Source organism: Trichosurus vulpecula, chromosome 1, assembly GCF_011100635.1.
Source record: "Trichosurus vulpecula isolate mTriVul1 chromosome 1, mTriVul1.pri, whole genome shotgun sequence".
In the NCBI taxonomy this organism is placed as follows: Eukaryota; Metazoa; Chordata; class Mammalia; order Diprotodontia; family Phalangeridae; genus Trichosurus; species Trichosurus vulpecula.
The window spans coordinates 36,430,586-36,481,568 of record NC_050573.1 but is presented as its reverse complement, the minus strand read 5'-3'; the positions used below and the strand labels follow the sequence as shown (position 1 = coordinate 36,481,568).

The window sequence follows — 50,983 nt, the reverse complement described above, 5'->3', positions numbered from 1 at the left end:
GCTCTGAGAGGTTTTGGCACAAAGGCTATTACTGATCCAGTAAGGCTTGGTGGCATTTGAATAAGTCTTTAGAGGATGGATGGTGCAGTGGATAGAGTGCTGGCCTTGGACTCAGGAAGACCCCTAGTCAAAAGTTCAAATCTGGCCTCAGACACTTAGCAGCTGTGGGACCCTGGGCCCTGTTTGCTTCACTTTCCTCATCTGTAAAAGGAGCTGGAGAAGGAAATAGTAAACCACTCTGCTGTCTTTGCCAAGAAAACCCCAAATGGGGTCACAAAGAGTTGGACGTGACTGAATAACAATAACAAGGAATTCAACAGGTAAAGAGGGCAAGAGAGAACATTGCAGACATTCATTTTTTACCCCTTAGGATCCCTGGTTTCCTTGGAAGCTCAATCATCACCTTCTACATGAGGTCTTTCCTGCTTACTAATGCCCTCCCCCTGCTCCCCTACCCCAACGGCCCTGAACCTATTTTTATATATACTTATTCAGGGTGCCCCAAAAGTCTTAGTGTGGTTTTAAGCTTTAATCTGTTAACATATCACGAAGACTTTTGGGACATCCAGCACATGCATGTGCTGGTTCCCTAGAATGTAAGCTCCCTGACCAGGGATCATTACTATTTTTTTCTTTGTATTCCCAGCACCCCGTCACTACAGTATATCCTTGTTGATTGACTGATAGTATACGAAAACCCCAGTAGATTAGAGGAAGAGGCAGCTATCCAGTTTGGCTGGAGCCTAGAGTTCCTAAAGTATCTTAATGTGAGATAGACTGAAGACTGAGAAAGATAGACATCAGGTTGGAGAGAGCCTTGAATTTCACACAAAAACTTCAATTTTTTTTTGTTTGGTAAGTTAACAGGGGTGAGCAGCTAGGTGGCACAGTGGATAGAGCTTCAGACCTGGAGTCAGGAAGATTCATCTCCATGAGTTCAAATCTGGCTTCAGCCACTAGCTGTGTGACCCTGGGCAAGTCACTTCACCCTGTTGGCCTCGGTTCCTCATCTGAAAAATGAGCTGGACAAGTAAATGGCAAACCACACATTTTACAGATAAGGAAACTGAGGCACACAGGGTTATGTGACTTGCCCAGGGTCATGCGGCAGTATGTGAGACCAGATTTGAACTCAAGAAGATGAGTCTTCCTGACTCCAGGTCCCATGGTCTGTGCACTATGGTGCCACCTAGCTGCCCCTCACACTAGATGCCTTCCCTGTTTACATTACTCATCTTGCAAGGTCATCATGCCAGTAACACGGAAGAAAACGTTTCCAACACGATTTCACAGCATAAATTTCCAACATATTCAAAAACCTGTTTGCATATAAACATCCCTCTGGGACTTACCTGACTGATGCTTTGTCCTTCTTGGGGCCAAAGGCTTGCTACCGACTTGAGACACCCCAAGATTTGCCTGACAAGGGATTTCTCATTCCTTACTAGATCCCAGCTCCTACCCACAGGTGATACCCCATCTCCTGACTCCGTGCATGGGCTATACACCATGCCTGGTCCTCTTTGCTTCCTCACTTCTCACTGCCAGCTTCCTTTGAGATTCAGCTGAACTCCTGCCTCCTTTAGGATGCCATTCCTAGACTCCACAATGCTAATGCCTTCCCCTTGGAGGTGACCTTCCCTCTATCTACCCTGCATAGGTCTTGTGCGGTATCATTTACATGCACTGGTCTCCCCTATTAGACAGGAAGCTCCTTGAGGGCAGGGACTATCTCTTGCCTTTCACTGTATCCCCAGGGCTTAGCACAATGCCTGGAACATAGTAGGCAATTAATAAATGCTGGTTGACTGAATCCTCCCCTCTCCTACCACCCCAGTACAAACACCAGCCTTCCCAACAACTTTCAAAAACCAAAGCTATTGACATTCCTTTGAAAAACTCTTTTGCACTGTCTCTATCAAAAAAAAAAAAACCTCAAGAAGTATTGGGCGTTTACTATTTGCTAGATGCTGTGGTAGAGAAATCTGTAAGACATGGGCCCTGCCCTCGTGGAGATTACAGTCTGATTGAAGGAGATGAGATATAGACACAACAGAAGGATGCTACACACAGCTGTTTTGTCGAAGCTTCTTTCCCTCAGCACCTGCTAACGTGTCCTGCACATAGTAGGCATTTAATACATACACATTTGCTGAATAAATAAATGCCCTAGAAAAGAAATTGTGGTGCTCAGTAGATAATTCACATTTCACTTGTGTTTTAAGGTTGACAGGACACTGTCTTCACAACCTTGTGCATAAATTTCCTCATTTTACAGATCAGGAAACTGAGGCTGGTGAAGAGATTCACCCGTATTTACATGGATGCTAAATGTCAGGGTGGGATTTGAACCCAGGGACTCCAGTAGGTCCAACTTCATAAGAAACATTTACCAGAAGGGCATCACTGGCTTCCTCCAAGGTTTGGCTCAAATTCTACCTTATACAGGAGGCCTTTCCCAGGCCACATCCCCACCTCCACTAATGGCCTTCTACTCAGTACAAATCCTGAAGGGATGTAGCTGTTTGCATTTTCTCTCTCCCTCCTTGAGGACAGGGCCTAGCTTGTCATTTTGGCTCCAGTTCCAGGCATATAGGAGGCCCTTAATAAAGGATGCCTGACTGACAGAAGGCTGGATTTGGAGTCAGGAAGACCTAGCTGAAATCTGACCTCTTGACACTTACCTAGCTGTCCGATCTCAGACACATTACTTTATTCCTCTGAGACCCGGGCTACTCTTCTAGGGCTAAATTGGAGGTGGGTTTCCACCTGAGTTCTTGGAGGTCACTCAAGAATTCCCATGCCAGTGTCCCTAACCTGTGATTCAACAGACAAGGCAACAAGCATGTGGCATTCATATTTTAATTTTTTTCTTTTATTTTTTTAAATGGGAGTCATTGTACATTGTACAAACCATATCTACTGATGGAATAAATAAGTGAAAAAAAATTATACCTCTATACAACACACCAGAAAAAAAAATCATGAGAAGGGGGAAAAAAATGAACCAAAAAAAACCAATTAGGTATTGAAAAAAAAATTCTTTACACCTTCTAACAGGTCCTTAGAGATAACAAACATTCCAAACCATTACACTTTTATGAAAGGAGGTCACCACCCAGAAAAGAGAGACCCTAACTGCCCTGAGGGTCATTGATGGTTGGTTTCATGAAGTGCCAGCACTATTTGGAATGTGTCGCTGCAGTGTCCTCGGCACAAAACAGGCCCTCACCCAAAGGAACAAGTTCAAGTTCATCCTGGGAGGGGAAGGGGCCAGTTTGGCCAAGTGTTCTGTCTCTGCGGAAGGCCTTTGGGTCTATCTCCCTGCCCCCAGCTCAAGCTGCAGGCTCCTTTATGACGGGTGATGGCGGTGGCTGTGGTGACGATGGGGTGGCGTGGTCAGTGAGGACCGTGAGCTCCGCCCAGGAAGCACATCTGGATTTTTGCACTATTTCTAAAATGTGGTCAGCAGAAGAACTTTCGGTCACCGTCAAGCCCAGGGCAGGCCAGCCTGTGTTTGCCCATGTCTTTCAGAGCGCCCTTCTGACTGCTGGGGTCTGACAAGACCCCCTTTTCCCCGAGTGTGGCAGCGGGTCCATTCCTACTTTCAGGCACTTCAGAGAAAGACTTAGCGACGGTCTCAGAGTTTCATCCTCGCTCCATCGGTCAAGTGCAAGAGGGGATGATGCTGAAGAGATGTGAACAACCCCAATGAACTTGGTGTCCTTTCTTTAAAAAAAAAAAACAAAACCAAACAAACAGTATTTCCTCTGGCTGTCTGTACCGGAACCTCTGGTCTCCCAAAAGAAAAGGAAAGCTCTAAATGCACCTTCATTTCATCTAAATGGAGATGAGCTGTAATCAAAGGTCTTACAGGGTTTGCAGAAAAAGCCTTTCACCTCACAAAGTGAAAGGGGGATCAAGGTAATTTCCTTTTTTTTTTTTTTAGACATTGCAATGCACAGTTCTCACAGCATGAATGACTTCTCAGGGGAGAAAAATTCATGGATACAAGGATCTGTTTGTTTTTTAAGTTTTAAAAAGACAGCTACTCTTTGAGCATCACTGACTCAAAATTCAAGATTGAGTTGTTTTCCCTTTATTTAAGGAGAAATTTTGCATGAGGTATTTGAAATGCAGGAATTTTTTTTTTCCTTTTTTGAACTTTTTTTCTCGAAGTGCAGGAATAGACTTATTTAAAAAAGAAAAGCCAGACCCCCTTGGAAAGTCATAGAAAACCAAGCCTGGAGACGCTCGAGGTTGATGGCGGTCAGCCGCCTGCGGAGGTGTCACCGGAGTAAAGGGGACGGAAGTCCAGAGAGAATCCACAACCAGAAAGGCTGTAAGAGAAAAGGCTGAGAACATTGCCTAAAGAGGAGGGGATTCCCAAGTCCATGACTGAACAGGCCTCTATTCTACTTGAGCCAGTAGGCGGGGAGATGGGGTTGAAGAGCCAGCTTTCCTAATCATACCCAGAAGGGGCACCTGCGTTTGAACAAGTCACCTGTACCGATGCAGGTGAGCAAGGGCCATTGCTACCGCTGTTCTCCAAACAGGGTGCAAAGGTCTCCACTTGCTCCATGCAGAGCCCATTTCTGGAGTGGAGGCATTACCTGTCCGAAGGATGCCCTTTCTGCCGGACCAGAAGGAATTAACAAAAAAAAGGGGAGATTTGGCTCTGGCAGAATGGAAGGGTGAAGGCTGGGGGGGCTGGGGGGAGGCAGAGGACAGAGCATGTGACTGGATTTGCAAACCCAAGCAACGTCCTATGAAAGGTGAGGTCAGCACCAGCTCATCCTGGCCTCTCCCCATCCCACCCATCCCCCTCCCCCAGCCTCAGACCTTGATACAGAGCCTGCAAAGAATATATCAATTAAAAAAAAATCATGCCATTTTCCACTTTGGAGATCTGAGAGATGCATTTCAGGGCCAGTGAGGATCGGAAGCGCTGGGACAAGTCTAAAGGAGGAGTTTGCACAATCATTAACCTGGTCCCAAGGCTATGGCTAGTGGAAGGGGGGTGGGGGGAGTGTCTCCCAGGATGGAGCTCAGCTTCCCAGAGAAAGAGAGAGAGAGAGAGAGAGAGAGAGAGAGAGAGAGAGAGAGAGAGAGAGAGAGAGAGAGAGAGAGAGAGATTTAAAAAGAGCAGCATACTGGGGAACTATTATAGCATCCCCAGCCAGAAACCCCTCCTATGGGGGCATGGAAGGAGGCCACTTTGGGAGAACCTGTGGTGAGCCTCCCCTCCCCCCACCCCACGACCCCAAGAGAAAATCCCCACCAGTCTCAGGTTAAGACCTCAAGGAGCCAGGGCCAAGAGCTCGGGGCTAGATGGGCCAAACCCCAAACATGTGCATACAGCCTCAGACTCCTTGGGCTTCTCCAAGGGGGAAAATGGCCAATGTTTCCTCCATCTCTGCTCCTCTCGAGGTAGGGGTAGGGCAGGGAGGGGGAAGGGATCTTGAATGAGCTGGCAGCAGCCTAGGAACAAGAGGGCACTTGGCAAAAGAAGAAAAGCAACTGGAGGTGGGGGATTGGGAGAGGGGGAAAAACCAGACCTCGAGAGCTGTTCTCAGGGACACAAGGCACAAAAAAACAAAGCAGATGGAATTGCTGGAACAAGCAAGAAAAAAAGCAAATAACTGAATTGTACCATCCTTAAATATCTTACACGGTTAAATAGAGAAACGAAAAGATACAGCAGCAACGCAAATGTAACCGGGACCTTTTTTTTTTTTAAAGAAACAGTGCATTAGACCCTCCTGAGTTGTTGACTCCAACCTTGCCAAAGACAGTAACTTAGAACTTCTGAACGTTTGCTTTCACAGGAAAAAAAATAAAATAAAATAAAACAGTGTTCCATGTTGTATTTTTTTTTCAGTGTCTGAGAGAAGTCACACCTTCCTAGGTCTCCTTGGAATTTTTTTCTTTTTTTTTTTTTTTTGCTCAGTAAACTTTATAAAGTTAGGAGTTCTGTTCTCATCCATGAGAAGCTGCGTAGGTCAGGGTGTTCTAGAATTAAGCCCCCACCGGTGTACCTTCGGTAAAAACGGGATGGGAAAAATCGACTTCCGTGTCTAAATCTCGTCAGAGTTTTGGTGGGAAGCCTCTAGTTTCATCTTTTTAGAAGGTGGTGCTCCTTCCGAATCCTGAAAGAAGGGGGAGGAGGAGGGCAGAAGGAAAGAAAGAAAAAGCGAATGAGGTTAAAACGCAATGTTCAGGTTAGACAGGGAAGGGTGGGTGAGAATGCTCCTCGGTTGTCCCCAGAAGCCTCTGTGCAAGGAGGGGACTGGGCTAGGCTTTCTCAAAAGGGCTGAATTTGGAAGTCTGATGGACAGAGATGGTGGGGATCGTGTCCCAGCTGAAACACATTGGTATGGTGGGTTCTTTTTGTATACTTCAAGGAGCCGGGAGTGCTGAATTGTAGATTGCAGTCCCTTTCTTTAACCCTCAGCATATCAGATGGTTTTTGTGAGTGGAAGTAGCTGAAAAAAAACCAAACAAACCCAAAAAGCTAGGCAGATATTTACTAGCTGTGTGACCTTGGGCAAGTCACTTAACCTCCGCTTGTTTGAGTTTCCTTGGCTGTAAAATGGGGATAATAACTACCTACTTCCCAGGGTTGTTGTGAGGGCTTGGTATAAGGGTTCTGAAGGAACTTAGGGTCTTTCAAATTTTTATTTATTTATATATTTTTTGGCAGGGCAATTGGGGTTAAGTGACTTGTCCAAGGTCACACAGCTAGTACATGTCTGAGGCCAGATTGGAACTCAGGTCCTCCTGACACCAGGGCCGGTGCTCTACTCACTGTGCCACCTAGCTGCCCCAGGAACCTAGGTTTGAATACAATCTATGATGCCTACTACCTGTAGGAACCATGGGCAAATTCCTTCACCATCCTGACCCTCAGTTTCCTCTTCTGTAAAACAAGATGATTGGACTTAGATGGTCTCCAACCAAGGACTCTTGTCTGTCTGTTAGCCCATGACTCTCCAAACCTACTGAGGCTGGACCTTGCAGAATCCCTGGCCTGTCCTTTGGGACACAAGACATTCAGATTTGCTTTGTACAGTAGGAAGCAAGTACAATGCTCATTTCAATGTAATTAAATGTTCTGATCTGTACAATCTACCTAAAACTTTTTTCACATCACTAAAAAACTTGAAACATGGAAAAAACCCAACATGAAACCAGCTCATCTAGGTTAAGATCCCTGTAGAAGAGATACACAGAAGGACTGTACCCCAATTCTTTATTACACAGTAGGGTATCCAGCCCCAAAGCCTGTGCCTTCTCTGGGGACATAGCTCTGAAGAAACTAGAGCTGCCTCCAGGCTACAAGGAATCACTGGAAGACAATCTTGGTAGTGTGTATTTTTCAGGGGCTTCAAAAATTACTTGCTTTTAGAAAAAACTGAAGTCTCCTTTCCCCACTATTTCCACCCCCACCCCAGTCCTGATTCCGTTCCTTGTTATCTGTTTAATCTTGGGTAAATCACCTGGGCCTCAGTATGTTCATCGGTATGATGGAGGGCCTCTGAGATCTCTGTCAGCTCTAGGTCTATGAGCCTATGAACCTGGATGACCCCATAAGAATTCATTATTCACCTTCAACTTTGCTCCTTATAAAAACATGGGTAAAAGTGGCTCACTTTCCATGGTTATTTCTCTTCTGTGAATTTTTTTCCATATGATTTTGATTTCTATAGTAAATAAAAATACAATAAATACCTCCAATCAAATTATCTCACTTGAGAGGTAACAACAGCATGTTCACCACAGCCCTGTGAAGGGAATTTTATCTCTATTTTACAGATGAGGCAAGTGAGGCCTCCAAAACACAAATTAGTGGAAGCTGGACTTGAACTCAGGCCTTCAGACTCTTTTAAATCCTGTTGTAATCTCTATTTTACCATGAAGTGTCTTAGAAATGGCCCAAAAGAAGAGACAGGAATTCATCTACCTCCCTCCTTTGCAGAGGTGGGTGGCTCTGCTTAAGTGTTGGGGCCAAGGTATATATTAGGAAATTAAGGTGATGGAAAAATAAAATCAATCTCTTTTTTTTTTTTTTATCTAAAGGTGAAGAACTCCTGCTCTAGCCACTATGCCCATGCTGTCTGGTCGGGACAGAGTCTAGAATTAAGATTCAACAACTACCCTCAAGGTCCAGGAAATTTCCTGGGCTTTAACATTTGAATGAATGTCCTGAGAGCTCTTGGTTTTGTCCAGTTCTAGAGGAGGAGGTTTGGGTTCACTGGACCCACAGGAATGATAGTACTAAGAACGCTGCTAACAATAGTCTAAGGTTTGCAAAGTGTTTTATGAATATTAATTCCACAACAACACTGGGAGGAAGGTGCTGTTTTATCTCCATTTCACAGATGAGGAAACTGAGGCTAACTGACTTGCCTGGCATCACATAGCTACTAAAGTGTCTGAGGCTGAATTTAAACTTGGGTCTTCCTGACTCCGGGCCCAGCACTCTACTCATTGGGCCCCCTGATAAGAGACAGCTTTTTCATAATTCAGACAAAGTATAAAGAGAAAAAAAAAGACAAATAAAGGACCCACTGAAGTGTTTGACTTAGCACTGGGGCCACTCTGACGTCAAATACTGATAAAAATCAATCAGAATAATGCCTCTTTAATGTGCCAGCCTCCCTCCTCTCCACCAAACAAAAGACGCACTGGGAAACTTGGCTGCCCTTCCTTGTCTAGAGGTGAGTACCTGAGAGTTATTTGATGCTTCTGTGGTTATATCGTTGTCCCCAGAGGGTTGCATTTCAACTTTCTCTGAACTGTTCACTGAATTTTCCATCGAGGACTGTGAATTCTGCTCATCAGAAGTATCTGAAGGAAACAAAGAAAAGACGGCAGCTATGGTCAAACACATTGGCAGAGGGTCCACAATCTAACAATATCCAAGGTCTCTTTGTTTAGGAAGCTGACATCTTCCACCCAACCATCTATTGGGGCGGGGGGTGTCTCCCTCCGGCTTTAGAGAATGGCTAAGAGAGACCTTGACTCCTCTGGTCTGGAGTAAGCAGTCAGGAAGATCAACAGGAAGAAGTCAACACTCATCTGTCTGCACTCGTAGGGGCCACCCTTATGGCTGAATGGTCCTCCTCCCCCCACTAGAAGAGTTAACCTTGACAGTAAAGAATAAAAAAAACAAAGCGAGGTCCACAAAGCTAACCAACACTCCATATATGCGTGTGTATCTCACACACGAGACATTTGTAAAGTGTCTGGCACACAGCAGACACTTTTAAAAAAATCACGCCCCTTCCCCCTTTTCCAGAATAGGGAGGGAGGTGCCCTTTCATGGCTTTTTATTCACAGTAACAGGAAGCATTTTTATAGAGTTTTAAGGTTTGCAAAGCTTGACATGTTATCTCTTCAGATCCTCACAATAACCCGGTGAAGGGGGTGCTATTATTTTCCCATTTTACAGATGGGGAAACTGAGGCATGCCAGTTAAGTGACTTGCCCAGGGTTACACAGCTAATAAGAGTCTGAGGCAGGATTTGAACCTGGGTCTCTCTGACTCGACGTCCCCAACTCTATCCACTGAACCACTTTAGTTGTCCACAGGGACTAACTTTGATATTATAATTACTTTGTTTAGTTTCGTATGTTTTAGTTCTTTTTAGTTGTTCAGTCATGTCCAGCTCTTCGTGACCCCACAGCCCATCATGTTTTCTTGGGAAAGATGCTAGAGCGGTGTGCTATTCTCATCCCCAGTGGATCACGGCAAACAGAAGTCACACAGCCTGTAAGCTCCTGAGGCTGGATGTGGACTCCCATCTTCCTGACTCTAGCCCCAGAGCTCTATCCAAGCCACCTCACTGCCTCTTTTTATCTGCATGGTTGTAATCATCATGGATGTTGTTTCCTGCTGCTGTTTACTTCCTTTTTCATTCATTCATAAGTCCCCATGAATCGTTCATATTTGTCACTTCTGGCACAATAACAACATGCCATGAGATGCATGGACCGCAATTTGTTTGGTCGCTTTTTTTTTCTCTTCCTTGATGCTGTTTATTTTTTTTACATTGCTCGTTTCCCAATTGGGACTCCCTCGGTCCCAAGGGAACCTTTCTTTATAACAAATAAGGACGATCAAGCAAAAACAAATCAATACACTGGCCCTCTCTGATGCTTCATTCTGCACTGACAGCCTACCACCCCCCAGTCGAGAAGCAGGAAGCATGCTCCGACCCGATGGTCCTCAGATGCCAGGATGGCTGAATCCACCACGGTCCTGAAGGCTTCCCCTTCCATTGCTAGGGCGGTGCTGTAAGTCTGGGAAGCCTTGTCATCCCAAACAGCTGCAAGCTCTACCAGCCACCAGGACACACAGCTGGGCCCCAGCGTGGCTGACCTCTCCAACTGGGTCTGCCGGCCAGCGCTGCTGAATGTTTGGTGTTTCTCCTAGGGCCTGGTGACCCAGGTCACAAAGTCAGGAACAAAGGCAGTCTAGCTTCACCCAGAGAGACACGTGCCTTCTCCCAAGCAGCTTTCTCTAATGGCTTGAGTCTAGCACCATCTAGTGGACACAGAGGCTGAAGCCCTAGCGGCAGCAGCTCCAGCCTCAATTTCTACTCAGGAGTCCTGTGGTTCTGTGAAAGAGACAAATGGGCAATGCCTTTTGACTCCACCAGACTGATTTAAAATGCCTCAGTTCCCCTTCAAAGCCAGCCAGGATAAATTATCCTATTTCTATTTTAAACAAAGAATGTCTGAATTAGAAATAGGATGTTAGAACAGAATGTCAGAGCTGAGAGGAGCCTCAGAACAGGGAATGTCAGGGCTGGCACCTTATAACAGAGAATGTCAGAGCTAGGACCTTAGAACAGAGAATGTCAGGACTGGGACCTCAGAACAGAGAATGTCAGAGCTAGGACCTTAGAACAGGGAATGTCAGAGTTGGGAGGAGCCTCAGAACAGGGAATGTCAGGGCTGGGACCTCAGAACAGAGAATGTCAGAGCCAGGACCTTAGAATAGGGAATGTCAGAGTTGGGAGGAGCTTTAGAACAGGGAATGAGTTGAGAGAGACTCCAAAGATGATTTAACCCAATCCCCTTACTACACAGATGAAGAAGCTGAAGCTCTGAAAGGAACCATCACTTAGGTAAGGTCTCACAAAGCAAAGGGCAAAGCTAGAGAAGGGAGGTCTCTGTCCCTGCAGGTTAAGAAGCTCTTACAAAAAAAAAAAAAAAGGGCACAGTCTGTTCCCCAGGAGCCGAGTATTAGATTCTTGACAGCGGTGACCGACATGGCCTTCCTGATCTTTGTATCCTGTGACATCTAGCACAGGACCCGGCACACAGTAGGGCACCAGCAAACATCCCCTGGACTGAGCTGGGCCCTTGACCATACCCCGCCAATTCCTGACCCTAGAGACAGCCCAGGGATGAGCCAACCCAGAGAAGCCGTGACTGAACACTCGACAGATCCTGGCCTCCCTGTCCTGGTCACCATCTGGCTGGAGGCATGGCTTGATTCCTGGGTGCATCAACTACCCAAGACCGGCCTCTAGAAAGGATCACGGCCACCCTGGCCCCGATCTTCCAGAATAAACAGAATGTGGGAACCAAGTACCCAGATCCTGATTCTATTAATGCAGCGCTCCAAAGTTGGCCGATAAGATTAATTATAGCCGGCACGCACACAGCACTTGGAGGTTTGCAAAACAATAGAAATGTACATGTATTATCTCATTTCATCCCCACAACAACCCTGGGAGGCAGGTACAGTGGTTACCCCCATTATACAGATGAGGAAACTGAGGCAGAGAAAAAATAAAATAACTTGTCCAAGGTCTCTAGCTATTAATCTGAGGCAGGATTTGGAGTTGGGTCTTCCTAACTCTAAGTCCAGGACTTTATCCACTGTGGTTATCAGGGTTTATGAACAATTTAAAAAAAATGCTTGGATAATTGTCCCTCTGTAATCCTAGGCATTTTATTTTATGCATTTAAAAAAATTACTGAGAAGGGCTCCATAGAGCTTCACATGAGTATAAAAAGTTAAGAACCTTTATACCAAGCCACTTAACTGCCTGAAAAAGTGAAGCTTACCAATCTTTTTATGTTATTTCACGTGACTCTCAGCACTATCACCCTCAGATGTGGGGACTACAAGCATAATTCTTCCCATTTTACAGATTTTCTTTTTTTACTGAGGCTTAGGAAAGGTCACATTGATACCAAATGTGTGGAGTGGGATTTGCACTCAGCTCTCCTAACTCCTGAGCTCTACCCTCCATGCCGCATGCATAGATGGCCTCCTGTGTTAGCAGCCATCCAGGCCCCTCCGGGCTAGTGCAGGGGTCAGGCTTCCTTGGCAGATGAAGCCAGTGCCAGAGAGGAAGGGAAGAGACTGTGAACCACTGGTTTATGTTAAGAGTTTGCAGGCTTCTCCCTACCAGCAGGTGTGTGATTAAGAGCTAGTTTTAAGGAATTACTCCGTCATTCACTCCACTGACCTTTCTTGCAATTAAGCCCAGCAAACGGCTGTTCCGGTAAACCACACTTAGGCCCCTGCTTGCTGAGCAGATGCTAAGTTTCTGGGTTCACACCCATGGCTACTTTGTCAGGGGCCTTCCCTATGGTCAGAGGACTGAATCAGTTGGCCCCTAGTATCTCCGGACCCTGGTTTTCACTTACCCCCTGGCCCCTTCTGCCTTTCCAGTCTCTACTCCTACCTATGTCCCTATGAGCCAGCAACACTGGATTCTTCCCTGTTCCTCTTATAGAACTTGCCCTTTCTGGGGTCTGGGCCTTGGTACTGGCTGTCACTCATGCCTAGGACCACTCCCCTCTCTTGGCTTCCATCAGAACCCACCTCCTATAGGAGACCCTCCTCTCTTGATTATTTTCCATGTACTTTCTATGGTGATGTAGTTACTTTCATAGTATCCCCAGTACTTGATAGTAAGCTCTTAAAAAAAATGCCTGTAGGCTTGACTTCCTGCCTTGTTAAAACTGAAGCCCCTCGTGGGCAGGGATTGGTTTTCCCTTTCTTTGGCACATAGGAAATGCAATTTTAATAAATGTTGACTGACTGAAAACATTTTTAGTGATGTTTTGTTTATATGCCATCTTCACCTCTGAATTTACATACGCCTTCCCTCATCCCAAGGACCAAACCTTGCTACCAAGAATAAAGAGGTGAGAAAACCCAACAACTCGACGAAACCAAAGGAACTTGCTAGCACATCTAGCACTCTGCAAAGAACAAAGAGGCATGCTCTCTTTAGTGACGCCAAGCTTGGTCTTTATAGACAGACAGCATTTGGTTTTTTCCCATTTTTATTGCTGTACTGGTATGTACAGTTTAATCTGATTCCCCTTACTGCACTGTAGTGAAATTCCTTCTTTCGTCAGTGAATTCCTGCCAACCCTTAAACACCGACTTGAAGGCTACCTCTGACAGGAAGCCTTCCAGGATCCCCCTCTAGTCAGCAACAATATCCCCTTTAGTCCTCCGATGGCACTTGCTTTTTAACTTTCTAAGGGAATTCCTTTGACGTGTCAGTGAGTTGGAGGATTCTCAGTTCTGGCAGATCACAACCCATCCATGCTGGCCCATCCTGGGCAGCCTGTCTACATCCAGCAGATCCACCCAAGCAGGTCTATTCAAGGTGCTTCCTGAAGGTCCTCTCTTGCCACGTAATATCATGGATTATAGTTTATATCTCCTCTCTCGACGAGGCAGGGGCAGGATCTGAAGCAGGAAGGGACTGCAGTCCTGAGTCTGAGCCTCTTGTTTTATGGGTAAGGAATCTGAGGCCCATGGAAGAAGCGCCTTGCCCAACGTTACCATCAGAGGCTAAATCTGAACCCAGGTCCTCTGACTCCAAAGTCGACATTCTTTTCCTTAACCCTCATTCTATCTTAACTTTGTATTTCCCTCCTCCCTGAGGTTCTGCATCGTTACTTTGTACACAGTAGACAATATTTGCTGAAAGAAACTGTAGCATAAGCTTTTGTTCTCTCTAGAACAATGGTTCTCTGGTTGGGATTTCAGGGGGCCCATGAACTTAGACGGGGAAAAAAATCACATATCTTCACATCATTGGTTTCCCCTGTAATTCTGTACTTGTTCATTTAAACAACATGATTCTGAGAAGGGGTCTATCGATTTCACCAGACTGCCTGGGGATCCGTAACGAAAGGAGGTTAGAATCCCTGTCTATGAAGCTCATCTACCCATTTCTGGGTAATGAAATGAGGCAATACTGGTACAGAATGCAGCATATGATGTCATGTAGACCTGGTATCAAGTGGTGTTCCTAGCATACTTTGTAGCATACTGAGAAATTACTGGACAAAAGGCATCAGTAAAATCTTTTTAACTCCATCTATACTGGGTGCGATATTCGATAGTTACCTTACTAACTGGGGGTGGCAAGCAGGGGTGTTCCTTCCTTCATCTGTCTTGGATTTCCTGAGAAGTCTGGCCCCTCCTTCCACCTAAATGCTTTGGGGAGTCCCATAGAATACAATGCCTTCCATTCAATAGTGCACTAGGCTCTCCAGGGCATCAAAACAAAGCACTGCTGCCCAACTTTGTGGGGTGGATGGGCTTGCTCACATCGGAGCAATTTCTTACCCAACAGGAAGTTATCCTTGGACAAGGGCTTAAAATATTTACTAGGCTGATAATCACTGGCTTCCCGGATCGGGGTCCACCAAGGAAGACAGGAAGCCTGTCTTTCCCCTCTTTATGTGGCTTCCCTGATCTGGCTGCTGACAGTAATCTCAGCTACTCCCCTGCCCAGCACGTGGTCAGGTACCATCTGCCACCTCTGAGGGACATTTCTGGGGAGAGAAAAGAGAGGCCGGATAGAAGCGCTCTGTGTATATGAGTATGTATTTATGTTAGAAAAAGGACCCAGGAAAAGACCCATACATTTCTGGCCATGGTTACCGTGTGGATTCATTTTCTTTGACGATGCCACCTATTTGTTGCAAGGAGCTTTTCTCGTTTTTAATGGGGGGGGGGGGAGAGGGAGGGAATTAGCAAGACTTTTGTCCAAAAGGTGGGCCATTGACATGCTTTTAAATACACATAAAGGACTGCAGAGGACAGTGGTAATGAAACACGCTACATACCTCCCAAGAGGTGACTGACTGTAGGTACAGAACGAGGCATGAAGTTTTAGACAAGGCAAATGTGGGAATCTGTTTTGCTCCACTACGTCTACTTGTTACAAAGATTTGTCTTTGTTTTTTAATGGGGGAGAGGAGAAAGAAAAAAATGGATTTTTATTCATTGAAGGAAAATTTAATTTTAAAAACTCCAACAAAAATGCATAGAAGGATTCTTAGTGAATCATCTCCCCTCAGAGAGAAGCATAGACAAGCAAGATAGGGTTGAAAGTAACATGTAGAATTACGACATACTTACCCATTGGTCTGGGCTCTCATCCCCTTATACCTGGATTACTGCAATAGCCTGTTGGTTGGTCTCCCTGCCATCTGTCTCCCTACACTCATCGATCCTCCATTCAATTGTCAAATTTACCTTACTAAAGCTAAGGTCTGACCAGGTCACTCCTCTCCTCTATAAACTCCAGTGGCTCCCCATCACCTCCAGGATCAAACAGAAAATCCTCTGCCTGGCATTCAAGGCTCTTCCTAACCTTTTCTCTCTTCTCATACCTTACTCTCCAACACTCACTCTTCGGTTACACTGGACTCCTGGCTGTTCCACAAACAAGACACTCAATTTCTAGATTCTGGGCATTTTCACTGGCTGTCCCCCGGGTCTGGAATGCTCTCCCTCTTCATGTTCCTTCAAGTCCCTGCTAAAATCCCACCTTCGGCAAGAAACCTTTCCCAAATCCTCTTCATCTCAGTGCCTTCTCTCTTTGCATTATCTCCAATTTGTCATGTCTGTAGCTTGTTTGCATATAGCTGATTACACTGTCTGGGGGGTGAGGGTGGGTGAGGGTGTGTCTCCTGCCTTTCTCTGTATCCCCAGAGTTTAGCCTAGCACATAGCAGGTGCTTAACAAATACTTTTGACCTACAGTGTGTAATGGAAAGGAACAGTTTCATATGAAATCCACTTTTTGTGATTTGTTGTGTAGACAGAAATGCCCTGTTTATTGTTTAAGGTCAGATTTTTAAATTTTTCGAAAAGAGCCAAGTCCCTGCTTTTATCCAATAGTGGGCATTCACCTGAGGTGGACAAAGAAAGAGAGAGAACAGCCAGAATGAAATGCGAAGCCAGGTGCTCCAATCTAGGTTTTAAAGCTCTCCCCTTGAAAAGGGCCTCAGGATCCCAAGATGAGGCTTCATGGCTTGGGGCCCAGCATCCAAAAGGCCTCAGCTGCTGCCTGCTCACTGGCAGCCTCTCCCTCTAGCTTCATCAGCCTGACTCTGGAACTCACTCAGAGCAAATTACTTTCCCGAAACCTAAATTTAGCATCGGGTACACGGACATTATGTCATTCGCCAAACTCACCGGTAAACAAGCCTAAGGCAAGGTCAACATATGGCCACTGGTCTGCTCAGGGGTGAGGGGATGCTATTCAGGGGCCCTGATAAGGCCCCAGCCTGCTTTCACAACCCATCCTGGTGAATAATGACTCAGTGGATATGGGGAGTCAGAAGACCTGAGGTCCAAGCCTTACTATGGGTCCGTGTTTAACTACATTTTAATTTTTGTTAAACACTTCCCAATTAGGTTTTAATCTGGTTCTGTCAGACCTGCAAGTTCTAAATTCCTTTTTCCAGATGAGGAAACTAAAGCCTCTTGGGAGTTGCCCAAGGTCACCCAGGTAGAAAGAGAAGTGAGGCAGATTCAAACCCGGGTACTTGTTCTATTTTACCTTAAGTGGTTTGTCTCTCCAACACCTCATGACAAACAAAAAAAGAGCCCAGATCTTGAAAGAAATTAGGCCACGACCTAAAAGAAATCAGGATGTAAGGAGGCACCTGGGCAGAAAAGCCACACCCAGCTTCAGGTCTGGGTTTGTTCAGGTGGCTGTGCTCTCTCTCTCTCTCTCTCTGCTCCCTGATCCATCACTGTTCCCCTTTTGGGAAGGGTTGAGAAAGCTTCCAGAAGAGGCTGCCGATCCAATCACTGGGAGCTCAATCCCAAGGGGCAGCCCAGTCGGGAACACCCACCCAAAGAGGCAGCCACCTGGAATCTTCATTCCTCCCCTACCCCCTTAACAAAGCAGTGCACCTGGAAGCTGTTTCAGGATTCAGGAGGCTGTCAGGTGGCCAGGCACTGTGCTAGGCACTTTACAAACATGATCAGATGAGATAATAAACTGAGGCCCTGTGAAGTTACACAAGACTGTGGGAGGTCTAGGAGGCCTCCCTCAGACACCTGGGCACCAGTACCCCCACCTCCATGGTGACAATGAAAACAGCAGCAGCTCATGTGTCTACCTTGCTCTGAAGCTGGCACACAGCAAGGCAGGTGACAACGGATACAGTGCTAGGCCTGGAGTCGGGAACGCTTGAGTTCAAATCCAGCCTCTTGGACGCTTGCTAGCTCTGTATGACCTTGGGCAAGTGACTTAAACCTGTGTGCCTCAGTTTCCTCAACTGTAAAATAGGAAGAAAAAATAGCACCTACCCCCCACAGCTGTTGTGAGGATCTCTGAGCTTGGCACAGTGCCAGGCACAAAGTAGGCACCATTAAGAAATTAATATTTTCTTCCTTCTTCCTTCTTTCTTTCCTTCACTCCCCTCCCTCACTCCTTTCTATCTTTTTTCCTTCCCCCTTTCTCTCCTAAAACCTATGAGGCCCAGATTGTGTTTGTCCACTTCAGCCATTCACAGGCCCCATCTGGCTGGCATTACTGCTGAGGGAACTGAGGATCAGGGAAATGAATGCCCATAGTCGCATATGCAAAGCTATTTTCATGAAAACCTGTTGCCGCCCATTTTACAGTTTCTCTTAGGAGGCGACCTGTGGATTCTTTCAAGTTATACTTTGCCCTCTGGTTCTGACAGATCTAGGAAGTTTTCGGTTATGACTTACTGAAATATAGCACTTTTTGGGGGCGGGGGGAGAATTAAGTTTTCTAGGAGTCTGAGTATCTTTCATTATTTCTCTTTGGCCTGGTCAAAGTTTTCCAGGTCAAATGCCTTTAATAATTGATACTTTACACTTTCTCCTACCTTAATCTCTCTCTTGATTTGGTTCTAATATTTCTTGTCGTCTCATTCTAAATTTTCAGGGAGCCCACTACTTAGTTTTCCATCATCTGTTCTAAACTATTTATTTTCCTTCCAATTCTTTCCTCCAGAGCTTTGATTTCTTACTTCTAAATTCCCCTTTTAGCCCTCGCTTCATTTCATCCAGCTTCTTCTTTGTGGAGGAGTCACTTTTTAAAATTCTGAGGCTTACTCTCTTCTTCTAGATACCTCTGGATCCCTAAGAGTTCTTCAAAGTATTTGGTGATTTCTTCTGCTCGATCCCATCTCTAGCCTCAGTACCTGAAGCGAGTCTTTGTGCCAGGGTCAGGGTCTGTTCCCTCCTGCACTCCTGGACAGGATGTTTGGTCACCACATGGAGGTCCTGGGCTCCGGCTGCTGAATCCTGCCTCCAATCGTGTGTCTGCGCTGAGTCTTTGGGGTCCTCTTGGGTCTCCAGCCCCCTAGACACGTTTGCCTGGGTGCTGCCGCCTCCTGGCCTGCCTCCTGGGTCAGAGCTCATTGTGTTTCTGACTTCACTGGAGTTTCCTTGTCTGAGCTCTTCCTGCCGCCAGGTATGGAGCTCGACAGGTTTCAGGTGCCCCTGGCAGGACTCTGATTTGTGCTGGCAGGCTTCAAGTTTGTTTACTTGCAGGACCTGGAACTGGCTTTTCTGGTGGGACCCCTTTCTCATTGCCCATAGACTTCCAGCTGCCTTTTGTGCAGCCTGGGGCTAGATGAAGGGACTCACTGTAGCTTCTCTCTACTCTCCCTGATCCTTATTCTGTCTGAGACTGCTTTAGGTCTTTGCTGCAGCACAGGAGAGAAAGCTGGGGGCACCTCTGTCACCGTGCACAGTCTCGCTTACCCTGCTGAAGGCCTCGCCCACCTGGCCTGAAAAGACATCCAAAGGGCACAGCACACTGGCCGCCCCTTCTCCACTCAAGCCAGTCCCAAATCGGACTGCATCGACTCAGAAAATGTTGCTTTCCCATCCTCCCCCAGCTAAATCATGAAATACTCTCAGAGACGTTTGCAATTTAATTTGTTTTTTAAAAAGAGCTAATTTCGGCAATGACATCACTAGTCTCTTTGGAATTACTCCACAACCTCAGAATTCCGGCCTCTGCAAAATCTCCTCATGACCAGAGAATTATGCCTGCCCAAGGCAAGTTTAATTCCTGACCAGGCAGAAAGCAAGGCCAGCTAAGAGCCACTAGTACGCAACAGCCTCTGTGGTCACTGCCCAATGCATGCAGTAAACTCAAGCCCTCAGCGGGCCCTCGGGGACAGGACCAGAGCCCTTCCAACAGTCCAAAGGCAGAAGTCTGATCACAATAGACATTTCAGAAGGAGACCAAGCATCCCATGTTTTGGCACGGAGCTCCCTGGTAACTTCAGTAACCACTGCTACGGCTCCACTAGGAAAAATAAAATCAGGTCACTCCTCGGGGATGTAAGGCAGGTGAAATTTGGCCCTAGGGCCCACCCCACCCAGCCCGGCCCGGCCCGGCCCGGCCCATCACTGCATTCCAGCCTGCAGTGAAGACACACAGCTGCCCTCCTGATCCGAGCTGACTAGAAAGCCACCCCTGAGGATGAGAGAGGGGAAGGATGACCTGGGGAGGAAGGAGGGGAGCACGGGGCATCTACCTTCTGATCCAGCCTGCTCCTTAGGCTCCGCATGGACCTCGTCAGACTTTGCTTCAGGGCCGTCCCCTTGTGCTGCCGAGTTTGGTTCTGGCACCGGGCTAGAGTTGCTGCTGTTCTCCTGTTTGATCGGTGATGCATCAGCTATGGAGCTCTGGTTGCTGTTGTCATCTGGACAGGGGAAGATGGGGAGGATGAGAAAGACCCTCGTGGAGAAGGAGGAACTGCCTGTGAAACCCACCGTCCCACCCTCACACTCACCGAGAAGCCCAGTTAGGAAGGGAGAGTCTCCCCGAGGCTCCCTGCTACGTACCCACTCACCCAGGACGCTTTCCGTCATTTGTTTTGACCTATGCAATGGCAAGGGAAGTCCCCGTCTTCACCTGGGGAGGTGGGGGCGCTTCAGAAAAGCCATATGCTCCTGGGCTCTGGACGCTACGAGGAGGTGCGCTGGGGAGCCCCCCGACCCCCCACTCTTTGTCATTCTAGAATCAGAAATCTTTCTGGTCACTGGAACTCACAAGATCATAGATTTAAGATCTGGGAAGGACCTCAGAGGTCATCTAGTAAAGATGAGGAGGAAACTAAGGCCCAGGGAAGACCAAACCAAGTGACTTGACCAAAGTCTCCCAGGCAGAGCTGAGACTTGGACCCAGAACCTTTGTTTTCAGATCCCTGGATCTTTCTCTACAGTACAATGCCTCCCACCCACAAGAATAATAATGGCTAGCATTGATGTAGTGAATCTGAGGCTCGCGGGGCACTTTACCAAGATCTCATTTCTTCCTTACGACAACCCTAGGAGGTAGGAGCTGTAATGACACCCAATTTATACATGAGGAAATTGAGGAAGATGGAGGTGACTTGACTCACCCAGGGTCACACAGCATCTGAGGCTGAATTTGAACTCAGCTTTTCCTGGCTCAAAGTCCAGCTCTTTACCCACTTTGGTACCTAGATGCCTAAAGGCGAGGTGTGTATGGAGCAGGGATGATTTTCTAATCGAGGACTGTCCCTTCCTCAAGTTATTTCTCTGGGGGACCCGCACGCATCAAAGGATGCTTTAAGGTTTAAGAGCTAGAATTCATCTTAGTCCAACCCATGTGGTAGCTGAGGCCCAGAAGGCGAAGTGACTTGTCCAGGGTCATACACACACGCACACACACAGCCTGGGGACACAGCTGGGACCCGAAGCCAGGTCCTAGTGAGCCCAGGGGAACATCGATCCCAATGTCAGGGAAGTGTCACGCACTGCAACCCTGCACCTGGGGATGTTTCATGGGATGAAGTTTCACGCTGCCATGGAAAGCCTCCCAGGTAGACAGATGGACACGGCTTTACAACATAAACTCAACTGGAATCCCATCTTAGGGGCATAGCTGGGAGCTCATTAGGGAAAGAAGCCAGCAGCTGATGTAAAATGAATGAACCCCTGACCCCAACCCCAATTTACTTGTAAATCTGCATGTTCCCTGGTAGAGAAGGCCCTTAACCCAGGCTACTCAAGAAATCAAGTGACCTCCCCTCCCGTGAGGGTGGGCAGCAATTTTCAAGGTCAGACTTCAAAGAAAACCTCTGGGGTGAAACTTAGCATCAAAGGGTTAAGAGCTGGAAGGGGGCCCTAGGCACCAACTAGTCCAACCTGTGGGGGGCTCTGGGTTCAAATCTCACTTCTTATAATTCCAGCTGCTTTGAGTTTGGGCCAGTCACGTCATGAGGTCACGGATTCTAAGCTAGAAGGAACCACATAAGTAGGTCACTGAGTCCACTCCCTTCAACCTTACAGGTGAGGAGACCGAGGCCCAGAGGGAAGTGACTTACCCAAGGTAACACAGCTGTTAGGTGTCAGAGAGACACTTCCCCAACATTGAGGTGGCCCCCTAGCTGATACCAAGCTGCCTGATCCTGGACAGGAGGAAACACAGATCCAGAGAGATTAAGTGACTTGCCCAGAGGCTGCCATTTACAGGCGCACATGGCAGAGGTAAGATCGGAACCCGAGTCCTCCAGCGGCCAATCCTGGGATGAGTGTCATGGCACCCTGCTCTACCTATTATCCTGATGAGGCTCTTTCTGGTTCTCCATACAAATGGAGGAAAGGATTACATTTTGCTAAGCCAAGCTCATTCAAAGGCTCCCCTCCTCTCCTCATATAGCAGGTCTCCCCAGGACTCTCTTTTGAAAGGGGTGGGGTGGGGTTGAGGGGAGAGATTTACTAGCTGGTCCACCCTGGAGGAGTCAATTAAACTCTGTGGGCCTCAGTTTACTCATCTGTAACATGAAGGTGTTAGGACTCAATGACCTCTATGGCCCTTTCCAGCTCTAAACAAGGCAGCCTAGTGGACAGAACTCTGGACCGGAGGTCAGAAAGACATGAGTTCAAATCCAGCCTCGGACACTAACCAGCTGTGTGGCCAAGTCACTTCACTACCATCAGCCTCAGTTTCCTTAGCTGGAATATGCCCAGGGCTGTCAAAGCACCTCCCTTCCAAGGCTGTCGTGGGGACGGAGATAGCTATAAGGGGCTTTGCAAAATTGAAGGTACTCTGATAAACAGTTACAATTATTACATACACATGTTATCATAACTATTCTAAATAAGACAATGACTCGGTCTATGATCTTCTGGAGTGAATTGCCTGAGAAGGTCTATAACCCCACTCCCCTACCTCGGGCAGTGTCCAGGGGTGTCTCATTCTGTGTCTTCAGCTCAGGAACCTTCCTCGGTCTCCTCCTTCCCTCCCAGTCCACCCCAGGCCTTGCCCGGCCTCCCACCCCCTTCTGTATGGAATGTGACAAAGCCCGTTGGTAACTTGCAACCCGGAGGAGCCTGGCCCCGGCCCATGGCCCTGAGGGGCAGGCGGCTCACCATGCATGTCCATCATCCCTGGGGATGAACTATTCTCTGGGGTGGTCACCTCGGACCCGCACTTCTCATCTTTACCCTTCTTCTTGCTTTTATTTTTCTGAAGGAAAAACAAAGAGAGACCGAATCACCAAACTCTGTGAAGACTATGCGAGGGATACCCCTGGGGGCAGGGATAGAGGGTTCCAGAATTTCTCTGGAGGGGTTTTATTATTCTCTATTGGAACACGTTTCATTGGAGACCTTAACTCTGAGTCCCTCCCCTTCCTCCCCGCCCCCACTTTAATGCTGAAAATCAACCCCACTCCCCGATTCCCCTCTAAGGAGAGACTGGGTATGTACAGAGGGGTCCAGTGCATCCCTTATGGCAATGAACCAGATGCTGTCTCTGAAGGGGACCTACAGGGCCTGGGGAATTCTGCTTTACTTCACTGAGGGAAAGCCACTCACTCTCTGGTCTGTCTAGAGCAAGTTCAGACTTGGGCTGAGTGAGGGACAAGGAATGCAGACTCTCCACATTCTCGACCTGCTGGAGGGAACCAGGAGGGATCCTCGGGAAGTCTGCAGGTGAGGGGGTGGGCCTCAGGAGGAGGAGGAGAGGGGAGAGCTTTCTCCGTGACTGGAGAAAAGGAGTAACAATGAGCATTATTCTCATAGCCAGAAGCCCACAAACCTTTGGAAACTAGCAGACCACAAGGCTCCGGACAACAAATACAAACCCCACAATGTCCTTGAAAATGCGACAAATCCACTGTATTAGCACGGAAGTGGGGAAAACAGTCACCCACGGTCTCCCAGACACAACGCTGACCCATTTAGGAACGACGTTCTTAAGAGATGTTGCCGTATTGGACACTTATAACCCCATGATTATATTCTGTGATCGTAGCAGCAGAGACCGGACCCATGATTTCACCCTTCAGCAAGAAAGCCCCTGCCTGTGTTTAGTACAGTGCCTGACACAGAGTAATCTGATTATCCCTCCACCCACCCCACCCATCCTTCTTCCCTTTCTATCCTGCTTCCTTCTTTCCTCTCTTCCTAGGAGGTTAGGTACTACAATGGATAGCTCAATGGACCTGGAGTCAAGAGCTCTGAGTTCAAATCCTACCTCACAATGAATAGCTGTGTGACCTTGGGTAAGTCACTTAACTATTTTGGGTGGGAGGGAAGGGGGAAAGCAGGGCAATTTGGGGTTAAGTGACTTGCCCAAGGTCACACAGCTAGTAAGTGTGTCAAGTGTCTGAGGCTGCATTTGAACTCAGGTCCTCCCAACTCCAGCGCCGGTGCGCTACTCACTGTGCCACCTGGCTGCCCCTAAGTGACTTACCTCTCGCCAGCCTTAGTTTCTTCTTAAGTAAAGTGGAGATAACAGTTATCACCTACCTGTCTGGGCTGTGGGAAGGATAAAATAACATTTGTAAAGTACTTTGCAAATCTTAAAGCTCTACAGAAATGCTAGGAATTATTTATGGTTGTCACTACCTACAGTTTTAGAGGGTCGCCCGGGACACTAAGAGCTCTGAACGACTTGTCCAAGGTCATACAGCCAATGTGTCAGAGCTGAGACTTGAACCCAGATTTTACTCACTAGATTGCTTTGCACTGAAATCTGGATCCCCATGTCCAATGGCATGCTGTCTTGGGGAAGGGGGAACAATTCAGAACTCAAAATCTTATAAAAGTGAATGTTGACAACTAAAAATAAAGAACTTAATTTAAAAAAAAATCCGTATCCCCTCTGATGACACACACAGTCTCCCTGGCCACCCTTTCCAATAGCAGCTGCCCCTCCACTCATTTCCCCCCAGCTCACTGGTCAGCCACTTCCGGGCCTCTCCCGCTCCCCTCCTCGCTCAGTAATGTCTCCTCCTTGGAGGCTCCTGCTTTTCCTATCTCTCACCCCATCAAAACCCTGGTAGCTGCTGTCTACAGATCCCCATCACTCCCCTTCCTTCCTCAACGGGTTTGTTACCTGGCTCACGATCTTCCTCTCCTCCCCAACTCCTGCCCTCATTCGAGGGGACTTCAGAATACAAAGTGACTCCCCATCCAGCCCATTACCCACCCAGTTTCTCAACGTATTCACTTCCCGTGACCTTCTCCTCCACCCCAGCACAACACAAATAGGCTGTCACACTCTTGGATCCTGCCATTTCCCACAAACGTACCATCTCCCCATTCAAGAATTCCAAAATCCTCTTCTCTAACCATAATCCTTCCCATCTCTCTCTGCCAGCCCGTACACAACCGTAGTCTTTAACAGCACCCTTGGTCCCTTGGCTCTCCCAGGTCCATGTCTCCTGCATGAGCTACTCTTTCCTTTTCCTCCAATCTCGACCCCTGGATGAACCAATTCAACTCTACACTGGCCTCCCTAGAATCCTCAGCACCCTTATCATATCACCAATTGCCCTGATTACATCCTTTATCTGACCACCATCCATTAGCATTCCACCCTTCCACTGGCCTTCCAATGTCAACCCTGCTCTTTTGTCCACACTGTGACCTCCAATCTCCTAGACCCTTCAGTTCTCTCAAAGACCACCACCCCTGCAATAACCACACCCTCCTCCTTTCCCCCATCTAGACCCCTTGTTGAGTGAGCTCAACTCTACACTGGCCTCTCTAGAATCCCTAGGCCCCTAATTATACTGCCCATTACATCCAGACAAACCTCAGCCTTGGATCACTCCCACCATTTGCCACCTTCAAAAAGTGCTGAATAAAGGTGGAGACAATTCTGCACCTGTTCAGTCTTGGTCCACTGCAAAATTTGTTACATAACCTCAACAGGGCTCTCACTACTGCAAGGCAATCCTACGCTACCTTCCTGATCAACTCACTCTCCACGGCTGCTCTTACAAACCTTGTCATACCTTTTCAAACCTCCCACAGTTTCTCGTACCCTCTCAGTGGAGAACCCTGCCTCATGTTTTACAGAAAAATGGAGGCCATCTGCCAAGAAGTCCCTCTTCTCTCCTCTTTCACCCCAGCCTCACACATAGGGGCGATCCTACTCCTCCACCAAGGCCAATCCCTCTACCTGATCAAGCAATCCCAATCCATCCTGTCTCCTACAAAACATCTCCACTAATCTCTCCCTCTCTACTGGCTCCTTCCCTACTAAATACAAATGTGCCCATGAATCCTCCATCCACAAAAACCTTCCTTCCTCTCTTATCACCCCACCATCACTCTACCTTTTGTGGTCAAATTCCACTTTCTCTCCTCCACTCTAATCTTAATCCCGCTTCTGACCTTATCATTGCACTGAAGCTGCTCTCTCCAAAGTGAGGAATGATCTCTTATTTGACAAATTCAACGGCCTTTTCTGAATTCTCATTCTCCTTGACCTCTCTGAAGCCTTTGACACTGCTGATCATCCTCTCCTCCTGGATATTTTCTTCTCTCTGGGTTTTCTAGACACCCCTGGCTCTCCTAACTATCTGACCACTCCTTCTCCGTCTCCTTTGCTGGATCCGCTTTCAGATCATGCCCTCTAACCATACATGTCCCCCAGGGTTTGGTCCTGGGCCCTCTTCTCCCACTTGGTGAAATCACCAGCTCTCCTGGATTTAATTACTATTTCTATCTATGCTGATGATTCCTAAATCTGCCTACCCTGCCCCAATCTCTGAGGACCTCCAATCTGGGATCTCCAAGTGGCCCTTCCTCCCTTTCCAATCTTCTGACACCTTACTCCTCCCATGTACTCAGATCCAGTGACACAGGCCTCCTGGCTGGTACAGGAATAAGGCTCTCCATCTCTGGGCTTGGGCCATTCCCATGCCTGCAACATTCTCCCTCCTCATCTCTACCTCCTGGTTTCTTTCAAGCCCCAACTAAAATTCCATCTTATACAAGAAGCATTTTCCAACCCTTCTTAATTCTGGTGTTTTCTCTCTTTTAATTATTTCCTATTTATCCTGTACATAGTTTGTACATATTTGTTCACCTGTTGGCTTCTCCACTAGATTGTCAGCTCCCTGAACACAGGGGCTGTCTTTTGCCTTATTCTGTTCCCCTGCGCTTAGTACAGTGTCTGGCACATAGGAGGTATTTAATAATTATTTGCTGAAAGTTTCCAAACTATAGTATCTGTGTTGAAGAAACCAAAGCCATACACTCAGGGTGATCATACATACACGTCCTTCTCTGTTCAGCTGGGCAGAAGAAGCTCTTGGTGAGCCTCCTATTCTCATTTTTTAAAATTAACTAATTAATTAATTTTTAATTTTCACCATTCACTTCCATAAGATTTTGAGTTCCCAATTTTCTCCCCATCCCTCGCCTCCCCCACCTCCATCTGATACAGGCTCTTCATATAGATTCATATCAAACATATTTCACTTCTTATTCTTACTGTAACCACTCTCATTCAATTATTTTCTGGTACGTGTACAACCGTCCACCAAGCGCTAACTAATAACAGCCAGCATTTAACAGCGCTTTCGGGTTTGCAAGGACTGGACACACACGTGATCTCACTGAAGCCTCACGATAACCCCGGGAGAGAGAGAGATGCTCCTGTCATTCCCACTTTATAGGTAAGGAAACTGAGGCAGACAGCCGTGAAGTGACTGGGCCAGGGTCACCCGGCAGGTAAGTGTCCGCAGTCCCACCCAGACAGAAACAGTCCACCCCCTCCAGGGCCATCTCTGCCCAAACTCCATCAAAGACGGGAATGAACATAACAACAAGACGGATGAAGGCTGGGATTTACACGGCACAGTATTTAAATCTTTCTCTCCTCCGACAGTCACGACAGCCCTACGCAGAGGCATCAGTTCCATGGATCTCGGTCAGACCAGAAAAGAACCAGAAAGTTGTCTGGTTAAAACCCCTTTTCCATTCTGTTAACACATCTCATGGGATTATTATCCTCACTGCAGAGATGAGGAAACTGAGGCCCAGAGAAAGAGGTCAAGGGATTCGCTGCCCAGGGTTCCCCAGGAATTCAGTGTTTGAGGCAGGATTTGAACTTGTGTCTTCCTTTATCTACTAACCACACAGCCTCCACCGTCACTGACTTCCTGGCTGTTTCATGAGTAAGACATGATCCAGGTTCTCTCTGGCCACCCCCCCATCCCTGGAAATGCTCTCCCCCCTCCTCTCTCTCTGCCTACTGACCTCCCTGGCTTCCTTTCAGTACCAACTAAAATCCCACCTTTTATAAGAAGCCTTCCCCAGCCCCTCTTAATTTCAGTTCCTTCTCTCTGTTAATCATTTCCTATTTATCCTCTGTCCCACAAAGCCTGCTTTGTATGTTATTTGTTTGCATGAGACTCTAAGCTCCTTGAGGGCAGGCAGTGTCTTTTGACTCCTTTTGTCTTATACCTTTGTTATCTCCTCCACTAGATGGTAAACTCCTTGAGGGCAAGGACGGTTATTTGCCTCTTTTTGTAGCCCTAGCCCTTAGCATAGTGCCCAGCAAATACTAGATGTTTAATAAATCTTTACTGAATTGAATTGCTTGGAATGTACTTTCTCTTCGTTTTGGCCTTCTTAGAATCCTTAGCTTTGTCCAAGGCTATTCATTCGCTCAGGGCCCACCTTCACCTCTGGTGTCTTTCTCCATCTTCTCAGACCCTGGAGCTCTCCCTACCCTGCCCCAAGTGACCTTCTATTTACTCACGGACCATAAGCGGACCATAAGCTCCTCCAGGGCAGGGGCTGCTTCAGTTCTGTCTCTGTATCCTCAGCACCTTGGAGAGTGCCCTGAATCCAGCAGACACTTAAATGCTCACTGACTGACTAAGGTTTGCCATTCTGCAAAAACCCCACTGGATATAAAAGTGAGCACCCACCGATCAAGGGTGGCTGAACGCACGGCAGCTCGGAGCCGAAATGGGACACAGCCGCGATATACTTTGACCGACTCAAGGAATTTAGAGAGACCTGACAAGACTCCCCTCCCAGTCTGGAAGGAACCTCAGAGGCCCTTGAACCCAAGCCCTCATTTCACAAATGAGGAAACTGAGGTGAAGCTGCTTGTATAAGGACCACAAAACCACTCGATGACACCAAACTCAGATTAGCGGCCATGACCCCTGGGACAGAGGAAACAGACACGGCCCAAGAGGTAGCTAGGTGGTGCAATGGTTAGAGCTCTGGGCCCAGAGTCAGGGAGACCCAAGTTCAAATCCAGCCTCAGACGCTTACACGCTGTGTGACCCTGGGACGAGTCACTTCACTCCTGTCTGCCTCAGTTTCCGCACCTGTGAAGTGGGGATAATAGCATCTACCTCCCAGGGCTGTGGTGAGGCTCAAATGAGATGAGAGTTGTAAAGCACAGTGCCCTGTACACAGCAGGTGCTTAATAAAGGTTTACTGACACCATCCTCTCGGTTCTGTAGGCCTGAAGCCCCAGTGTCATCAGGCTTCCTCCTTCTCACTTAATCCATCTCCAGATTTTCCAGTTTCTACCTGTACAACATCTCTTCTAAACATCCCTGTTTTCTTTGCTCCTACAGCCATTATGATAATAATGATGATAATAAAACACTGGACTAACACAGATATCTCATTTGATGCTAACGACAACCCTGGTGCTATGATGATCTTCACTTTACAGATGTGGAAACTGAGGCAAACAGGTGCAGTGACTTGCCCAGGGTCACACAGCAAGTTAGTGTCTGTGGCCACATCTGAACTCAGGTTTTCCTCACTCCAGATCCAGAAGGCTCTCCAGCGTACCACCCATCAGCCACAAGCCCTGGTTCAGGCTGAGACTACCCCAATATTCTAACAGCTCTCCCAGTCTGTCGTTCGCTGCACGGCCACGGTCATTTTCCTGAAATAAGTCTGGACCTCCCTCATGAACTCCAGTGGCTCCCTATCACCCCCAGGACCAAATGTAAAATCCTGTTTAGCGCTGACAGGTCTTCATGATGGGGTCTCTTCCTACCTTTCCAGTCTTGTATCCTGAGCCTCCCTTCCACTGACTGGCAGGGCCTAACACATAACATCTCATCTCCCACCTCTCTGGGTCTTTGAAGCAGCTGCTGTCCCTTTACCTGGAAAGCTCAGCTCCCTCCCCTCTCCACCTCTAGCTTCCGTGGCTGGCTTCCTTCCATCAGACTTTTATTTTTAAATTTTTATCTTATTTCCAATTCACGAACAAAACAAGCATTTCCACAACACAGTACGGTAAAAAAAAGCCACTTACACACGAAACTGCAAATCTACCACAAGTAACTTGCTATTCCCTCCAAATACACAACAAAGTTACCCTCTCCCCCAATCCCACCCTAGAGATGGCTACCATTAGATACAAATGGGCATATAAGTATACGCGCGCGCGCGCGCGCGCGTGTGTGTGTGTGTGTGTGTGAGAAATCATTCTACACATCCTTCCACTAGTCAGTTCTCTCTCTGGATGTTCACTCTTGTCTGGAGGCCTTCAGTCCCACCAGATTGGGAGAGGGTAGGGACAAGCTTCTGCTTATCTTCCCATAAATCCCCAGGATTAACAAAGTGTTAGGCCCCTAGTAAGGCCTTACAAAACTCACTGATAGCACGGAAGCCCAAGGGAGTGGCTGGAGCCCAGTGGGGTGAGGCAGACTGGCCCTCTCAGAGTAATGTACCCTAGAGGTGTGAAGCGGGAAAGGGATGTGGAGTGGCTGGATGATCCAGTGGGTAGCGCTGGACTGGGAGTCAGAAAGATCCACTCAGGGAGACGTAAGGGAATGTGAATGCAGTTAGACCGCAGGGGAGGAGCCTGGAAGGCCATGATCACAAGCTGGGCTTCAACCCGGGGAAGAGCTGGGAGCCACCAGAGTAGGGACGGGCAGGCGGCCTCTGGCCCATGGAGCCATTGCAGCCCAGCAATGTGGCCCCAGGTAGGGATAGCAGTGCTAGCCTGTGCTCAATGTGGGGATGGGAAACTGGCTCGAAGCTAGAAGGCCGGGGAGGGGTCCCATCTAGGCTCCACCCTCGGACTGTGTGACTTTAGTCAATCAACCAACGAACAAGCATTTATTAAGTGCTTACTATGTCCAGGCCCTAGGAATGAATACGGCCAACCCTCAAGGAAGCAACGTGTAAATGGTATGTTCATACAGGTTCACATACAAAATGAGTGGAAGGCACAAGGCAGGGACACACCAAGAAGGGCAGACGGCAGCACCTGGGGCCATCGAGAAGGAAGTCACTGCTTATAGCAGCTCTGAGCCTCTCAGTTTCCTCATATGTCAAATTCGGGTAACACCACCTGGGGCTGTGAGATCAAGGCTGTCTGCAACTCTGTGAAAGGGCAGCGTTATACAAATGTGGGCTGCTATTTATTACCACAGGGAGGGCATGGGCGGCTGCTTTTGCACCTGCCCCTGATTTACCTAGTGAGAATGTCTTTCTTCTCCACCCCAGCCAAAAGGGAGGAGAACTGTGGCCCCTTGGGAGCTGAGGAGTGGTGCCTCTGACCAACAACACGCTGTCCCTGGAGAGCGGAGCGAGTGATGGGGACATGAAGGGAGAGAGATCTGACTCTTCTGTGACATCAGGGAGGGCCAATGAGCTGGTCCCGGCCGTCCTCTGGCCAACATTCCAGGATGCACAGGCTCTGCCCTCCCACCCCTTCCTTGGAGAGGGGACCCACTCAATTCTGTGGTTCACTGGGTTCTTATCTCTGTAAGGAACCTTCCCCCACAGTCGAGTGAAACACAAGCCCCCAGTGATAGGAACCCAGGTCTAGATCCAGCTGTGGCTGCCAAGTAGAGACACAAGACTAAGTTCCGGAGGGCAGGTACCATCTCACTTTCATCTTTGTGTGCCCTGGTATAGCACAGAACCAGGCACACAGAAACCTCTTTAAAAACAAAACAAAAAGCAGTTTATTGGACTGTAGTGAAACGTGACCAACTCAAACGGAAGGTCACTGAGGGCAGGAGCCATCTCAGTCTGGCCTCTGAATCCCCAGACCCAGCATGGAGCCTGGAACTGTGCAGGTCCTTAATCAAAGCTCCTGTGAAGTCACCGACCAAAAGAAAGGCTCCGTGTATACCCCGAAGCTTTGACAGCAGTCCTCTTTATGGCAGCAAAGGCCCAGAAATAAGACAGAGGCCCATACAAGGTTTGGTATGTGAATGTATGGTAATGAAATGTTACTGTGGTGTGACCCTGGGAGAGTTGCTTCACCCTGTTTGCCTTGGTTTCCTCATCTGTAAAATCAGCTGGAGAAGGAAATGGTAAACCATGCCAGTATCTCTGCCAAGGAAACCCCAAACGGGGTCACGATGAATCGGGCATGACTGAAACAACAGAAAAAGGTATCGATAAAGTTTAGTTAAAAAAGAAAGAAAATTACCTTGTGTTTATTTTGTATAAACCTGGATGTGTAAATGTAGCTATGATTCTCTCTGCCTCCCCCACTGAACAGAAGCTCCTTGAGGGCAGAGACTTTTCTATCACCCAACACAGCACCTGGAAGAGACTGTTGTTTTGGTCACGTCTGACTCTTCATGACCCCATTTGAGGTTTTTCTGGCAAAGATAGTGGAGTGTTTTGCCATTTCCTTTTCCAGTTCACTTTACATGTGGGGAAACTGAGGCAAATAGGATTAAGTGACTTGTCCAGGGTCACACAGCTATTAAGGGTCTGAGGCCAGATTTGAACTCACTAAGTGAGTCTTCCTGACTCAGCCTGTGCACTCTGGCCCCCCCTAACTGTCTTGGAATATGGTTAACCCTTAATAAGCGTTTGATTGATGAAGGAACTATCAATGTATTTTCTTCTTTAAAGGCCCAATTTACATGAGCCTTTCCTCTGCCGACCTCCAGGTCGCCGTGTGAAATCTCTCCACCCAGTTAGTACCCGGCTCCTAGCCTTCTCTCCTCCCTGACGTCAACCTCAAGGCCCTGTTGATGCCCTTCTGAGCCAGGAAGTGGCCGGGCCCAGAGAGTCGGCACCCTTTTTTATTTTGTGGACCCCTCAGCGGTCTGGAGAAGCCCGCAGGCTCCTTCCCAGAAAAAAAATACATGATGTACAAGATTCAGAGCTAGCGACGATAGCGATGACGGTAACGCCTCACACTTATGTAGTGCTTTAAAGTTTACAAAGCACCAAACCTATCAGCCGGCTGGATCCTCACAGCTACCCTGGGAAATAATAAATATAACCACAACCACAATCATTACAACATTACTACTACTACCACCACCACCACCATTTACATAGTGCTTACACTACTACTACTACCACCACCACCACCATTTATATAGCGCTCACAATGTGCCAGATACTGTGTTAAGCGCTTTACCGCTATTATTTTAGTTGATCCTCACAACAACTATGGGAGGTAGGTGCTATGATGATCCTCATTTTACAGATAAGGAAACTGAGGCAGAAAGTGACATGACCCACCCAAGGTCACACCACTAGTAAGTGTCTGAGGCTGCATTTGAACTTTGGTCTTCCTGACTCTGAGCCCGGCATTCTTTAAAACTTTATCTGTTTTAATGGTAATTATCAATAGGAATAATCCCCATAAACCAAGGACTCTTTGGAGTCCTTAATAATTTTAATTTATAATTAATATATATATATTTATAATATATATACATAATATATAATTTTATTCAATAATTTCCAAGACCAAGAAGTCTGAAAGGCAGGAGTAGCGGAACCCTGCTCACTGACCGCAGGCATTCTGTCCTTACAGAGAGGTCAGAGTAAAGGCAAGAGATGGGAGAAGGGGCACTGGAGGGAAATCGAGCGCACGATATGGCGGAATGGGCTCTAAATGCCCAACCAAAGCCTTTCTATTTTGTCCTGGGGCCAACAGCGGCTTATACAATATGGTACCACCCGCCCTCAGCTCATATGACTCCCCTGCACACACTCTACAGCCCAGCCAACCGGGCTACTCTCTGTCCTGTAAGTAGGCCTTGTGCCCACCCTGTTCCCTGTCTCTCTCCCCCCATGGACCTGTTAACACGGACTTGTCCTTTGAGGCCCATCTCCAACATTGCTTCCTCTGTGAAGTTTTCATGGAGTGCCACTTCCTTCTTCAGCTCATTTTACGGATAAGGAAACTGAGGCAAACAGGGTGAAGGGACTTGCCCAGGGTCACATAGCTACTAAGGTCTCTGCTGCCAGATTTAAACTCATGAAGATGAGTCTTCAGGCGGGAGGCGGGGGGGTGTGTGTGTGTGAGGGGGGGGTGCTCTATCGCCTATCGCATCCATCCACCAACTGCCCCCATCCCATCTCAAACATTCAAACAGCCCTTGTATTTTCCTAACTTTCTTTAAAGCTATTTATATAATACCATATGTTTTAATGACTGGTCTTCATCTTGGGAGGCGTCACAAATAGACAGCCAAAGCCCAGGAGCAGGAAAATCTAAGTTCAAATTCAGCCTCGGACACATACTGGCTGTATGACTTCCTAGGCAAGTCACTTAGCCAGCCTGCCTTGGAGATCACAGCAGCACCCACCTCCAAGGGCTGCAGTAAGGATCAAACGAGGTCACATTTGTAAAGGTGTCAGCACAGTGCCCGGCGCACAGGAAGCACTACACAAATGTCAGCTGTTACTGTTACTAATAACGGCTCTTCTGTCGTCCCCAGTGCCGAGCATGGCTCTCGCACCAGTTGGGCTCTTCATACATCTTTACTGAACCAAATCTACAGGACAGCAGTCAGTCATACTCACGTCATCTACCTTCGGCTCTGTAACGGGGACCCACTTATAGATCCGTAGGGACGTGTCGCCTACAGTCACCCACTTCTTCTCCCTGTGGATGACAGACAAAGAGATCCTGGTTACTCGGGGTTCTCCGGATGGGGACGGTGACAAGCAGAGCCTCCCTCTTCTGCCGTATGGGGCAGGGGATGCAGGGTTTTGGGGGCAGGACACTGGATCTGCCCAAGATGCCCAAGGCGAAGCTGTGCCCACAGAGCCCAAACTGCTCCAGTAATGCCAACACAGGGCTTGCCTGCCGGGCAGGGGGGCACTTCACTGTCTTTATAGTTAAAACTGAATCCCGGCGTGGTCGCTGCCCACCTCAGCAGTCCGTCTGTCTGTCTGGGAGAATGCAAACTCCTTGTCAGAGACAAGAGAAAGGCCCCATAACACACCCAATGCTCACAGCAGTGTGTGAGTGTGTGTGTGTGTGTGTGTGTGTGTGTGTGTGTGTGTGTGTGATATAAAGAGAAAGAACCCGTGTGGATGCCCCCGGATTGGGGCATGGCGAAGCACACATGAACCCACCAAACCATCACTGGCCTGGGACAAGCAATGACTGAAGGCTTCAGAGGACCATGGGAGGACCAAGGGTAAAGCACGCAGGACCAGGGGGACAACACACACCGCCACAACAATATAAACAGGAAGGAAAGACGAAACAAGTATGAGCGCTGAGTAATTATGATCCCCAAGCATGGCCCGGGTGAAGACCTAAGAAAATTCACCTCTCTCCCTCCACTGCAGAGGTGGGGGTCCATGGCTAGGGAATGCCACATACACCACCGTCTACGGTGGGGCCAGTTTTACCAAATTCTTTCTTTTGTAATCTTTGTTACACGAGGAATGGGGAGGGGAGGGAGAAGGGACATATCCAGAAATCACAGTGATCTAAACAGAAAAACATTGAGAAAAATTAAAAAGAAAAAAAGGTTAAGCTTCTTGGAGGCAGGGACTTTTTTATTTTTCTCTATAAACATTGAGCTGTATTAGGTTGCTAGGTGGTTCAGTGTATAGAACACTGGGCCTGGAGTCGGAAAGCTCCGAGACGCTTACTAGATGAAATACCCTGGGTAAGTCATTTAACTTCGGTCTGCCTCAGTTTCTTCAGCTTAAACGGGTATGACAACAGCACCTCTACCTCCTTGCCCCTTGTTGTGAGGATCATTACTTATCAAGTTCTTAACTCAGTGTCTGGCAATAAGCGATCAATAAGCATTCATTAAGCGCCTACTGTGTGCCGGGCACCGAGCTAAGAGCTGGGGATACAAAAAGAGGCATAAAACAGTCCCTGCCCCCAAGAAGCTTACACTGTACTGAGAAGAGACAACAGGGATACAGATTAGATGTATGCCATATGCAGAGAGTGATCTCATGTAGAAGAGAGGATTGGGGCAGCCAGGTGGCTCAGTGAGTAGAGCACCTGCCCTGGAATCAGGAGGACCTGAGTTGAAATCCAGCCTCAGATACCTGACACACTTACTAGCTGTGTGACCTTGGGCAAGTCACTTAAACCCGATTGTCCTGCCTTCCCCCCTCCAGAGGGGGAGAGAGGTGGAGGGGGAGAGGGGGGAGGAGAGAGAGAGAGACAGAGAGAGAGAGAGAGAGAGAGAGAGAGAGAGAGAGAGAGAGAGAGAGAGAGAGAGAGAGAGGGAGGAAGAGAGGGAGGGAGGGAGAGACAGGGAGGAAGGGAGGGAGGGAGAGAGAGCGAGAGAACGAGAATTAACAGCTGTGGGAAGGGAGAGATAATTAGAAAAGACAGCATACAAGAAGTACTCCCAAGATAAGGCTTAAAGAATGCTAGAGATTCCAAGACAGGAAAGCATTTCTGGCACAGTCTATGCAAAGGCTTGGAGAGTGGAGGTGAAAAACTGCATTAAGAGGAATAAAGAGGAGGTTTAGCTGGAACATTAAGTTATAATGTGAAATCACACTGGTATGATGGGTTAGGGCCCGACTGAGAAAGGTTAAGACAGGGGCAGAGACAGGAGCTTGGGTCTTATCCTAAAGGTACAAGAAGCGATACGGTCAGATCCCACACCCCAGGAGCTGTGTGGAGAGTGGAGTGGAGGGCAGAGACTAACGGCTGGGGCTCAAAGGAAGGGGCTATTTTACTATAACACCGTCAGATTTTTCAATGCTCTGATCGATTTTGCTGATTTTTTTACCCCTCTTCTTTCTCTTAAAAGAATTCTTTGTTACATGACGGGCATCTGGCACATCCATGTGCAGACGCCGTCAGCTTGCTACGATAGTGCCCCCTCCCCCCGTACAGTTACAAGGGACAGATGGCTCGCTGAGAAATGGAGGTGATGAAAAAAATTAATAAAACTCTATTAAAATTAACTGGAGGCTCCGTAATTTAATACTACGGAGTTGGCGGGTCAAAGAATAAATCATAAAACAACAGAAAACTGCATCAGATAAAGTGATAACAACCCAAAACTCTGGGGCTGGAGCTAAAGGGGGAAGGATACAGGGGACATCGAGAGTAGGAAGAAAATGAAAATTAGGAGCAGGAGGTGGTGCCGTGGTGTATAGGCACCAGGGCCTGAAGACTCATCTTCATGAGTTCAAATTTGGCCTCAGACATTTACTAGCTGTGTGACCCTGAGCAAGTCACTTAACCCTCCCTGCCTCAGTTTCCTCATCTGTAAAATGAGCTGGAGAAAGAAATGGCAAATGACTCCTGTATCTTTGCCAAGAAGACCCCAAATGGGGTCACGAAGAATTAGATAGGATTAAAATAACTGAACAATGAAATTATGAATGTAATTTTATTTTTTAAAAAGGCATTATGATAGTTGAGGGATGATGAGAGCTGAATGGGGGAAGGGGTAAGAATCACTGATTTAAAGCTGGAAGGGGCTTTGGGGCGGAGCCAAGATGGGGGAGGGGCAGAAACATCCAGCCTGACTCTCCCAACATCCCCCTCTCTGGGTTCTCCAGTCCAACCCCCAACAGCCCAGAGGGGTTAAAGTGATTTGCCCCGAATCATACAGGGAGTTAATAACAGAGCCTCTTGGGCAGGGGGGTGGGGACCTAAGAGGACCAAGATGCAAATCCAGTCTCAGGCGCTTGCTAGTTGTGTGAGCCTGAGTCACTTAACCTCTCTCTCTGTCTCAGTTTTCCTCCTCTGCCAAATGGGAATGATGGCACCCGCCTTCTAGGGTTGTTGTGCGGATACAATGAGCTTTGCAAGCCTTCATGCGCTATATAAATGTCAGCTACTATTACTACCCCAACTCGAGTGGTCTGCCCACTGCACCATGACCCATGACTGAGGGGAAAAGGCCATCCCCCGCAGCAGAGAGCCTGGGGTCCTTTATCTGGGTCAGCAGAAGGCCCTGGGCACCATGCCCATGGTGGCACTTCGGCAGAAACACCCCTTAACCAGACCCAGCTCGACCCACTTTCATTTGTCATTCAGGGAGGAGCCTTGCCAAAGACGATTCACCCACTGCACATGTCTAACAGCTGAGGATTCCTGCTTGGGCTCTTCTGGGTAGGAAGGGGGCCTGGGAGCTCTGCAGGGACAGTAAACTCCACCGGGAGAGAGAGAGAGAAGAGAAAGGGAGAGGGAGGGAGGGAGAGGGAGAAGGAGAGACGGAGAGGGAGGGAGGGGGAGAGAGAGAGAGAGAGAGAGAGAGAGAGAGAGAGAGAGAAAGAGAGAGAGAGAGAGAGAGAGAGAGAGAGAGAGAGAGAGAGAGAGAGAGAGAGAGAGAGAGAGAGAGAGGAGAAGACAGGGAGAGAGAAGGAGAGAGAGAGAGAGAGAGAGAGGGAGAGAGAGAGAGAAGAGAAAGGGAGAGGGAAGGAGGGAGGGAAGGAGGGAAAGGGAAAGGGAAAGAGAGAGGGGGGGGGGGGAAGGGAGGGAGAGAGAGAGAGAGAGGAGAAGAGAGGGGAGGGGAGGGGAGAGGGAAAGAGGAGAGAAGAAAAAGAGAAAGGGAGAGGGAAGAAGAGAGGGGGAGAGAGAGAGGGAGAAAGGGAAAGAGAAGGACAGAGAGGAAAGGAGGGGAGAAAGGGAGACAGGGAGAGGGATAGAAGAGATAGAGAGGGGAAGGATGAAGAAAGAGAAAGGGAAGGAGAGAGGGGGAAGGAAAAAGACAGGAGGGGAAAGAGAGGAGAGAGAGAGAGAACACTGAGAGCCATGCTTGGCTGCACAGAGGGCCAGCTTATATTGATGCTGATGCGGTCTGAAAGGCCACTCAACGTAGGCCTCTTGGCTTAAGGGCAGGGGCTGCAGATGGGTAAGAGGAGCTGGCCTGGAAAGCAGCATGCTAATGGGCTATGCTCCCCCCCAGCCCTCAGCATGTCTTCATTATATATTATTCATGCTGTCTCCTGGGTCACACGTGCACAGATAACACACAGCTCCAAGACCCAGCAGAAGGTTGGCTAGATCCTAGAGGAAGGAGTGCAGAAAGACAAGGCTATACCAGACGATGGGAACAGAGACCCCTCTATGTGTAGGGCTGATTCAATGTCCAGTTGGCAGAGGGTGGTATTAGAGAGAATACGGTGTTGGTCATCGGAGGGCTTGGGTTTAAATTCTGGTTTGGTGGCCTTGGGCGAGTCATTTAAGCTGTGAGCCTCAGTTACCTCATCTGTAAAATCAGGGGGCTGGGTCAGGTGGCCTCTGGGGTCCCCTCCAGCTTTACAGTCACAATTCTGTGATCCTGCAAAATGGGGAAGGGCCATTGTGAGGATCCAACGAGATGATATCCATAAAGTGCTTGGCGCAGTGCCTGGTACACCATGGGCATTTAATCGATGCTTATTCCTTCCCGTCCAGAAAGCCAGGCCACTTTAACCCAAACACTGTTAGTCCTTCAGGGGCCAGTACCTTCCACAGACCCTAACACTGCTCCATTAACATCTGCAGGTAAGGATCAGGGCTGGCACAAGGAGATTACAGGGCCTTGATCAATAAACCCATCACCATCAAAAGCGCTGGCAGACACGGAGACAATCCAAGATGTACAGAGAAAGGCAGACAACGGCCCCTGCCCTCAAGAAGCTGACGTTCTAACGAAGGAGACGACAAGGTGAAATGTTAGTGACGTACAAGATGTGCCAAGGGGCAGCTAGGTGACACAATGGATAGAGCCCCAGGCCTGGAGCCTGGAGGACATGAGTTCAAATCCAGCTTCACCCTGCTGGCCTCAGTTTCCTCTTCTGTAAAATGAGCCGGAGAAGGAAATGGAAACCACTCCAGTATGTTTGCCAAGAAAACCCCCAATGGGGTCACCTCCGGCTGAGCAAGAGCAGCCCAACAGTGATGAGAAAAGCCCTCTGGCATTTCAGCTAAGGCTCAGAGGAAGTGGAGAGGCCTCATAACAGGGCATTTATTCTGAGAGCTATGGTTATTCCCACTTTAGAGATGAGGAAACCAAGGCTGATAGAGCAGGCGACCCAAGGTGTGCCTGTAGCAAATGACTCGTTATAGTCATATATAGCTACAGACTATCTGAAACCGGAATTCAAACTCAGGTCTTCCAGACCCCAAGCGCAGCAACGGTGGAGACGAAGGGCAAGCTCACTGCAAAGAGACAGAAGACTGATTAACCCAAGGAAGAGCCCCCCTCTCCCTCCCACCCCTTGTCCAAATTTCAAACCAATTCAACGAGCATTTATGAAGTGCCCACCATGTGCCAGGCACCAGGCTAAGTGCTTTACAAACTGGATTCTCACAGCAACCCCATTTTAAAGTTGGGGAAACTGAGGCAAACAGAGGTTATTTGCGCAGGGTCACATAGCTAGTACACGTCCAAGGCAGGATTTGAACTCAGATCTTTCTGACTCTAGGCCAAACACTCTATCCACTGGATGTGTGATTTCAATGTTCTAGGAAATCACCAAGAAGAAGGCCTTCTTCCTCTACCAACAAAGGCTCGACCCCTCTAAGTAATACAAAGTTCTAGAGAATTGTTTAGAGCAGTAGTATCAAACTCAAACAGAAATGAATCCCAGCTGGCCACAAATGGGGGCAGGTAGGTAGTACAGTGAATAAAGCACCTGCCCTGGAGTCAGGAGGACCTGAGTTCAAATCCAGCCTCAGATACTTGACACACTTACTAGCTGTGTGACCCTGGGCTAGTCACTTAACCCCAATTGCCTTGCCTTCCTCCCTCCGAAAAAAAAAAGAAAACCACAAATTGACGTTATCTGTCCTGTGTTGCATTTTTGTTTATTTTGTTAAACATTTTTCAATTGCATTTTATTTTATTTTATTTTTTGCTTTTTTTTTTTTGGCAGGGCAATTGGGGTTAAGTGACCCGCCCAAGGTTACACAGCTAGTACGTGTGTCAAGTGTCTGAGGAGGCCGGATTTGAACTCAGGTCCTCCTGATTCCAGGGCTGGTGCTCTACCCACTGTGCCACCTAGCTGCCCCAATTATATTTTAATCTGGTTTGGGCCACACTCCGTGAGATCTCTGGGTCCTGGGGCACTGAGGAGTTGTGGCTTGTTCAGAGTCACTCAGCCTGGATTGGTCAGAAGGCAGCATTTGAACACAGGTCTTTCTGGTTCTGAGGCTGGCTCTCTATCCATTAGGCCATGATGATTCTCTAGGACATCTTTTGTGACAAAACTTCAAATGTGTAACAAGATGGGAAAGTGAGCTTGGACTTGATCATAAAGCTGGGGGGGAGGGGCGTCTCTGGTCCTAGAGGGAACAGGGAGGCACTGAAGCAGCTTCAGTGGGGTCTGATGGATCAGGATGGCCTGGAACTCAACAGCCATCCCATGAGGAAAATGCTGGCATAGCCAGTGATGAATGGAGAGGAGGGGTCAGATTCAGGAGACACCTGTGCCACAGACACCCAGAGGGGGTCTTGACAGAAATCCAGAGAACAATGTGAGGCCTGTGCCCACTGTAAAGAGGATTATGGTATCCTACCTCTAAGAGCTAGAAGGCGCCTCAGAGGGCATTTAATCCAGAGGAGTTCTCATTTTACACAGAAGGAAACTGAGTCCCAGAGAGTTGAGGTAGTTTGTGCATAGGTCATAAGCAGCTGAGCTGACATTAGACCCTGGCTCTCTCCACTCAAAATCCAGCCCCATTTCTGCTGCCCCACCTAGTCTTGGTTTGTGGGCGCACAAAGTCCAAATCACAGAGAGTTTTTAAAAATTAAAAAAAAAATAAACAAAAAACCAAAACTGGTTGACTTAATTAGCTGTTATTCAAAACATGCTTTTAAAACAACAGTAACTTTAAAAACTCCTCGTAAAAACAACTTTTGATGCTGGAAGTGAGAGTGACAGATATTCCTTCCTTTCTCTCTCTCTCTCTCTCTCCACCCCTTCCCCCCCATACACACTCAAAGACACTCTTTTCTAAGCTGTTTCAGGGACGGGAGCTAAAACACGGGGCCCCAAACCCACTCCCATTCTCTGGGCCTTGGCTAAGACCAATTCTGGTCTTTTAACTCTCCCTGTCTTTCCGTGTCATCCTAGCATGAAAAGCCCTGTGATACCGTGCATCCAGATAAGCAGACCCCTGGAGAAAAGCACCTGCATGCTCTGGCTCATTAGGACGACAGGATTAAAAACCCTGGCCACCTCCTTCCTAGGGCTGACGTCCCTCCGTCCCTCCCTCTGGCCCTCGACCTCCCAAAGTTCAACTGTTCTGGCCTTCGGTTTCCACCCAAACATCTAGGGCCTGGGGTTTCCAGCCTGTTCCACTGCTCAAACATTTCTTAAGAAAAGGACACATAAGTTCAAAGCCCCTGCCAGGGCCTCCAGAAGCCTACCTCGCTGCCCGCTGCTGCCGCCCGTTAGGCACCTAGCCACAGTATAATAGATGGCAATAATTATCACAGGGCATCCAGGAGGGAATCTAAGTCAGCGGCACCCCTTGCCTCCACCAGCATAAACACCAGTCTCGTTATTTCATCTCGATCAAGCCCGAAGCTTTAATCTTAGCAAGTGCCTGGGCCTCTCTGGACCTCAGCTCCCCATCTCCAAAGGCCTGGCGGGCTTAAGTCACTCTGTAGCTCTCAATCCAAGATCTCGTGGTGCTACCTCTGCTCTTCTCCCCTTTAAAATAACCATAAAGGGAGCTGGCAAAAAGAACACATGTTTATACAATTCTCCAAGGTGACAGAGATCATCTGATGTTGGGTTTGGAAGGCACCTTAGAAGTCCGGCGCCATCACTGGATCCAGAGGGGAAAAACCTGAGTTCAAATCTTGCCTCTGACACTTACCTCAGTTTCTTCAACGATAAAATGGAAATACTAAAGCACCCCTACCTCCCAGGGGGGCTATGAGGACAAACTGGGGTGGTATTTGTAAAACGCTTTGCAAACCTGAAAGCTCCACCTAAATGCTAGGTATTGTACCCTGAGAAGGAAATGACTTGCTAGAGGTGATCCAGGCAGAGCACAGACAGCGTCCAGCTCCACATTCTTCCCCCTATGGCCACGCTGCCCTCCAGGGTTAATAATGGCGTTCTTCACAAATAGCTCTGCTTATTAAGTAGCCTACTGCTGCCCTCACTTCACCAAGGAGGAAACTGAGGCACACACATTCAGACACTCGAAGCCATCTGCCTTGGGTCACAAAGCCAGAAAGTGTCTGACCCTGGGATAGAACCTGGACCTCCCGGGACCAAATCCTACACCCGACCTGCTCTCCTGGGGCAGGTTCATGCATCAGCAGGTGAAATCTAACGAACCTAACAAGCATTTACTCATTTTTAAAAGAAATTTTTATTGACACCTTTTATTTTTAACATCACCGTAACATCCCCCCGTATCCTTTCCTTCTCTTTTCAGAGGGCTATCTCGTATTTTTAAAAAGGTATTTTTTTATAAAGACAAAGGAGAATAACCAGTTAGTGACCAATACCTCAAAAAAAATCTGAAAACCCACATAATATAATGTTGTAACATTTGGGGTCACCCTACCTCCGCAGAGGGGTGGGCCGGAGAGCAGGGGTGGCTCCCGTGTCTCTTCTTATTCTTTCTAATGCTGTAATACTCCCTTTGGATTTTTTGTGATTGTTTCGTTTATGCTGTTGGGGTCAATGTACGGACTTTTCACAGCAAATCCTACCTAACTCGGCATCGATTGGGGCTGTCTTTTCTTGCTTCTCTGAATTCATCACACAACATTGCTTTCGGCCCTGTCCCATTCCATGACGTTCCCATACAATTTGTTTATCCATTCCCCAATCAATGGGCATCTACTCTGTTTCCTATTCTTTTGCTATCACAAGAAAGTACTGCAATAAATATCTGGGTGAAAAGGGGGTCTTTCTTCAACAAGCAATTATTGAAAGCCTACTATGCGCCAGGCACCTTCCCTCAGACAGCTTCTCCTGAAAAATGTAAATTTGCTAAGTATATACAAGACAATTTTTTTTTTAAAGAGCAAACCCCAACCCCCACAGGAAAAAAAAAGCCCCCAAACCAAAAAACCTTGATAAATTAGAAGGAAGAAGAGGTCATTGACTACCAAGAGGATTGTGACTCTTTCTGGGAGACTCAGTTGGATAGAGAAGCAGTACATGCCTGTCACTGCCTTGCTCAATAAACTGCACTGGCTCCCTATTTACATCTGCGATCAACCTCGATCTCTATCCCAGTCTTAAATCATTCCTTTTCCTGAAGTCAACCCTTCCTTCTCCAGTCCCTCTTGCTACTGCATCCTCCCAGCTCCAAGCCTTGGCAGAGGGCTTGCTCCGGAGGGCTGGGCTGCTCTCCCCACACACCTCACCCTCTGAAGAATCCTTAGTCTCCAAAATACCTTCTGGTTATTTTGTATAGATTTTTATAATGTTGTGTATGTTGTCTCTCCTGATACAATGTAAGCTCTTTGAGGGCAGGGACCATTTCATTCTTGTCTCTAGCACCTAGCACAAGGTACCTAGCACACAGTAGGGGCTTGTTGGGGCTGAAGGAAACTAGAGATTGGAAGGGAAGGACAAAGAAAAAGGGGAAGAAGGGAGGAATGAAAGAAGCGAGTAAAGGAAAGGAGGGAAAGAAGGAAGAAAAGAGGCAAAGGAGGAAGGGAGGAAGGAAAGGAGAGAAGAAAGGAGGAAGGAAAGAAGGGAGGGAGGGAAGGAAAGAAATGAGGAAGGAAGCAAAGGAAGAACAGAAGAAGAAAGGAAAGAAGGGAGGAAGGAAAGGGGGAAAGAAGAAGGGAGGAACAGAGGGAAGGAAAGAAATGAGGAAGGAAGCAAAGGAAGAAGGGAAGAAAGGAGGAAGGAAAGAAGGGAGGAAAGGAAGGAGGAATGCAGGGAAGGAAGAAGAGAGGAAAGGGGGGAAGGAGGAAAGGAGGAAAAGAAGAATGGAGGGAAGGAGGGAAGGAGGAAAGGAGGAAGAGAGGAAAGGAGGGAAAGAAGAAGGGAGGAAAGGAGGGAAGAAAGAAGAGAGGGAAGGAAGAAAGGAAGAAAGAAAGGAGGAAAGGAGGGAAAGAGGAAAAACAGAAGAGGAAGGGAGGGCCCAACTGCAGAGCCCTGGGCAGATAACCAGGGTCCCACAGAGGGCCTGGTCTGGCCACCTTTGGGCTCCCAGCTCCACACAGTCCCACGCCTGGATCTCCAGCTGCTCCCCTGGACTCCGGGGCCCACGTGCTCGCCCGGAGTGGGGCCGGCTCGGCCCCTCCCGAGCCAGGAATCGCCCCTGCCCCCAGCTCCCCTCCTGCCCTTTCATTCATTCAGCCCGAGATCAGAAGCCGCTCTTGTGCCTGGCGTTCGGGGAGTTTATTTTTAAAGTCTCGGCCATGAGGCTCCACGCCCGGCAGATGCTGCAGCGGCGCGTTGCAAACACACGTGGCCAAATGCACCCGTGGGCTTGGGGGGAGGAGAGAGCTTCGCTATGGGACCGGCGGGTTCACTCCCAGAGGTGGGCAGAGACCGGACAGGAAAGAAAGGGAGAATCAGAGGCAGGTCAGGGACAGAGGCTGAGCCTGAGCCCGGGGAGAGACAAAGGCAGGGAGGGAGGATGGACCAGCATTTATGAAGCACTGACTGTGTACCAGGCACCGCGATGAGAGGCAGCAGCAGAGGCTGGGAGGGACGGAGAGAATCAGAGAGGAAAAAGACCGAGAGACAAAGCGACACCGGCGAGGCTGGGATGGGCACGGCAAAGCCGACAGAGGGGTCAGAGGCAGGGTGAGACAGAGAGAAGAGGTAAAAGAGAGAAGGAGGAGGGGGAGGGAGAGAGAGAGAAAGGAGGGAAGAGGGGGAGAGGAGGAGAGAAGGGAGAGGGAGGAGGGGGAGAGAGAGAGAAGAAAGGAAGAAGTGGGAGAGGAGAGAGGAGGGAGAAAGAGAGGAGAGAAGGAGGGAGAGGAGGGAGGACGAGAGAAAAAGGAGAGAAGGGGGGGAGAGAGAAGAGAGACAGTGGGAGAGGGAGGAGACAGGGAGTGGGGGAGAGGGAGGGAGGTAGGGGGAGGGGGGGGAGAGAGAGAGAGAGGAAGAGAGAGAGAGAGAGAGAGAGAGAGAGAGAGAGAGAGAGAGAGGGAGGAGAGGAGACAAAGAGACCAGAGCTGAGACTGGGGCAGAGAAGAGACACAATCAGAGACAGAGTTGGAGACTGGGGGAGGGGAGGAGAGAAAGAGAGGAGAGAGAGAGAAGGGGGGAAGGGAAAAAGGTGAGGGGGGGTGGAGAAAGGGAAAAAGAGGGAGAGAGTGAGTATGAATCGGAGACAAGAGGTCAGAGGCAGGGAGAGACAGGCACGTGGGCAGAGACTGGCCCGTAGCAAGAGACAGGACCACAGACACAGGTCAAGGGCAGAGGGAAACAGAGACAAGAACAGACTGGACCAAAGAGAGAGCTAAAAAAAACCCCAAACCAAGGCCCTTAGGACCACAGACGGGGACAAAGACATACGGGCAAAAGGGAAGGGAGGGAAAGAACCAGGGGTGGGGTGAGGCAGGGACTGAAGCCACATTTCACACACAAATCTCAAAGTCACGCCATGGATAAAAATATCCAGATCACGTCTGGTGAGCATGAATGGCACATCCCTGGGAAATGCCGTGGCCTTCTGCTAGAACCGGCCTCCACCTGTGCTACTTCCTGTAACTCGGCACCTGAAAACAGAAGCATGCTCTCTCTTGTCCCCTACCCTCTGGCGCCAGGCGGGGAGGGGTTCACCATCAGCCCCAGCCTCCTAGAAAGGACTTCGCTGAGCCCCCAGCTCAGAGGAGGTCCTTTACAGGAAAAAAAAAAAGCCTCTTTTGCCCTAAGTGCCCATCTGACCTTGGCCTAGAGCCTCGATGCCGCATGACCCCCACACACAGACCTGCTGACTCAAAGAGAGTTCTGTGCCCCAAGAAGGGAATTTCATTCCACACAAAGGGGCTTTTCTTCCTCTGGCATTCAAGTCTCCCAGGAAGCCTGTCCCTCAGCCCTCCCTGGCCCTGTCTAAACCTCAGCAGGGCCTTGGCCTTATTCATCCAATCAATCCCAAACCACTGGCCGCAGGACCCTTGAGGGGACCTCCACCACCAGGGCTCGAAGGGGCCTGGCCCTCTTGGCCATGCCCAGAACTTGGAAATCATCTCCCACCTCCATGCACACCCTCCCTCCCCTCACCTCTGTCTCTCAAAATCCTCCACTCACAGCTCATTTCAGGGACCACTTTCTTTCTACTGGAAGCTTTTCCTGATCCTCGTTGACAGTGCTCTCTACTTCCATGAATTATCCTGAATTTCCCATCCAATATAAGCTCTGTTGAGACGGGCACTTAATGCCTGCCAAATCATAGGACAGCAGATTCAGAGCTTCAATCAACCTTGGAAACCATCCAAAGGAGTGCAGATTTGGGGCCAGAAGGGACATCTAGCCCCAACCACAAAACTATTTTGCAGATGAGGAAACTGAGGCCCAGGGAAGTGAAGGACTTGGCCAAGGTCACATGGGTGGCAAGCAGACCTGGTCAAAAGAAATCCCCATCAAGCAGTCAAGGAGGAACATCAAAGAGACACTGGGACACAAGTCCGGAAGCCCATGGCATCTGGGAACAGAATGAGTTCGTAGAGAATCAGAGATTTCCAGCTGGAATGGGCCATTAGCACTAATTTAGTCCAACCCTGTCACTGTAGAAATGAGGAAACTGAAGCCCGAGAGGACGTGACTGACCGAAGGTCACCTAGACAGCACTGAAACCCAAGTTCTCATCTCCAATTCCAGCGTTCTTCCACTAAATCAATCCTGCCTCTTGTTGTAAATAAAAGGAAAGAAGGGAACAGGGGATGGAAACCCTAAAAAAAAAACCTCTCTCCCCAAAATAGCTCCATCTGGCCTTCCCAGCCCCAAGAGCCAACTCTGGGAACATTCAGACCCAACTCTAAGGGAAACAGGCCTTGGCCTGCCCTGGGGTACAGCTGTCTACTGTTTATGTCCCACATCCCTGACCGAAGGCAGCCTGGGCCAGTGCCACCTCTTCTAATCTTTAACAGAGCATTTTACGGAACAATTTTGCCTCTCTGGAGATCCGTGGCTCTTCTCTCTCTTAACCTCCAACCCACTGGGGGTGGGTTTCTTCTTCCTCTCCATTGGCTGGTCTATCAAAGAAGGTACCACCATTTTGTTTTTTTTCCTCCTACAGGCATCTTTGGGCAGTGTTGCATACCATTGAGGTTCTTGGATTGTGCAAATGCCACTATGGATTTGCTGTCTCAATAGAAGGACATGGGGTGGTAGGCCTTGCCTTGGAAAGCGGAGTCAAAGGCATCCAGCTCTCCCTTGATGGGATGGAGTACGGGTGGAAGGGTAACTTTTTGGAAAGGTCACTGCTGTGGAGCATATAGGCCAAGTGATACACCAAACCAGATTTTCCAAAAGGACCATCATCAATCAATGACAACGGAGGGGCCAGGAGATGATGGGAGGTCTAGCTTCCACCCTTGGATTAAGTCTAAGAGGAAAATAAACATTCCCCGTGCTGGCTGAACTCTGGGGTGGGCACAAGGAACAGCCCCTCAGAGCTGAAGTGAGGTGGCTTCATCAGCCCTTGTGCAAGCAGCTGGGGAGTCCTGCTGGGTCGCTCAGAGCCTAATGAGCAACCAGCTGGAGCAGCTGTCAGGTCGCTGGGGCCCTCCACAAGGTCCTCCTCTGAAAGGGGAGAGGGGGGGCACGGGCACGGTGACGAGGAGGCAAGAGAACAGGAGGGAAATACATCTACTCTGTATATTTGTGTGAGTATGCAATGAGAAAAGTGCCGGGTTCCTTCTCTTAAAGGAAACATGGGTGTCCGTGGTGACAGATAAGGGGACCCAGAGAAAGAGCACTTTTCTTAAGGGAAAACTTTCCCATCTGACCCAAGCCATCATGCAACAGAAGAAGGTTCTCAGATAAGGTCTGTTTTTGTTTTTTGGTGGTTGGTGGATTTTCTTTTTATCATTTTATAGGGATGCATTTCCGGAATTTGGTAATCTCTTTAACACCTGGGCTGTGAGGCAGAATGGACTGGAACAGCCCAGCCTCACAATCCTCTTCTCATGGTTCTGAATATTCTTTGTCCGCTGGTAAGCCAAATCAGCCCATTGTCCCGGCAATCTAGCCACTCCGAGGCAACCCATTTCAATAGGAGGGCTTGGAGCACGTGGATGTTATTGATTTTTTTCCCCTTTTTCTTTTTTCTTTTGGTTGGATTTGGCTCAAGAGGGTAACTACTAACTTCTGACAACCTACGAGGGAGCCCTGCTTCCAGTTTTTAGAAATGGAGACCACTTCGACCTTAGCAGGAGAGGGGACTTTAAAAAAAGTAACACCATCCCCTAAACTTGTCAACCAAACCTAAAGTGGTACGTATGCGTGTTTACATATAGGTCAAAACATCCTGAAACATTATAGAGCGGTCCAGCGAACTTCTGGGAACACTCCTCCTCCCTCCCAGCCCACAGGCCAAGGGGGAGGGGGCTGGTAAATCCATGGGAAAGCAAAGTTGGGATGAGGGACACGCGGGGAAGGGTTCCACCCAAGTGGGTTTGGCTAAGCCAGAACACGCCGGCGTTTGGAAGCCAAGGTGGGCGCCCCCACCTCACTGACCGCCCCCCCCCCCACCTCCGGCCGGAGCCAAACCAGTCCAAGGTTAACAAGAAGCCAAGTTTCGGTCAGAAGCCGAACGGCTTCACCTCCTCGGAGGAGGCGGATGCCCCCCAATAGTAGTCGGGCGCGGTGCATTCACACACACCCCCGTTTCAAACCCCACATCTTTTCCGGGGCATAAGCAGCGAGCCGAACACGGGACGCTGCGTACGCTCCCCAGCGCCAGGGGTCAATTACAAGGAAATTAACGAGCCTCGCGCTCTGCCCAGCTCACTCCCGGGCGGGAGGGGGTGGGGGTCGGCTCCGGACCCCGACCCCGGCTCCCGCTCGTTCGCTCCCCTTCCCGCAAGCGCTCGGCAGACTGCGGGGCGCCGGCGGGGGAGGGGCGGGGGTAGCAAGAGGCGCCCCCCTCCCCGGCGGCACAATGGAGCCCTCGCCTCCGCCGCCCGGCAGCGCATCCCGCCCGGGCCCCGCGGCCGCCGCACAAAAAGCAGCCTTCATGTGACTCGCAGAGAACGAAATGGCTTCTGGGTCCTGCCTGGATTTCCCCTCCCCGCCGCCGCCGCCGCCGCTGCCTCCGCCCCGGGGAGCGGCTCGGGGCTGCGGGGCTGCGGGCTCGCGCACGGCCGGGCTCGGGGCCGCCGCCGCCGCCGCGCCAGGTGGGGTGGGGAGCAGCCCGAGCCGCGGCGCGAGCGCACCTGGGGCAGCCGCTCGGCTCGGCTCCGGCTCCGGCGCGGGCGCCCCCTGGGCAGGTGACCCGGGCTCGGCGCCCTCCCGCCTCCCCTCCCCGGCGCAGGCCCCCCCCGGGCACACTCCCGCGCGCACACACGCGCGCACGCCCGGAGGTCGGTCGGCCGGCCGGCTTGCTCGGTCCCTCTCCCCTCCCCCTCCCCTCCCGGGGGGGCCCGCCCCCCCTTACCATTTGCGCACTTTCTCGATGGCCGCCATGACCCTCTTGATATCATCTTTGGCCCGGCTCCTGGTCTCGGCTCGAACCGACCGGCCCGACATGGTGCTGGCTAGGCGAGCGAGGCTGCTGGAGCGCGCCCTGGCCCTTCTCGCTTTCCCCTCCTCAGCCGCGCACTCACTCGCACGCACATCCACACACACACACACACATGCATGCATCCACACACTCACTCACACACTCGCACACATACACACACTCGCACACACACACTCGCACACACACATACATACACACACAAAGCCTGCTGCCGCCGCTAGCTCCGGGCCCAGTGCGCAGGCGCCCAGCAGCGGCGGCGGCGGCGGCAGGAGGAGCAGCCGCAGCGGCGGCGGCGGCGGCAGCAGCAGCAGCTACAGCAGCAGCAGCAGCTCCGGGCAGCGGCGGCAGAGGCAGCAGCGAGCAGGGCCAGCGGCCCGGGCTGCAGCGGCCGGGTCACGGCAGTGAAGGAGAAGCCGACCGCGGGGGGCTCCTGCGCTCCGGGGACGTGCCCGAGCCAAGTTCTCGTGCGTGCGACGCCCCGGGGGCTGCCGCATCACCCTCCCCCTTAATAAATAAATCAATAATGGGGGAACTCGAGGGCTTCTGGGCTGGGGGTGGCTGGGTGACCCACATTTCGTCCTGCCCTTTGACAAACGCAACCCCCAAAAG

General features: G+C 49.1%; 1 protein-coding gene across 2 annotated transcripts; it reads right to left on the bottom strand.

The window, feature by feature from the left end:
- Positions 1–2,975: 2,975 nt before the first annotated feature.
- On the bottom strand, positions 2,976–50,620 carry BCL7A (BAF chromatin remodeling complex subunit BCL7A). Of its 2 annotated transcripts, none has more exons than XM_036739347.1 (6): positions 50,288–50,620; positions 34,339–34,420; positions 22,687–22,783; positions 19,821–19,988; positions 8,729–8,850; positions 2,976–6,149 (listed from the first exon to the last, which is right to left on the bottom strand). In XM_036739347.1, the coding sequence occupies exons 1-6, from the start codon at positions 50,494–50,496 to the stop codon at positions 6,078–6,080; spliced, it is 750 nt and encodes a 249-aa protein (XP_036595242.1). In that variant the 5' UTR covers positions 50,497–50,620; the 3' UTR covers positions 2,976–6,077. The 2 variants fall into 2 exon arrangements, with proteins under 2 accessions (XP_036595242.1, XP_036595235.1); XM_036739340.1 differs by having other exon boundaries at positions 34,348–34,420; positions 50,288–50,520.
- Between the last annotated feature and the right edge of the window lie 363 nt (positions 50,621–50,983).

Coding starts and splice junctions, on each gene's coding strand:
- BCL7A (XM_036739347.1), bottom strand. CDS start 50,496: ATGCATGCATGTGTGTGTGTGTGTGTGGATGTGCGTGCGAGTGAGTGC. Junction 34,421..50,287: donor ATCGAGAAAGTGCGCAAATG/GTAAGGGGGGGC, acceptor TGTCATCCACAG/GGAGAAGAAGTGGGTGACTG. Junction 8,851..19,820: donor GGAGCAGGCTGGATCAGAAG/GTAGATGCCCCG, acceptor TGTTTCCTTCAG/ATACTTCTGATGAGCAGAAT.